Raw genomic sequence first — 72,089 nt, 5'->3', positions numbered from 1 at the left:
AGAGACGCCAACTTGACAATGGAAGTTGTGCCCTGAATGGACACTGGCTTCTATCCACGTTCTCCTGTTAATCCTTTGTCTTCTATTCATCAGTGGTGACCACGCATGCCATGACTGCCTTGTCCATAGCTCTGCTGAATTCCACCATCATGCTGTAACTGGGAGGAAATGTGTTGGCCGGAGAATACCTTACTATAGACAGGCAGACTGCACATTTCAGGTTGAACTATTGCTTTGTGGCGATATTCAACCAAATCCGGGTCCATCTTCAAATGCTGATCATGTCAACACATGCAATCCCCACCATGACATTTTTCAACCAGGTGAAGGTTTCGAGAACATACTTCGGTATGACAGGAGATATATCACTGCTCGAACTGAACAATTCCCATCGCCGGGTAGACAGGCTTGTCTGGAAAACAATCCACGAGCTCGGTATATCCTCAAAGCCTCGCACCAGAAGGGGGTGTATAATAGGGGTGGAAAACCTCGTAAAGTGAAGCCAACCCCACAAGTTGTTATTAACTGTTGTGGTGCACAATCAAACTTTGCACTATGGAACGCAAGATCGATTAAGCCCAAGATTTCTATGTTATGTGATTTCATTATCGATGATCATATCGACATTTTAGCCGTGACAGAAACCTGGCTTTCAGGTGATGATTGGGATAATCCATCTCTGGCTGATTTGACATCTACTCTCCGAAACTACCAATGGCATCACATTCCACGCAAGGGTCGCCAAGGAGGTGGTGTTGGTGTGTGTATTAGGAAAGGTTTCAAAGTCCGTGTATATCCGTGTGAGCCGTGTTCTTCTTTCGAACATTTGGACCTACTTCTAACAGCTCACCAGCAAACTGGCTCTAAGACTAGTCGTAATTTATCGCCCACAGCGTACATGCACTGGGGGACTGACCGACTCCATTTTCATCGATGAATTTTCTTCATTTTTGGAACAAGTAGTGACATTTAAACACCATGTCTTAATTGTGGGGGATTTCAACTTTCACGCTGATGATTCAACTGATCGAACTGATGCCAGATTCATTGACCTCATCACTTCTTTTAACTTCAAGCAGCATGTGAATGTTCCTACACACAGGGATGGACATACAATGGATCTCATATTATCTCGTGTAACTGATCAGTTTTTGAGTGAGATCACCACTACTCATTATCTACCTTCTGACCACTCAGCGATGAAATGTTCCCCACGAATCGGTCTGCCTGAACCTATAAAGAAGGAGATTAAGATGAGGGAACTACAGGAAATCAACATGGAATCTCTTCGTGGAGACATCATGCAGTCCGACTTACCCTTCTACTGATGTAGACACCCTTCTAACTCAGTATGAAACTGTTCTTAGCAGTCTTCTAGATAAACATGCTCCGCCGGTATCTCACACTATCAGATGTCGACCCAACTCACCATGGTACAACGATGAGCCCCATCAAGCGAAAAAAGAGCTCCGCAGACTTGAACGAACTACATTCTTAAGCATTCTACATTCTAAAGCAACTTCCCGATAGCAATGGACCATTCAATTCTCTCCCTGAGCGTTTTCAACAATTCTTTGTCAACAAAGTGAAGACCATCACTGATACTCTACACTCGGAGTCCAGTGACACCAACTTTCCCGATTTCCCTGATCAAAGGCAGCTTAACTGTTCTTTCTCCAACTTCAGACCTGTCACCGAGCTAGAAGTCACAAGGATGATAAGGAAATCACCCTCAACAACTTGCACTTGCACTTCCCACCAGCGTTCTGAAGCGATGTCTTGTAGAACTTGTTCCGACCTTGACTCTTCTCATCAACCAATCCTTTCAATCAGGTTATTTTCCAGGAGGATTGAAGCACTCTAACATCTCTCCTATCACTAAGAACCCCAAACTAGATAAAGATGATCTCAAGAATTATCGTCCGATTGCCAACCTCAAGTTTGTGGCCAAGACGGTCGAGAGAGCGGCTGTATCACAAGCCCAGAAGTACGTGTCTGAGCATCATCTCCAAGCAAAAACACAGGTTGCGTATCGTCCTTTCCACAGCTGTGAGACAGCACTCCTGCGTGTGTCAAACGATATTCTTATGTCTCTAGATAAGGACCAGGAGGTAATAGCGATTTTTCTCGACTATTCATCCGCGTTTGACACTATTAGTCATGATGCCATCCTGCGGAGACTGTCTCAGTGTTTTGGAATCCGAGGTTGTGTACTTATACACATGTCATATCTTACATCTCGCACACAGACAGTCTGTCGTCATCGATAGGATGCAGTCATCACCCCAAACACCAACATGTGGGGTCCCACGAGGATCAGTTATTGGACCTTTGATTTTCACAATGTACACTGCTCCTTTGGAAAATGTAATTGAAGCACACGGTTTCTCTAAAATGTTGTATGCAGACGATTCACAAATATATGTATCTTTCACTGCATCGAACATGTCAGAACTTATACTTCCCAGAGTAACAAACTGTATTAGAGCAGTAAAAGAGTGGTCACGGTTGAATGGTCTCGTGTTTAATAGTAAGAAAACAGAAGTTCTTCATATGACGTCCAGATGTCGTTCTCATACGTGTTGTTCCTTTCCACCCATTGATATTGATGGCTCACAGGTTCTCCCTGTAAAAACGGCTAAGAATCCTGGGGTCGTGTTTGGTAATCACTTTACGTTGCATGAGTATGTTACTTCTAGATGCAGGTCAGCCTCATATGCTTTGTATAAGATCAACAAAATTCGACTGTATATTGACAAAATGAGTTCATGAATTTGCTATGTGCTACATGTACATTGATTACTTCAGCAGTCTTTTGTACGGCTTACCAGACAACCAACTCCAGAAACTATAAGTTATCCAGAATGCTGCTGCAAGGCTAGTGACAAAGACCAAGAAATATGAGTCAATATCACCCATCTTACGTGCCTTGCATTGGCTTCCTGTCAGATCACGTATTGAAGTCTTACTGCTTGTTTATCAATGTTTCCACAAAATTGCTCCTTCTTACCTTTCAGATCTCCTTGTAAAATATGAACCTATGAGAGTTCTTAGATCATCACGGGAGGATCTATATGTAATACCCTCCATTTCAACAAACTACTATGGCAAACGTAGTTTCAGGCATGCCGCCCCAGAACTTTGGAACAGCATCCCAAGTGATATAAAACATGCGAATTCCATCAATAAGTTCAAAACATTTTTAAAAACGTATTTGTTCAGAAAGTAACATAGTGATTGTAGGTGATGATTTATGTAGCATTCTACTGTTTCTGTAAAATTTGATCTTTTTTCATGTTTCTTTGTCTCCCTCCAAAGCGCATAGAGACCTTGCCAAAGGTATTATGCGCTATATAAGAACGGTGATAATAATAATAATAATTGGCTACAAAATGCTACTCCCTCGCCATTTCTAACCCAATTTCGATTCCGTTTGCTTTATGTGATGGCACTAGGTGAGGGCTTCAAAACTTCTACACAGAATTTTGACCTTTGACTTCTTTGACCTTTGACCTTGATTTCTGACCTATATTGTACATTTTGCTACAAAATGCTACTTCCGGCGGGAACATATATTACGCACCGCGTAATTTCTACTTTTCCTTGTTCTTTCAAAAGTGAAGAGAGTTGAAAGTGAAGAGTGTGCAAAGGATCTTCAAGAAATGAAAAGGGTCCTCTAAGACATACCTGATCTCACTTCTTTGCAGAAAAAAAACAAAACAAAACAAAGAGGGTTGTGGAAAAACTGCTGAAAACACACTTTGCCATGCATTCTACCATCTCAACCTTAGGAATACTATAGAAGAGGAATAGCTCTTGATAAATTCAAGATTGACCTGATTGACCCATTTCACCTTTCTTTTTTTTTTTAGTCCTCACGTAAAAATAAAGATGTGCATCTTTTTGTTGGATGTGTGATGCACTTTCAGATTTCAAAACTTTAAACAGGGTCTACTTCTTTCTTCAAGTTTTAATGTCAAAGACATTTATTTCATCTTTTTGCCTGAATTTATGGGATGACTTGACTTCCAAACGTCTGTAAATCTTTGATTATTCACGTTGTTTTCGTTACTAAGAAGGGCAACGTAAAAATTCATTCTTAATGGGTCCATGCCCCTTGTTCGAATGTTACCTGGTCATGAACAACTTTCATTTTGTTGCCTTAAGAAATGAATCTGTGGTCGCCCTGGCCTTATTCTTTTTGAATATAACGTTTTGCAGAAAAAGAAAACAAATGATATCAAATTTTGAAAACCCACAGGTAATATTCCTCGAAAGGAGAGGGGTTGGGCAACGATGTCTGCAGCAACTCTTTACAAAACTTACGGACAACCAACGATACACAATAATCATGTCGCCTAAATAATGTACAATCAAACATTGGACACATTATATAATCATTTTGAATGCATCCTGGTTGACGTTAAACTGGAGATAGGGAAGACTAATTAATTTTTCAGTTATATAATGCCGATGAAATCATACCAATGATTCGACAACCACAGTTAAAACAGACGGCGATGTCACTACGTCATTTTCCTCCCCTAAAAGAAAAGCCATTAAAAAGGCAGTCTCGTTATTGATGGACTATATCAAACCTTATCTTCACTCCTTGCCCCTCATTGCCAAACACCAATGCAGCATAATGTTTAAATTTGGTTGACATGCTGATGTCTACGTGTAATGTTAGGAATCATTTAGAACATATTATAAAAGTAGGTGTAATATCTAACTTGTTGACTTAATGATAAACACATGATAACGGAAAACCCTTGGATGTTTTAAAATAAAAGTAGGAGTTTTGTTACAATCTATCTTTGATAGACACTTTAATCTAAGTCTTTACAGACCCCTCCCCCCCCCAAAAAAAAAAAAAAACGTAGAAAAAAAACACGGCTTCATTCTCAAAACAGAACAAAGAATTAGATATTCTCGTTAAAACAAAACAAACAAAAAACAAAAACGAAAACAGGCAATGACAGGGGAAAACAAAATTTGCCACTATCGTCCATGCGTGTACAGTACAATAAGCTAACATGGGATTTTGAATAGGTCACTGTAACACAGAGCTTGAGAGTGTGTCCAATACTGACAGAAGAAGGTATTCATTATTATGAACATTGATAGTTTATTTCTAAGAAATAGTGGAAAAGATAATATGAGATAGAGGAAAAGTCCAAGCGTGAGAATGTTCCTGTAATGATAGCACACCACCTTTTCTTGAATGGTACTTTATAGTTGTCTTTTTTTAAAGTGGCAAATGAACATTAAAAAACAATGGAAATTTATCTTGTATATTAATTGTATAGTACATTGAAATGAGTTTATTTATGAAATAAGTTTATTATTTGGCCTTCTTTCTCACATACTGACTTACTCACTTTTTCTTCTCTTTGAAGAGTTAATTGTAATATTTTTAATGTCTGCTGTCATCTACGTTATCGCCAAAAGAGTCAAAGACTTGAATTTCTGTCTTATTCTTTAATATTCATACGTCCCTTCATTTCCTTGCTTTTCTCCTCTCAGGCGTTACAATATCACTTTTTTAATCACTTTTTTTTCTACAACTATCATCTGTTTGTCTTGACATGCTTCTGTCGAAGATCGCTGTCTCTATTTTGTCTTCTATTTGTTAGTCTTGTCAATTTGTTTTGTCCCGTACAGCCTTTTCTTCATAAGTAGTTTTGTTGTCTAGTCTTGCTTCATGTTTGTTCGCGTCTGTTAGTCTTGTCGACCCCGTTTTGTCCCGTGCAGCCTTTCTTCCAGCAGTTGTTTTGTTGTCTAGTCTTGTCCTATGTTGTTCACGTCTACATGAGTAAGTGTACTTATTTGTGAATCTAATTCTCAGTGGGCTTCCAGACTTCTTCCTCTTCTTTTTTCTTTCTTTTTTTCCTTTTGTATTTATGATGCTTCAACTGATCTTCCCATTGATGTTATTATTACAGAGGGGCCCACATTCTACAAGCTCTGTCTTTTTAGTGGGTCTCTCCATTTTTCGCACTTTAAGCAAAGTTATACATGTACTTCATTTCGATCACTTCTGCTTCTTTTTTATTACAATGTATAATTACGATAAGGTTCTCAATTGCTGTACATTCTTTTGTTACATAATGTTTTGTTTACCTTATTCTCTGTTGTCAAAAGAAATGTGACTTATATGTTTTGTCGAAAAATGAAATAAGCTTTGAATTGAATTGAATTATTTAACAAAACTATGAATATTGAGTCACAGGCATATTTATTATCTTTTTTTTCATTGAAAAAAAAAATGAATTGTATAGTACATTGAAATAAGTTTATTTAACAAAACTATGAATATTGAATCACAGGCATATTTATTATCTTTTTTTTCATTGAAATAAAAAAAATGAATTGTATAGTACATTGAAAAAAGTTTATATAACAAAACTATGAATATTGAATCACAAGCATATTTATTATCTTCTTCTTTTTTTCATTGAAATAAACAAAACCACCTGCGTTTGCTTACTTCGTACTCTGTAAAAACAAAACACTCCAAAATACTTCCAGTATAGTGGAGATGTTACAGTAGGCCTATTATTGGGCAACGTTTTCCATTTATATGGTTAGTTATTCTTTGTTGTCTTCGGACCTCGATCGATCTCCATTTAAGACAAAACTAATTCGTCATCAGTTAAGGGGAAGTATTCTATAAATTCATATGAAAATTACCATAAGTGTATGTGAGTATTGATGTAAACAAAATTAAGGAATTTGAAAATGGACAAGTTTGTATAGAATACACAAGCTTATAAGTGCTTCTATCCTTTAAGTCCCATAGTAGTATCCCATAATAGGATGAAGAAAATATACCTTTCTAGGAAAAATCTTCGAGTCTACATTTGTTTGGATCTGTGGATTTATAGCGTCTTTTGGAACAAAGCTTTTATCACGGTGATGTACAGCAAGTAAATGTAGTTTCAATTACTTTTTTTCACTCTTTGTATATTTGTTGGACGATTTGTCTCCTTCTGTTTCCGCCATCTTTCTAAATAAATTATAAATCACCATATGCACGGTAGTTAAGCTTCACAGCTAATACTCAAATGATATAGACATTATGGCCTTCTGGAAAGATTCACACTGACAGGCAGGAAAGCTAGCCAGCTTGGGCTTATCCCCTGGTGTTAAAGTGCGGTCAACAGCACACTCAAGTTTGGATACAGATTGGCACCAGTCCTTTTGTAACAAGACAGAATAGTATTTTGCACTTTATGGGGAAAAAAACCCCTCATTTTGCATTGCCTGAATTATCCATTTTCTCACAAGACCTTCGATTTTTGAATAGGTCATTGTCAGAGGCCACTAAAGATGAATACATTTCTGTCAAAAAGTCCAATCTGATATGGAAAATGGATTGCGTAACTTTGGGAAAGAACTCGCATTATATTGGACAGGCCAATTACGTTTACTCCAATATTTCAAAGGAATATGTAAACATTCGTCAAGAATGTTTTATGATGACTGCCATTAAAGACGTCTCTACAATTCAGTTTTTGTTAATAGCAATCTATTCCCGATAGCTTTCCAATTTCAGTTCCCTTTTCCTTCATAATATGGTTTAATTGGGGGGGGGGTGTCAAAGAAATATTTGATTAAGTACAAATTGCGTTTATCAATCTATTGAAATATCTCGTTAAAGACTTGCGAGGTTTATTGAATTAACAATGCTTCTTGTAACCCACGGCATTTCTATTATTATTTTCTTCTTCAAATGGTTGGTTTTTATGATTTGTACGTTTGTATCGCAGTTGATTGATTCACTCACTGATCTTATTGTATGCTATCTTTGCGTCCTTTCTTTAAATCTTTTGTCCTATTGCTCTTTGATTTTTTTTTCTGTATCTAATGCCAAAATATTATCACCATTTCCTTTCATAGGCAAATGATTGTAATGCAGTTTCTCCCATTAAAAAGAAAAAAAGAAAAACGGAAGAGAAGTCACAGACTTCAAAAATATATAAAAGTTTTCAACAGGTTAAGTTATGCATGCGCGTAATTGAAATGCAGAACACTAAAAATTATGATACCTGATACAACTTGTGACATTACATTTTCCTATTGTAATTATTGTGAATATCATTGACTTGAGATCACTTTTCTGTTTTTTTTTTCCTGACATTTACATTAGAACAAGAAATTGAGATGTATACAGTTTGGGAATAAATTCTTCAATACTGTACACTGTCTCTATTTTGATGAGCAAGACAGTCGACTATGAGACTGAAGCTCTGTCAGAACTTGAACAATCAGCATAATTAATTAGAACATAAGAAGAAGGGAGAAAAGAGAACGGAAATTTAGACACACATTTTGAAATGTTTTTTCTACAGGGGTTACGTGTAGCAGCAACATAATTATGGTTATTTATCAATTAAGCACAGCACAAGGTATACTTGAAGGGCATACACTGTGCACGCTCGGATTGTTTTGTTGTGTTCTGTTTTTTGTGTTTTTTTGTTTTTGTATGGGAGTAAGAAACAAAATATCAACTTTTATATAATAATATACATAATAAATATGTACAGCAAACAACTGACCACCCATTCCAACAAAATAAAAAAGATAATAGCATGATAAACAAATCTAATTATGTGGGACAGATTGTAACAAATTACAATTCAAGCTGTAAACGAGAGAATGGCCATTATGAACTAAGTTAACAACAGAATATAATATGATATCTACAATGAATATTATTATTGGCGTAGGACCCATTTAAGTTTTTGAGGTTGATATTACTGGGTCTCGTATTCGTGCAATGAATTAAACCAAAAAAAAAAGATCGAATGGGAAGTCTGTTTTCTCTTTCATTATCATTAACTAATTTTTAGTTCGCTTTACTTTTTGTTTAGTTACTGTGAATAATAAATCTCGGAAATTGTCCCATCATTCCTATGACTTTTATGATAAGTGCGTGTATGATTTGACATTATTGAGTAAACAAGTCAAAACCTCTTCTGACTGTTGTAAGTCTTATATCACTACTTATTTTATTTTACAATTCACGTCCCCTTTAGACTTTCAAAGCAGTCGAGATATCTTTTAATTTCGTTAACATGAGGTGCAAGAAATATTTCTGGGATCGTTGACGATATAAAGTCTTGAGACTTTATGACGCTAATTAGATGTGATTGCAAAGTCATGAAATGAAAGTCACATTTACCTTTTGAGTCCGTGCGACAGAACGCAGAAGCGACCAATGCTAGTAGCAGAACGAGGAGAGATATTTCGGCCATCATTCATTGGTATCCATAGAGGAAAACAGCTAATGCAAAGCAAATTTATGACGATTTTGATCGTAATGATAGACAAGCTAGCTATATGACCACAGTTATAGCAAGGGACGGCTGTAGAGCACTCTCTGTGATTCAATCAGCCTTTCCAGGCAAGCAGAAAGCATTCGTAGAAATGAAAATTTTGGGTGAGGAAATAATGTGGCGCCCCATAGATGTGGGTGTTTGTCGAAGTGTAGGATTCTTATCTCACTTAATTGTCATGTGACATATCACATACACGATAACACGTTTGTTTTGCATGAAACCTTATCATAAGATCAAGGTTCAATGAGGGCTACATTTACCTGTTTGTTCGTATGTAACTAACAGATTATGCTTTCGCTCGAATGATGCACAGCATGGCAAATTCTTTGACACTATATAGCATTGTGTTCTTTTCCCGAGGGCAAAGGCGAGCTGTATAATATAACTTCATGGGTGCTGTATATGCAAATGCAGTGAGTGCAGCCTAGAATCTTGCATAAAAAGGATCCATATTTTGTTTTCTTTTTTTAACGCTTTAATGAAGTGGTGCCAGTTCCACCGCTTACAATAAATAGGTTGGCTTACACTGTATAGAACGCAAGACACATATGAGTACGTTATTCTAATTAACATGTTTCAATATTTTGAAAGCCGATCATATTCATGAATTCGGCGCACTGGCGTAGCCAAGGCTTGTCTAGCTTCTGGACTCTCTTTACTCGTAGCGGTGATTTGCACAGTGTACGCAACAAGCCGTATGAGGGCGTGACACCCGAGGATTGCGATACGCGAGCGCGCAGTCTCTCGATTATCGCAATCAGAAAATTTTCGCCCGCTCTTGGTTTATCGCACCAAGGAAAAGGGGACGGAGTCCAGACCAAGATGAGACCAAGGAGGTAATAGATGAGACTAAGCAAAGGCGGGCGATGGGCCCCCCCCCCCCCCCCCGTGTGCATGTATACTGTATGCATGTACATGAAGCGGGTCTCTCTTTCAACCTTTCAAGTAAGATTTTTTTTTTTTCAGTATTTCACTCAGGTGTGCATCAGATCGTTGAATTTCAATTCAAAAAATGAAAATGTTTTTCTTGCTCCCCATTTGTGCCCCTTTCCTTAGCCTTAGTCACCTTTCAGATTTGATTTACAAATCTGAGTAATTCTCAGTGCACAGGACTTATCACTTAATCCGAAAACTCAAAAGTTCCCTCATCCTTAACATAAGGGAAATATCCCCTTTTAATCAACCCTTTCGTCCTTCTTCCCCCATATCAGTTGTTGTTTTGTTGTTGTTGTTGTTGTTGTTGTTGTTGTTGTTGTTGTTGTAATTTCCCTAAGTATTCCAAATATTAGTATTCAAATATGCGTATACGAGATATCTAAATTTTAACTTTTAAAGGACAAGTCCACCTTCATATACATGTGGATTAAGTGAATGCAACAATGTTATTGGAACACATCAATGAAAGTTTGGAAAAAATCGGACAATCCGTTCAAAAGTTTTTCAAGTATCTGCACAGTAACTGCTGGATGAGAAGACTAGAGTGTATGATGTCACATGCGTACACCAATGATAAGGAAAATATAAAGAGAATTTCACAAAATTGTTGAAAAACGTGCACATTTCCTCGACTCGTCATTGACGTATGTAAAGGGTAATATTATTTCACTTGCCTTCTGAAAGAGGGAAGTCAGGTGTTCTTTTATCATGCGAGAAGAGTGGAAATGTCATGAATTGTCCTTATATTTTCTTTATATCGTTGTACTCATGTGACGTCACAAGCTGTAGTAGTCTTCTCATCCAGCAGTGACAAAGCAGAAACTTTAAAAATTCATTACCTTTAAATGGATTGTCTGATTTTCCTCAAACTCTTGCTGATGTGTTCTACTAATATTGCTGCATTCACTCAATCCACATGTCTATGAAGGTGAACTTCCCTATATAGTACGGGAAGAGTGGTGGTAGCATTCGCCCACGCCTTCTCTCCTCCCCCCCCCCCCCCCTTGCATATACAAGTAGACTGTGGCTACACTTTGAACATAGACAGTTTTCCGGGCACAAATGTGTGCACCAAAACGTGTGATTGCGATTAGAAAATACAGAATCCCCTTCTTGTACGAGAGGGAATAGGATTTATGAACTCCAACATGCTCATGCCTTGTCTCCTTCCCACAGACTTGCAGCTATACAACTCACATCTAAAATTGACAAATTTCTAGATCTTCCAACAAAAGCGTGCGTCAGATTGTTGAATTTCAGTTTTAAGACTGAAAAAGCTCCCTCGAATAATATTATGGGAGACTCGTCTTACCGCCTTCCCATTGCTTGGTCCCCTCGTATAACAATTTCCGATTTTTCATAAAAAGAGTGTGCTTCAGATCGCTTTGTCTCAAAATTTCTGAAAAAGCAAAGTTCTATAAGCTCTTTCGAGCGGGAGCGAAAATCCCCCTCCCACACCTTGCCCCCTAAGCTCTATATACCTCACTAGACTTAGCACATGCACACTCGGAATTAGAGCTAATTTCCGTGATTTTAACACTTCCCTGATAACCCCCGATTTATTTCCATTATTTTTGTTTGGGGGGGGGGGTATAGTGCCGCTTGAAAAAGTGTTGCACCAAAAGTTTGCACCAGATCGCTGAATTTCAAGTCTAAAAATGCAAAATCCCCTTCGTGTATGAGGAAAAAATCCCCTTATCGAAACACTCGTGTGCATGCTTTTTCTGTTTGATTGATTAAAGATTAATACAGAGAGTGTTCATGAAATTCATTGCAAGAATTCATACAAGACGTCTATTTGAATGATACAATTTCATAGTCAAAGAATGTTCATTAATAATCTTCATCAGATTATACTGATTGCGATTTCGGTAATGAAAAAGGATGAAATTTGATGATTTTCTAAAGTTGTTTGGGGACAAAATGTAAGCCTAGTAACAAATCAAAATTTTGTGATTTGTGATTTCTTTTTTGTGACTTTGCTGAGACCAATGAAAAATCATCACATTATAGGACTATAATTTTTACGAGAAACTCGAAATTAAAAGGCAGAGTATAGTTACTCGGTATGTGTTCCTGCATTAGAAAACAAAGCAAAACAAAATGTTAATGTTAATGTTAATTTTTGCTTTGTTGGACAGAAAAAAAAAATGGTTTTGCTAGAAAGATGGGACTTTCTTCTATCAATATCTGTTTTCTTTCTGTATGAAAACTGGGTGTGTCGAAGCTGACTTTTTTCCAATGTAGTGTGAGCTCGTTTTGCTGTAAAACTTATAGGAAAATGTATATATCGTCGGCTGCCCGTGCATTGGCCGCTAACGCAATACAATGGAAAATGGATTGCGTAACTTTGGGAAAGAACTCGCATTATATTGGACAGGCCAATTACGTTTACTCCAATATTTCAAAGGAATATGTAAACATTCGTCAAGAATGTTTTATGATGACTGCCATTAAAGACGTCTCTACAATTCAGTTTTTGTTAATAGCAATCTATTCCCGATAGCTTTCCAATTTCAGTTCCCTTTTCCTTCATAATATGGTTTAATTGGGGGGGGGGTGTCAAAGAAATATTTGATTAAGTACAAATTGCGTTTATCAATCTATTGAAATATCTCGTTAAAGACTTGCGAGGTTTATTGAATTAACAATGCTTCTTGTAACCCACGGCATTTCTATTATTATTATTTTCTTCTTCAAATGGTTGGTTTTTATGATTTGTACGTTTGTATCGCAGTTGATTGATTCACTCACTGATCTTATTGTATGCTATCTTTGCGTCCTTTCTTTAAATCTTTTGTCCTATTGCTCTTTGATTTTTTTTCTGTATCTAATGCCAAAATATTATCACCATTTCCTTTCATAGGCAAATGATTGTAATGCAGTTTCTCCCATTAAAAAGAAAAAAAGAAAAACGGAAGAGAAGTCACAGACTTCAAAAATATATAAAAGTTTTCAACAGGTTAAGTTATGCATGCGCGTAATTGAAATGCAGAACACTAAAAATTATGATACCTGATACAACTTGTGACATTACATTTTCCTATTGTAATTATTGTGAGTATCATTGACTTGAGATCACTTTTCTGTTTTTTTTTCCTGACATTTACATTAGAACAAGAAATTGAGATGTATACAGTTTGGGAATAAATTCTTCAATACTGTACACTGTCTCTATTTTGATGAGCAAGACAGTCGACTCATGAGACTGAAGCTCTGTCAGAACTTGAACAATCAGCATAATTAATTAGAACATAAAAAGAAGGGAGAAAAGAGAACGGAAATTTAGACACACATTTTGAAATGTTTTTTCTACAGGGGTTACGTGTAGCAGCAACATAATTATGATCATTTATCAATTAAGCACAGCACAAGGTATACTTGAAGGGCATACACTGTGCACGCTCGGATTGTTTTGTTGTGTTCTGTTTTTTGTGTTTTTTACTTTTTGTATGGGAGTAAGAAACAAAATATCAACTTTTATATAATAATATACATAATAAATATGTACAGCAAACAACTGACCACCCATTCCAACAAAATAAAAAAGATAATAGCATGATAAACAAATCTAATTATGTGGGACAGATTGTAACAAATTACAATTCAAGCTGTAAACGAGAGAATGGCCAGTTGTTAAGTTAACAACAGAATATAATATGATATCTACAATGAATATTATTATTGGCGTAGGACCCATTTAAGTTTTTGAGGTTGATATTACTGGGTCTCGTATTCGTGCAATGAATTAAACCAAAAAAAAAAAAAAAGATCGAATGGGAAGTCTGTTTTCTCTTTCATTATCATTAACTAATTTTTTGTTCGCTTTACTTTTTGTTTAGTTACTGTGAATAATAAATCTCGGAAATTGTCCCATCATTCCTATGACTTTTATGATAAGTGCGTGTATGATTTGACATTATTGAGTAAACAAGTCAAAACCTCTTCTGACTGTTGTAAGTCTTATATCACTACTTATTTTATTTTACAATTCACGTCCCCTTTAGACTTTCAAAGCAGTCGAGATATCTTTTAATTTCGTTAACATGAGGTGCAAGAAATATTTCTGGGATCGTTGACGATATAAAGTCTTGAGACTTTATGACGCTAATTAGATGTGATTGCAAAGTCATGAAATGAAAGTCACATTTACCTTTTGAGTCCGTGCGACAGAACGCAGAAGCGACCAATGCTAGTAGCAGAACGAGGAGAGATATTTCGGCCATCATTCATTGGTATCCATAGAGGAAAACAGCTAATGCAAAGCAAATTTATGACGATTTTGATCGTAATGATAGACAAGCTAGCTATATGACCACAGTTATAGCAAGGGACGGCTGTAGAGCACTCTCTGTGATTCAATCAGCCTTTCCAGGCAAGCAGAAAGCATTCGTAGAAATGAAAATTTTGGGTGAGGAAATAATGTGGCGCCCCATAGATGTGGGTGTTTGTCGAAGTGTAGGATTCTTATCTCACTTAATTGTCATGTGACATATCACATACACGATAACACGTTTGTTTTGCATGAAACCTTATCATAAGATCAAGGTTCAATGAGGGCTACATTTACCTGTTTGTTCGTATGTAACTAACAGATTATGCTTTCGCTCGAATGATGCACAGCATGGCAAATTCTTTGACACTATATAGCATTGTGTTCTTTTCCCGAGGGCAAAGGCGAGCTGTATAATATAACTTCATGGGTGCTGTATATGCAAATGCAGTGAGTGCAGCCTAGAATCTTGCATAAAAAGGATCCATATTTTGTTTTCTTTTTTTAACGCTTTAATGAAGTGGTGCCAGTTCCACCGCTTACAATAAATAGGTTGGCTTACACTGTATAGAACGCAAGACACATATGAGTACGTTATTCTAATTAACATGTTTCAATATTTTGAAAGCCGATCATATTCATGAATTCGGCGCACTGGCGTAGCCAAGGCTTGTCTAGCTTCTGGACTCTCTTTACTCGTAGCGGTGATTTGCACAGTGTACGCGACAAGCCGTATGAGGGCGTGACACCAGAGGATTGCGATACGCGAGCGCGCAGTCTCTCGATTATCGCAATCAGAAAATGTTCGCCCGCTCTTGGTTTATCGCACCAAGGAAAAGGGGACGGAGTCCAGACCAAGATGAGACCAAGGAGGTAATAGATGAGACTAAGCAAAGGCGGGCGATGGGGCGCCCCCCCCCCCCCCCCCCGTGTGCATGTATACTGTATGCATGTACATGAAGCGGGTCTCTCTTTCAACCTTTCAAGTAAGATTTTTTTTTTTTTCAGTATTTCACTCAGGTGTGCATCAGATCGTTGAATTTCAATTCAAAAAATGAAAATGTTTTTCTTGCTCCCCATTTGTGCCCCTTTCCTTAGCCTTAGTCACCTTTCAGATTTGATTTACAAATCTGAGTAATTCTCAGTGCACAGGACTTATCACTTAATCCGAAAACTCAAAAGTTCCCTCATCCTTAACATAAGGGAAATATCCCCTTTTAATCAACCCTTTCGTCCTTCTTCCCCCATATCAGTTGTTGTTTTGTTGTTGTTGTTGTTGTTGTTGTAATTTCCCTAAGTATTCCAAATATTAGTATTCAAATATGCGTATACGAGATATCTAAATTTTAACTTTTAAAGGACAAGTCCACCTTCATATACATGTGGATTAAGTGAATGCAACAATGTTATTGGAACACATCAATGAAAGTTTGGAAAAAATCGGACAATCCGTTCAAAAGTTTTTCAAGTATCTGCACAGTAACTGCTGGATGAGAAGACTAGAGTGTATGATGTCACATGCGTACACCAATGATAAGGAAAATATAAAGAGAATTTCACAAAATTGTTGAAAAACGTGCACATTTCCTCGACTCGTCATTGACGTATGTAAAGGGTAATATTATTTCACTTGCCTTCTGAAAGAGGGAAGTCAGGTGTTCTTTTATCATGCGAGAAGAGTGGAAATGTCATGAATTGTCCTTATATTTTCTTTATATCGTTGTACTCATGTGACGTCACAAGCTGTAGTAGTCTTCTCATCCAGCAGTGACAAAGCAGAAACTTTAAAAATTCATTACCTTTAAATGGATTGTCTGATTTTCCTCAAACTCTTGCTGATGGAATTTATTGTGTTCTATTATACTGATATTGCTGCATTCACTCAATCCACATGTCTATGAAGGTGAACTTCCCTAGTACGGGAAGAGTGGTGGTAGCATTCGCCCACGCCTTCTCTCCTCCCCCCCCCCCCCCCCCCCCCTGCATATACAAGTAGACTGTGGCTACACTTTGAACATAGACAGTTTTCCGGGCACAAATGTGTGCACCAAAACGTGTGATTGCGATTAGAAAATACAGAATCCCCTTCTTGTACGAGAGGGAATAGGATTTATGAACTCCAACATGCTCATGCCTTGTCTCCTTCCCACAGACTTGCAGCTATACAACTCACATCTAAAATTGACAAATTTCTAGATCTTCCAACAAAAGCGTGCGTCAGATTGTTGAATTTCAGTTTTAAGACTGAAAAAGCTCCCTCGAATAATATTATGGGAGACTCGTCTTACCGCCTTCCCATTGCTTGGTCCCCTCGTATAACAATTTCCGATTTTTCATAAAAAGAGTGTGCTTCAGATCGCTTTGTCTCAAAATTTCTGAAAAAGCAAAGTTCTATAAGCTCTTTCGAGCGGGAGCGAAAATCCCCCTCCCACACCTTGCCCTCTAAGCTCTATATACCTCACTAGACTTAGCACATGCACACTCGGAATAAGAGCTAATTTCCGTGATTTTAACACTTCCCTGATAACCCCCGATTTATTTCCATTATTTTTGTTTGGGGGGGGGGGGTATAGTGCCGCTTGAAAAAGTGTTGCACCAAAAGTTTGCACCAGATCGCTGAATTTCAAGTCTAAAAATGCAAAATCCCCTTCGTGTATGAGGAAAAAATCCCCTTATCGAAACACTCGTGTGCATGCTTTTTCTGTTTGATTGATTAGAGATTAATACAGAGAGTGTTCATGAAATTCATTGCAAGAATTCATACAAGACGTCTATTTGAATGATACAATTTCATAGTCAAAGAATGTTCATTAATAATCTTCATCAGATTATACTGATTGCGATTTCGGTAATGAAAAAGGATGAAATTTGATGATTTTCTAAAGTCGTTTGGGGACAAAATGTAAGCCTAGTAACAAATCAAAATTTTGTGATTTGTGATTTCTTTTTTGTGACTTTGCTGAGACCAATGAAAAATCATCACATTATAGGACTATAATTTTTACGAGAAACTCGAAATTAAAAGGCAGAGTATAGTTACGCGGTATGTGTTCCTGCATTAGAAAACAAAGCAAAACAAAATGTTAATGTTAATGTTAATTTTTGCTTTGTTGGACAGAAAAAAAAAATGGTTTTGCTAGAAAGATGGGACTTTCTTCTATCAATATCTGTTTTCTTTCTGTATGAAAACTGGGTGTGTCGAAGCTGACTTTTTTCCAATGTAGTGTGAGCTCGTTTTGCTGTAAAACTTATAGGAAAATGTATATATCGTCGGGTGCCCGTGCATTGGCCGCTAACGCAATACAATGGAAAATGGATTGCGTAACTTTGGGAAAGAACTCGCATTATATTGGACAGGCCAATTACGTTTACTCCAATATTTCAAAGGAATATGTAAACATTCGTCAAGAATGTTTTATGATGACTGCCATTAAAGACGTCTCTACAATTCAGTTTTTGTTAATAGCAATCTATTCCCGATAGCTTTCCAATTTCAGTTCCCTTTTCCTTCATAATATGGTTTAATTGGGGGGGGGGGGGGTGTCAAAGAAATATTTGATTAAGTACAAATTGCGTTTATCAATCTATTGAAATATCTCATTAGAGACTTGCGAGGTTTATTGAATTAACAATGCTTCTTGTAACCCACGGCATTTCTATTATTATTATTTTCTTCTTCAAATGGTTGGTTTTTATGATTTGTACGTTTGTATCGCAGTTGATTGATTCACTCATTGATCTTATTGTATGCTATCTTTGCGTCCTTTCTTTAAATCTTTTGTCCTATTGCTCTTTGATTTTTTTTCTGTATCTAATGCCAAAATATTATCACCATTTCCTTTCATAGGCAAATGATTGTAATGCAGTTTCTCCCATTAAAAAGAAAAAAAGAAAAACGGAAGAGAAGTCACAGACTTCAAAAATATATAAAAGTTTTCAACAGGTTAAGTTATGCATGCGCGTAATTGAAATGCAGAACACTAAAAATTATGATACCTTATACAACTTGTGACATTACATTTTCCTATTGTAATTATTGTGAATATCATTGACTTGAGATCACTTTTCTGGTTTTTTTTTCCTGACATTTACATTAGAACAAGAAATTGAGATGTATACAGTTTGGGAATAAATTCTTCAATACTGTACACTGTCTCTATTTTGATGAGCAAGACAGTCGACTCATGAGACTGAAGCTCTGTCAGAACTTGAACAATCAGCATAATTAATTAGAACATAAAAAGAAGGGAGAAAAGAGAACGGAAATTTAGACACACATTTTGAAATGTTTTTTCTACAGGGGTTACGTGTAGCAGCAACATAATTATGATTATTTATCAATTAAGCACAGCACAAGGTATACTTGAAGGGCATACACTGTGCACGCTCGGATTGTTTTGTTGTGTTCTGTTTTTTGTGTTTTTTACTTTTTGTATGGGAGTAAGAAACAAAATATCAACTTTTATATAATAATATACATAATAAATATGTACAGCAAACAACTGACCACCCATTCCAACAAAATAAAAAAGATAATAGCATGATAAACAAATCTAATTATGTGGGACAGATTGTAACAAATTACAATTCAAGCTGTAAACGAGAGAATGGCCATTATGAACTAAGTTAACAACAGAATATAATATGATATCTACAATGAATATTATTATTGGCGTAGGACCTATTTAAGTTTTTGAGGTTGATATTACTGGGTCTCGTATTCGTGCAATGAATTAAACCAAAAAAAAAAAAGATCGAATGGGAAGTCTGTTTTCTCTTTCATTATCATTAACTAATTTTTAGTTCGCTTTACTTTTTGTTTAGTTACTGTGAATAATAAATCTCGGAAATTGTCCCATCATTCCTATGACTTTTATGATAAGTGCGTGTATGATTTGGCATTATTGAGTAAACAAGTCAAAACCTCTTCTGACTGTTGTAAGTCTTATATCACTACTTATTTTATTTTACAATTCACGTCCCCTTTAAACTTTCAAAGCAGTCGAGATATCTTTTAATTTCGTTAACATGAGGTGCAAGAAATATTTCTGGGATCGTTGACGATATAAAGTCTTGAGACTTTATGACGCTAATTAGATGTGATTGCAAAGTCATGAAATGAAAGTCACATTTACCTTTTGAGTCCGTGCGACAGAACGCAGAAGCGACCAATGCTAGTAGCAGAACGAGGAGAGATATTTCGGCCATCATTCATTGGTATCCATAGAGGAAAACAGCTAATGCAAAGCAAATTTATGACGATTTTGATCGTAATGATAGACAAGCTAGTTATATGACCACAGTTATAGCAAGGGACGGCTGTAGAGCACTCTCTGTGATTCAATCAGCCTTTCCAGGCAAGCAGAAAGCATTCGTAGAAATGAAAATTTTGGGTGAGGAAATAATGTGACGCCCCATAGATGTGGGTGTTTGTCGAAGTGTAGGATTCTTATCTCACTTAATTGTCATGTGACATATCACATACACGATAACACGTTTGTTTTGCATGAAACCTTATCATAAGATCAAGGTTCAATGAGGGCTACATTTACCTGTTTGTTCGTATGTAACTAACAGATTATGCTTTCGCTCGAATGATGCACAGCATGGCAAATTCTTTGACACTATATAGCATTGTTTTCTTTTCCCGAGGGCAAAGGCGAGCTGTATAATATAACTTCATGGGTGCTGTATATGCAAATGCAGTGAGTGCAGCCTAGAATCTTGCATAAAAAGGATCCATATTTTGTTTTCTTTTTTTAACGCTTTAATGAAGTGGTGCCAGTTCCACCGCTTACAATAAATAGGTTGGCTTACACTGTATAGCTCATGTCTATGCTTCATGTGTGTGTTTCTTGTATGTGTTTCATGTTTGTGTATATGCGTTTCTCTTTCTCTTCTTCCAGGTCTGTACATTCCTACATAACTACAATCTCCAGGTCTAGGTCTAAGTGGAACTTTTGTCGATTCCGGTGTGATTTTCTTTATACTTATGGCTAATCCAACATTTGTTTTCAACTCTGTGAACGATGATGAATTTTATGATACAGTTGGGCGTTCTTTTACGTCCGCGCAGGAAAACAAAACTTCCACCTTATATGAAGCATACATATCGAACAAACTTAATGCTTCAGCACAAGAATTTGAATATAATTTTGATCCTGAAGATCCTGTGCAAAGTTCATCATGTGTTTATCTGACTGTAAATCAGTATGAACAATATGTTATGAATAGTGATGATGACAATCTTTTGTTAGCTCATTTGAATATACGAAGCATAAGTAGAAATTTTGATAAGTTGCGATTATTTTTAGAAAACTCTGGTAATAACTGTTCTGTTATAGGTCTGACCGAAACATGGTTGACTCCCAATATAAGTCATTTATTTTCTATATCCGGCTTTGATTTCGTGTACAGAAATAGAAAAGAAAGAATGGGTGGTGGCGTGGGTTTATACATCCCCAACAAATTTGAATATTCTATTCACGAAGAATTGAATGTCATGACTGATGTAGTTGAATCTCTTTTTGTTGAAATGGTAAACCCGAATGGGAAAAACATACTGATTGGAGTTGTTTACAGACCCCCTGGATCGAATCCGAATGATTTTTTGTTGTATGTACAAAATTTAATGCAGAACTCTATCTTTACAAATAAACATGTATATTTAATGGGTGATTTCAATATTGATCTTATAAAATGTAACTCCCAACATATTTCGCAAGAATTTGTAGAAACCTTAATGTCTGTTTCTTTATTACCGTTAATTTCTAAGCCGACCCGTGTTACTGACCGATCTGCCACTTTGATTGATATTTTTTGTAATATTCTCCCAATTCCCGAGTCTGGTATTGTTTTATCTGACATCTCTGATCATTATCCAATCTTTACACAAGTGCCAATTAAGTTATCTCCTAGGCAAAATAATTATCAGAGACGTCGTAAGATTACGGCCAATAATCTTATTAATTTGCAAAATAGTTTAAAAGATATTGATTGGTTTTTTGTATACAACAATACCGATCTTGATTTGTGTTATGATTATTTTATGAAAACTATCACTTCTAAAATTGATGAACATATTCCGTTTTGCACAAGGAAAAGTTCTTATAAAAGAACTCCAAGACTCCCGTGGATAACCCAATCACTTTTAAGATCGATTAATAGAAAAAATAATTTGTTTTATAAATACAGGAGTAGCCCTACGGATAAAAACAGACAAAAATATGTGACTTACAAAAACACGCTTACTAATTTATTGCGTTTACAAAAGAGAAAATTTTATGTTAACCAGATAATGAAATATAAAAATGATATTAAGAATACTTGGAAAACAATAAAAGATGTTATGAATACATCTAATGATGCATCTAGTATTTCAGAAGTACGATGGGGTAATACCTCAAGCAATGTACCTGCTGGTATGGCCGAAATTTTTAATGATTTTTTTGCATCGATTGGGAAAAATTTATCACAAAGTATCCCTTCATCTAATAAAGTGTTTTCTGATTTTTTAGATATACCTAATCCTAAAACTATATTTTTGGACCCTACGTATAATGAAGAAGTTATTGATATTATTAATAATTTGAAAGAAGGGAAAGGCCCAGGTTGTGATGGAATCGATAATTATTTGTTGAAAAATATAATTCTTCAAACAATAGATCCTTTAGTATATATTATTAATCTATCACTTAGTACTGGGCTTGTACCAAGTCAAATGAAGACTGCCAAAGTTATACCTATATATAAGAAAGGGGAGAAAAATGATGTCAATAATTACAGACCAATATCGTTATTAACTTCAATTTCTAAAATTTTGGAAAGAATAGTATATATCCGAACTGTAAAATTTTTCAATATGAGTAATATATTTACGAATTTTCAATTTGGATTCAGAGAAAATCACAACACCACCCACGCTTTACTTACCTTTGTGGAAAAGATTACACATGCACTTGATACATTTTCGCATACAATAGGCATCTTCCTGGACTTCTCAAAGGCTTTTGATACGATTAATCACGGTATACTTCTTTCTAAGTTATCCCATTATGGTATTCGCGGAAAAGCCTTGCAATGGTTTACGAGTTATTTATCTGACAGATTTCAATATGTACATGTGAACAGTTTTGATTCTTCTATGAAGAAAATAGAATGTGGTGTTCCGCAAGGAAGTTTGTTAGGCCCACTGTTATTTATAGTTTACATTAATGATTTTTATAAATCTTCAGATAAACTCTCTTTCATATTATTCGCGGATGATTCCAATCTTTTTTATTCCCACCCTGACCCTAATACTTTGATTAGTACAGTGAATGATGAATTGAAGAATGTCTCACAATGGATATATGTAAATAAATTGTCACTGAATATTGAGAAGACAAAGTATATGTTTTTCAGTAATTCTTTAGATAGATTACCAGGTAATGTTATATTTGACACTACTCCCCTAGAAGAGGTTTCGTCTATTAAATTCTTAGGTGTTTGTGTTGATAATAAGTTATCATGGAAGTGTCACATAAACAATATTTGTAAAGTAATTGCACGTAACATAGGCATAATGAATAGATTGAAATATTATCTTCCTTCTTCGGCTTTGATTACGCTTTATTCAAGTTTGGTATTGCCGTACTTGAATTACGGAATTCTTGCTTGGGGGAATACATATTCGACATTGTTAGATAAACTTTTTCTTCTGCAAAAGATGGCGCTCAGAATCGTTTTTAACCTTCATATCCGAGCACATACTGACAAGCTTTTCCTTGAGCACAAAATTCTGAAAATAAAAGAGTTGTATTTGTTTCAACTTGGTCAATTTATGTTTAATTACAACTGCAATCATCTACCCAAAATATTTTATTCTTTATTTCACCGTAACAGCCATGTACATAACTATCCCACTAGACAATCTAAAGAATTTCATCTTCCCTTAGTTAGAACTGTACACACTCAAAATACATTTGTTTATACCGGACCCAGATTTTGGAATAGCTTAGATAATGATCTAAAAGAATCTGTGAAGTTAATTACATTTAAGTATAAACTTAAAAAATATTTGTTTTCTAAATATACCAGTTAATTCTGTTCAATGAAAAAACCCGTCATGTTTCACTTTTCCTTGAGATTTTGTAGTGTGTCCACAGACCTTTTCCATCCCTCTCCTTTTCCTTCTCTATTCTTCCCTGCTCCTTTTTCCTCGTTCTTCGTTGTCCAGTATCTGTCTGAGTGCATTTCCTCAAATTCTGTTGTTTCTGTGTATTGTGTTATTGTTGTTGTTGTTGTCGTCGTTATGTTTTTTTTTTGTGGCCGATTGCATATCTTCCTTTCCGTTCAATTTTCCTGGCACACCTGGCCCCATAGTGTCTGTGCCACAAATGTGATATGTTATATAGTTTATACGTTTGCATCCTAAAATCCTAGTAAGTATTGTTCATAGTATCAACATCATTATATCAATGAGTAAAATGTACAATAGTATATAGAAGAATTTAAAATGAATATGTCTTATTGGTATAACAAATTGGTGCTGTTGTTGTTTTGTTCCAGTGTTCCACGTTTTACAAGCGTGGCTTTTTTAGTGGAACACTGTTTTCCATCATTGTGATTATTTACTATTTTTGTTGCCATGACAAAGTGCATTGTTTCTTTTTTACGACATCATTCGTGTATAATTTATATTGTATTGAAAAAAAAAATCCTTTATCGGACGAGTGTAAGAGAAATGAAAAAAAATTGTATCATAATTTGGATTATGTCAACTTTTTCTTTTCTTTTCTTTGTGATGATGGAAATAAATAAACTATTGAATTGAATTGAATTGAATTGAATAGAACACAAGACACATATGAGTACGTTATTCTAATTAACATGTTTCAATATTTTGAAAGCCGATCATATTCATGAATTCGGCGCACTGGCGTAGCCAAGGCTTGTCTAGCTTCTGGACTCTCTTCACTCGTAGCGGTGATTTGCACAGTGTACGCGACAAGCCGTATGAGGGCGTGACACCCGAGGATTGCGATACGCGAGCGCGCAGTCTCTCGATTATCGCAATCAGAAAATTTTCGCCCGCTCTTGGTTTATCGCACCAAGGAAAAGGGGACGGAGTCCAGACCAAGATGAGACCAAGGAGGTAATAGATGAGACTAAGCAAAGGCGGGCGATGGGGCGCCCCCCCCCCCCCCGTGTGCATGTATACTGTATGCATGTACATGAAGCGGGTCTCTCTTTCAACCTTTCAAGTAAGATTTTTTTTTTTCAGTATTTCACTCAGGTGTGCATCAGATCGTTGAATTTCAATTCAAAAAATGAAAATGTTTTTCTTGCTCCCCATTTGTGCCCCTTTCCTTAGCCTTAGTCACCTTTCAGATTTGATTTACAAATCTGAGTAATTCTCAGTGCACAGGACTTATCACTTAATCCGAAAACTCAAAAGTTCCCTCATCCTTAACATAAGGGAAATATCCCCTTTTAATCAACCCTTTCGTCCTTCTTCCCCCATATCAGTTGTTGTTTTGTTGTTGTTGTTGTTGTTGTAATTTCCCTAAGTAGGCCTATTCCAAATATTAGTATTCAAATATGCGTATACGAGATATCTAAATTTTAACTTTTAAAGGACAAGTCCACCTTCATTGTTATTGGAACACATCAATGAAAGTTTGGAAAAAATCGGACAATCCGTTCAAAAGTTTTTCAAGTATCTGCACAGTAACTGCTGGATGAGAAGACTAGAGTGTATGATGTCACATGCGTACACCAATGATAAGGAAAATATAAAGAGAATTTCACAAAATTGTTGAAAAACGTGCACATTTCCTCGACTCGTCATTGACGTATGTAAAGGGTAATATTATTTCACTTGCCTTCTGAAAGAGGGAAGTCAGGTGTTCTTTTATCATGCGAGAAGAGTGAAAATGTCATGAATGGTCCTTATATTTTCTTTATATCGTTGTACTCATGTGACGTCACAAGCTGTAGTAGTCTTCTCATCCAGCAGTGACAAAGCAGAAACTTTAAAAATTCATTACCTTTAAATGGATTGTCTGATTTTCCTCAAACTCTTGCTGATGTGTTCTACTAATATTGCTGCATTCACTCAATCCACATGTCTATGAAGGTGAACTTCCCCGGTACGGGAAGAGTGGTGGTAGCATTCGCCCACGCCTTCTCTCCCCCCCCCCCCCCCCCCCCCCCCCCCTTGCATATACAAGTAGACTGTGGCTACACTTTGAACATAGACAGTTTTCCGGGCACAAATGTGTGCACCAAAACGTGTGATTGCGATTAGAAAATACAGAATCCCCTTCTTGTACGAGAGGGAATAGGATTTATGAACTCCAACATGCTCATGCCTTGTCTCCTTCCCACAGACTTGCAGCTATACAACTCACATCTAAAATTGACAAATTTCTAGATCTTCCAACAAAAGCGTGAGTCAGATTGTTGAATTTCAGTTTTAAGACTGAAAAAGCTCCCTCGAATAATATTATGGGAGACTCGTCTTACCGCCTTCCCATTGCTTGGTCCCCTCGTATAACAATTTCCGATTTTTCATAAAAAGAGTGTGCTTCAGATCGCTTTGTCTCAAAATTTCTGAAAACGCAAAGTTCTATAAGCTCTTTCGAGCGGGAGCGAAAATCCCCCTCCCACACCTTGCCCCCTAAGCTCTATATACCTCACTAGACTTAGCACATGCACACTCGGAATAAGAGCTAATTTCCGTGATTTTAACACTTCCCTGATAACCCCCGATTTATTTCCATTATTTTTGTTGGGGGGGGGGGGGGTATAGTGCCGCTTGAAAAAGTGTTGCACCAAAAGTTTGCACCAGATCGCTGAATTTCAAGTCTAAAAATGCAAAATCCCCTTCGTGTATGAGGAAAAAATCCCCTTATCGAAACACTCGTGTGCATGCTTTTTCTGTTTGATTGATTAAAGATTAATACAGAGAGTGTTCATGAAATTCATTGCAAGAATTCATACAAGACGTCTATTTGAATGATACAATTTCATAGTCAAAGAATGTTCATTAATAATCTTCATCAGATTATACTGATTGCGATTTCGGTAATCAAAAAGGATGAAATTTGATGATTTTCTAAAGTTGTTTGGGGACAAAATGTAAGCCTAGTAACAAATCAAAATTTTGTGATTTGTGATTTCTTTTTTGTGACTTTGCTGAGACCAATGAAAAATAATCACATTATAGGACTATAATTTTTACGAGAAACTCGAAATTAAAAGGCAGAGTATAGTTACTCGGTATGTGTTCCTGCATTAGAAAACAAAGCAAAACAAAATGTTAATGTTAATGTTAATTTTTGCTTTGTTGGACAGAAAAAAAAAATGGTTTTGCTAGAAAGATGGGACTTTCTTCTATCAATATCTGTTTTCTTTCTGTATGAAAACTGGGTGTGTCGAAGCTGACTTTTTTTCCAATGTAGTGTGAGCTCGTTTTGCTGTAAAACTTATAGGAAAATGTATATAGCGATCCATGGGTGAGCTCAGCTTCGCCGACCCCATTCAGTTGCACGTCTTTTGAGCCCTGCTCAGGGCACGCTCTATTCACCTTGCACCCGATCGATATTTCCATTGTTCGATGGCACATGTAAATAGTTGACCGTGCTGTGGAAAGGAAGGGGTAAATGTACCGCTTGACTGCTTTCACACAGGTTGATCACCAACCTGTCCGTTCTCTGTCAACCTGCCAAAAGAATCTTGTTTGGGGGTATTTCCAGTGCGGTTGGAGATTTTGCGGGAGGAACGGGATATAAGATCTTCAAATGATATTGTATAATCAGTATATGAGAAAACCACTATATACAGCTATATGCCACAATTAAAAAAAAAACAACAAACAAACTAATTTGTATTTTCCGTATATCTTACTCGCTTATACATTACAGTTTGTCCCTTCTTGTTATCCCGGTGCATGGCACATGGTGGTACACGGCCTATATTAAACGCAATTATCCTGATGTGTTATATTAATCGGTACACTGCCTTATTTTCAAAATTACCTGGTTTAGTGGTGTTGCGTGCTCAGTGAACACACATGCGATATGTGAGGCATGACAGGTATACGATCCACATTATTATACAGTCATGTCTAGTGATGGTTTACTTTCGCAGTTCTTACCGCAGATCACTTTTGATATTGTGATCACTTTGTTTTATAGTGATTCCTATTCCTATTAATATTATCATTATCATTATTATTATTGTTATTATTATTATTATTATTATTATTGTATTATTATTATTACCATTGTATTATTATTATTATTATTGTTATCATCATTATTATTATCATTACTATTATTATCATCATCATCATCATCACTATTATTACTATCATTATTAATAGGCAACACATTTTAATTGGGGGCCCTTGCTTAAATTGTTAGGGCCTATCATTATTATTTTGACCTGTAGAAAATGTTCTCGTGTAGTCTAGTAAGCATTATGAGTTTCCTTGTTTGTTCATTTGTTCGTTTGTTTGTTTTGTTTTTCTTCTTCGAACTTCTTTCAACAAAGATTTCGTGATACTCTCTCCATTTTTTTTCCAGCCGGTCAAGCTAATCTGTTGGGCCATAATCGAAATGTTCAGCTGAGCACTTGTTGCATGTCATTTTTTTTCCTGTCTGTCATAAGTATGGGCCTATGCATAGCTTGCTGGGTGTCGTCCCTTCACCGGCATTCAGTTTGGTAAGGGGCGTCCAACCTCCAGAATCTTTACAGCCAAGTCATTCTTGGCCCTTCTGATATTTTGGCTATGTATCTGTCGACTGACTTTGAAGACATTAATTAGAAACTGACATTAAAAATCAAATGATCGTTTGTTGTTTTTTTCGTATACACAACTTACGTTATCTTGGCTATGTATCTGGCGACTGACTTTGAAGTCATTAATTATTGGACACATTAAAAATCAAATGATTGTTGTTTTTTCGTACACACAACTCACCATAATAATGATTATTCATTCTATTGCAAGCAACTGTACATGCATCAAAACAGTTACAATTATTTTTCCAAATTACGAAGTTAATTAAAGACTTAATATAGAATACCATCCATAGTAAGATGCAAACACCTTGAGCCCCAAAACTACCGGGCACACTACACCCTCCTGGATATTTCCAGGGAGGTGACCTCACCTCCCTGATATTCCTGGAGCTGAGCACTGCGCCTTTTGTGAGCAAAATACATCTTCTTGCCATGCTGAGTAGCATGTTAACAAGAGGACTGTAGTTCAAATATTGAATTCGAAAAATGAATTTCCAAAATTATTCAGCTCCTTGCGATTCTGTAGGTGCCTGGAAAATAGCAGTCCATACTAGTAGTTCCTACTCGGTTTTGTGTCCAGCACAGTTGTAGTTTACGTGGCGTGGAGAACCATTCACTGTCTGCGACAACGACTAGGCTTTCTAATTGCGTCATGATTGTCCAATCAGCACTCTGCTTTCAGTCGCTGAGCGTGCAATCATTACTCACCGCGCGCAAATTCGACTCATTCATTTCGTTCCTTCCGGGATCGCCATAGACTTTGCACGCAAAATGTCATGACAGAGGTTGAAGCCCTTGGCTGGCTGGAGGCGCCCTACGTGTTTATGTGCACTCATTCATTCAGCAGCCGCCTAAACAATAAAGGGGGACGCCATACAATGAATGCAGGAAACTTGACTGTCCAGGAACGCCTTCTGTTCGACTTCACGTCATAGTTGAGAGACAGATTTAGTGGCGTCGCTTTGACAAAAAGACGATCTAGATGTCGACGCTAAAGCTCGAGAGAGTACTCTACATATGCCGCGCAAGCTTTACATGAGTTTTCGACATGTTTTCCCGTAAAACAAATAGGTAAGTCGGCTGATGATTGGGCAATTCAATGAATTCATGAATTGTGCAGTGCACAATTGCCGATAGAACAGGCTATAATTTCGATCGAGATCGAGCGAGAATGGGCTCTAGACGTGGAATCCTGATCAGTCATGTATGATTTGTACGTAGTAGGCACGTAAAATTTCTACATTTCCGATTCTGGTGCATAATATTGTAGATCTATGAGACTCATAGTATGAGTTTCTAGTGGCTAACAACACACGCACCGCACTAAACAGGGCTGGAGATAACTGGAGTGGATATGAAACATTTACACACTGGTCACTGTGCCTTGGCTTGTGGAGATGTAGACAGAAAGACCTCGGCCTAGGGTTCTAATAATATCCAGTCTTTGACGTTGCTGAGTATCCACGTAGAAGTAGAAGAAGATCCATCTGTCCGGAGGAGTCTTTTATTTGTTGCCATTAACCCGTGGCGTTGAGGACGAGTCCCGAGTATACTCGGGCAGGTGTCTATGGGAAATGTGTGTTGTAGCGAAATCAGTCCGTCCTCAACGGGTTAACGCTCCCCTCCGGGGATCCGTGAAGCCAGACGCAGTCTCCGTGGAATATTCCCCGACGGACAGATGCAGACCGATCTTTCGGTCAAGTGGAGATGTTCTTTCCTTTTTTATCAATAGCACTAACAACAATGCTGTAGCCTGTAGCTTGCGCTTGAGCTTTGCGGCACTACTGGGTACTGCCCGGTAACCTAAACCATAGCTTCGACATTGGCTACCTGTGATCCAAATTTTCTTGTTTTCTTTGGCACACATAACGTTAACTTGACATGGTGGCAGTAATGCCTCATAAGTTCTACCAATATGGCAGTAGTGCAGAATTTTACAACATTGAAACAGCAGAATCTCTCCTTGTCTTAAAGACATAGTTAAAGAAATGCGCTGATCTTCAAACATGAATCTTCAAATACAGAAGAAAAAGAAGAAGAAGAAGAAGGGAGATTGATTCTAATTCAGAGTCACAGAGAACCAATGTCAAACAAAGTTTGTTTTCTTTCCATCTAGTAGATTCTGTGTCTGTATAGCTCTGTGGACGCCTGGTCTGACTCATGACATTACTTCTTTCCCAAGATGTGGCGTGGTGGTTGCGTACCTTAACCTAGCATGCATGATGTAGGCCTAACTGCGACAGCCGCCACACGCAGTGTGGCGGCTGCGCCGTGCTCCCATAAAAGATCTTAATGTTGAACAAACGGGTGCCTTTGCGGCGCTATATTTCCTTAATTTTTCAACAGAAACTACTAGGAATACTTACATGGGTCGATTAAACCTAAATGACTATCATCGGCGACTGTTTGATGCATTTCATTGCTTGTGATGCACAAAATGATGTCTTATAAGCAGCTCACCGATGTTCACAGAATTCACAATCACTTGCACAAGCGCACAGAATACTTAGGAACTAACATAAGCGAAACTGCGGGGAAGCCGCCAGGACCGCGCCTGGTGGCGCGGTCTCCGGGGCTAGATGTAGGCCCTACTTTTTGGAATCACAGCTCTGTCATTTTATCAGGGAAAAAAAAAATCAAAGAATGATTATGTTGCTTCATTGTCATCAAGAATACTGTATGTGCATGTATCTTTCAATTCATTCATTCATTGACTGTCCACTACCCCTCCTATTAATCTACAATTGTACATGTGCATCTTGCATCTGAGCATCTTGTTAATTTCTTCCTTGGCTGACATGGAATTTTTCTTCAGTTTCTCTCTGCTAAATGTGCTTTCTTTATTGTGTGCTTTGTGGTTCTTTACCAGTGAGTACGAGGAGACGGACAGCGCCAGCGATGGCGAAGACTACACCGACCAGGAGATGAGCGACTCCTCGATGTCCTCATCGTTTTGCTCATCCAGGAAGGAGATCAGCAGATCAAGATGGACCAAGGATGAGGTGAGTATTCAGAGGGGCAGGGAAGGGAAGTGAATTGTAGTACCCCTCCCATATATCTCTGGAGCTCATTTGTAGTGGGCTTCCCTGAAAACATCAATTACAGTACCCTTGGCTTACTCTGGTAGCGTACTAATCAGAGCATTTTTTTTTCTTTTTTTTTTTTCTTTACACGACTGGAGTGCCAGATTACTGTAAAAGTGGTTTCTTTCGCGTACAGAAACTTTCGCGATTTCCATCGGTGCCGACTTTTTCGCGAGTGTTTAAATTTGCGGTCGGTAATGATAGCGTTGTAACAAGCCACGAGTTCAAAACATTTTCGCGTGATGTTAAATTCACGGTTCAACCTCAAAGCGCGAAAGAAACGGTGCACTTATACAGTAACTGGACATCTCATTTCATTCACAATGCAGCTACCACATGATAATCACACACCTCTCTGCAGCAGACACACAGCACACAGTACATGTACGCATCACTTTACAAACTGTACTATCACAGTTGTTCTTAGATCACACAATATCCGTAGTTTAAGCGTCTGCAGCTTAATTTTGCCTGCAGTCCATTTGTATTAGTCTGTGATGGTCTGTAATACAATATTACTTTATTCTGAGTATCAACTGAATTGAGCTGATGTCTTAATGTTTAATAATAGAAATTGATTTCTCTATGTGGAATTTATGATTTTTTTTTCTAGCGTCTTAGCTGTTCCATTTGATGCCAATAAACAAACATTTTTTTTTTTCATTTACTGAAGTGGAAGTGACCTAAGCAACAGATTGCTTTCATACATGTCTCCTGATTCCTGTAATACTGTATAGATGTCTTAAACTAAAATATGCGCACATAATTCACGTTTGACGGTGCCTCATCTTCGTAGGACGACCAGTTGAGGCACGTCATCGAGCTGCACGGCACGATGGACTGGAAGGGCATTGCGTCCTTCTTCCCCAACCGATCAGAGTTGCAGTGTTACCATCGGTGGCAGAAGGTCTTAAATCCAGACCTGGTAAAGGGACCTTGGACAACTGAGGTATGAGCTGTTTCAGTTTTGGTATCTACAATGTATGCTTTGGTTCAAAATTAAAAGACAAGATACCAACATCAATGTTCAAATCTGTTCGGGCAATGCATCTTGTTACAGGTGAAACAAACACATAACTTTATTTTGTTGCATTTGTATGATACATTTTACAGGCTCTCCTTTTTCTGTACACAGGTTTTTGTGTTTTTTTTTTTTACACTTTACGTTATGCCCTTTGTAATAATTATTTATTCTAAATTCTGTCCATATTCCAAACGCAATCAGTCATTGCTTCATTTGCTTTAATGTACAGCTGTATTATATATTTTTTTTAAGCAAATGCTCAAGTGTGCAAACATAGAACATAAGGAGGGAATTTGCTACAATTTCCATCACATTTACAGTGTACCTTCAATTAATGACATTTTAGTACACAGTATGATCCCTGCATACTATCACTAGTGGACATGTACATTTGAGGAGGAGTCCGTAGAATGGAGACTGGTAACTAGTTTCTCACCATATCAGGAGGACCTCTTAATTAGGGAGCTAGTGACGGAGCTAGGCAGCAAGAAGTGGTCGATTATCAGTCAGCACATACCTGGTAGGATAGGGAAACAGTGTAGAGAAAGGTGAGGGTGTCTTCTCTCGATCCCATCGTTCTGTTCACTCACAGTTGTTGAGAGTACATGTTTAATGACTTTCCTTGACTGTGATTGTTTTGTTTGTTGGTTTATAAATGTTATAAGATTATAAATTAGTGGGGTTTTTTTATCGACACAGTACAGGTGTTTTCTGTGAGATACAGTTTTGTTTGCTATTGTGAGAAGTCAAAAATAATATGTGACTTTGTTTTGTTCATGTTGTGTATTCAAATGTGATTTGTTTTCACCATACACTGTGGAGAAGTGGGGTGTCTTCTGCTCATGATTGGCAGTAGTCAATGTTTTGTTGACTCTTTATCGAATTTGCTTCTTTTTGTGTGTTTTTTGTTGCTTATACTTGAAATGATATGCATCCTTCCATCCATGTGCTCACACTGGTTGGTTGTCACAATTTCGATTTTAGATTTGTGCTTCTCTACATTTTTAATAATCCATAATTGATGGATGCTACTAGTCCACATGTTTTCTTGCTTTGGGCAATGAAGTAAGTGCTAGAGTGGTGTGAACATTTAATACCACTCCAGTGCAATGCAAAGATGGCCGGAGCTAAAAATGTAGAAACAGACTTATCCACTGGTTACAGAAACTGCCGTTAAAACTCACTGCTTTAAAAGATGTTTGAATTGAAGGATATTGTCACTTTTTGTCTTTTCAAAGTGTAAACCACTTTCCAAATGCACAAAGCAGGGAAAATATTTGTTGTAACTCCAAACATCATACACTCGTTCCTTGGCCACCGTGTGGAAGTTGGAGCTAAAGGTTTTGTGGCACATTTTCTGTTGACAGTACATTGTACCATAATAGAAATGGACAACTTTGAGCATACATTTAACTACTTCCAGTTCCTATGTTTTGTTTATTTGGTTTTTTTTTGTTTTTTTTTCTAAAGAAGAATGAAAAAAGATGTAAAGGTGTGTTCTTCTTTGTGTTGATTGGTTCGTATCACTGTTCTATCAGTTCTGTGTTATTTAGCAGTTCTTGAGTTGATTCCTTGCATTTATCCAATTTATTAACGTAACAACCCATGTTCTACCTCGTTCTTGCATGCTACGTTACGCCTTGTTGTTTCTGTTTCGAATTGCGCCCTCGCGATTCGGACCCACAGGAGGATGAGAAGGTGGTGGACCTGGTCCAGCAGTACGGACCGAAGCGCTGGTCACTCATCAGTAAATACCTCGTGGGCAGGACGGGCAAGCAATGCAGGGAACGGTGGGTCAGACGAGAAAGTCCATGATAGAATCCAAGACTATATGCTGTAAATTAAGGAATGTTCATATAGACATTTGAATTTCGTTAATTTTGCGAGTGCCAGCATAGCGAAATTACAAAATGCATGCGAAAGTTCTTGCCGACACAATGTGCATTGGATGCCAGTGGCAATTCGTGAAAATTTTGTGCCGCCCAAAAGGTCGTTGGCTCCAATGTGCAAAATTTTCAAGTCATGAATATACCGTATATCGTGTTTTACAGTAGTAACGAACAAACAAGCACAATGAATGGCAACATCAACCTCAGGTTTAACTGAAAATTGAACTCGTGCATATCATAATAAACCCTGTAAGAATTAGCTCCACATGAACACACAAAGCTATAAAAACAAAAGTGAAACAAAGCAAAGCCCCCTTTCAGTACCTCAGTAATCCGACTGAAAAATAATACAGGTATATAGATATATTATGCCTAGTACACACTTGAATGATAATATGTTACTTTATGTATATTGCGGAATATGGTGAAATCTTTGCACATACCTTTTCCCAAAAGCACATCCAAAATTTCTGTAACTACTTCAATTTATCCTAATTTAATATGGAATATGCTTAGGATGATATCATTTGCTAAATTACTCTTGACATGAGTTTTGAGTATTCTTTTCTCCTTACCAATTATAATAACACATTTTACTCAACACACGTTATTAACATACTGTTTTATATTTCACATTACTTCCTCTTTCTTTTCAAAAGCCTCATCTTCATGCAGAGTTTGAATCTCTTATGTTCTTGATTTTATTTGATTTCATTATTGTGCACATGTTGAATTGTTTTGTTGCATTAATAGTGGACACATACTTCTTATATGTTCTGAATAAGTGCTATTTTACTTTCTGTACATGCAGACATGCAGGTAGGCATCTGCTTTCACTAAATATTGAGCATCAAAAACAAATAAGGAATATCGGTGATTGAAATTAAGTGTAGTATTTGACTTCATGTCGATGGGATTCATTGCTACCCCTTTACCCAGAAATGAAACCAACCAACCAACGAACAAAATACAAGGCCATAGAAAAATTTGATAAAAATTATGTATCTCCAGCAAATCTTTGTGGAATTATGAAAGCACACATTCCACCCTGCTACATGTACTTCGATGTGCATGTACATTTTATGATAGCTGTTGCTTGAACCACATGTACAAACCTTTTGTACATGTATGTTGCAAATTTTAGGAAATTTTGTACTTTCTTCTTCTTCAGCCATATCTTGATTGCTATTGTCTTGTTTTGCTCAATTTTCAAATGTTTATCAATGTTATGTAAACAATACTTTATTTGTCATGTGTAGATTTTTATTATTAGTGTTACATGTAGGTTTGTTTGTTTTAGAAATTCTCATATTTTTGTTTTCCATTTTGGTTGGCAGGTGGCATAACCACCTCAATCCAGACATCAAGAAATCAGCATGGACGCAGGAGGAAGACCGAGTTATCTACGAGGCTCACAAGAAACTTGGAAACAGATGGGCTGAGATTGCCAAGCTACTACCGGGCAGGTATGGTTATTATAAGAGTTTGCAGTGTACATTGCGATATGACTTGTTAACCCACTGAAGACGGACTGACATTCCTATAACAGGCATTTCCCAATCACCCGTGCCAGAGAATACTCGGGACTCGTACTCAGTGGTGTAAAAGCACATCTATAGCAAACTTTTGGTAAGGTAAGTTTCCTTGCCTTGAAATGTATAAACTTGCTTTGGTTTTAATATATTGTTTGACGTCTTTGTGCAGCAAATGTTTGATATTACCATGAAGTGATTTCACGGATCCCTATTCCTACAATTTGTATGACTCTGTTATACTGAGAGTTCACATCATCGGTTGCTCAGTTGTTGAACATATTGTTGGGGGAGAATGAATATAATCACCCTGCCACCCCCCCCCCCCCCCCAAAAACAAAACAAAACAAAACAAAACAAAACACACAAAACAAAGCAAAAAAAAAAAAAAAAAAGAGAAATTCAAAATTGCCCTATTAATAAAGAAGGGAAAAAAATTATTTATATCCACCCATGCAAGATTTCAGAAAAAAAGAAATTCAAAATTGCCCTATTAATAAAGAAGGGAAAAAAATATTTATATCCACCCATGCAAGATTTCAGAAAAAAAAAAATCGTCCCTGTTTTGATAATGGGTTTTCAGGTTTGTTTATATGGAAATGCCACACTCTTTTGCATGATTTAAAACCTTTCTAATAGAGGCCAAAGATACTCTGATGGAAACTGCTGCTCCTTTGCAGAAAAGAACAGGAATATGCCTTGTCAGCCCTTATCCTGTGTTTATTTATGTATTTACTAGGTTGACATTTTTGAGGCAACTCACTATTAACCCGTTGAGGACGGTTTGATTTTGCTACAACACGCATTTCCCATAGACACCTGCCCGAGTATACTCGGGACTCGTCCTCAATGGGTTAAAAGATTAAGATATACATTGTACAGTATGTATCTTTACAACCCGATTGTCCTAATGAGAGGTATGAGAAAACTGCCCTGATTTGTGAAGAAAAAAAAAAATTGTAATGCATGATACTCAAAATGTGTCGCTGTGATAGCTCCTACATTGTAGGAGCCTCCCAGAGTTTGGTGTGTAAATGTTGGCAGCCCTACCAAGTGCCTTTGTGCCCTTGTAACTCTACAGGTAGCAGGTTCAATAGCTGTGAGCATTCTCTCTCATTTGGTGAACGTGGACCCAAACTGTCTTCATAATATCCTCATTCGTTTTTGTTTTTGTTTTATTTTGACAGGACGGATAATGCAATTAAGAACCACTGGAACTCCACAATGAAGCGGAAAGTGGAGACGTGTAATCCGTACACACCCAACAAAGCCCCTGTCTTTACACATTTGAATGAGAGTTTGGTAAGTGATGCCTGTATAATAATAGTTTGTCTGAATTTAAACTTTTCACCATGATTCCACACACTGATAGGTTATATGCTGGTTTAGAATCTACGTTATGATTTTTACACAATATTGCTGGATGTTTGTTTAAATTTCGCCTGATACAGTGGATAAGTTCAGAGCAATGTGCCAGCTAGGGCAATGTAGCTTGAACCAATTGAGGACAGACTGAATTTGCTACAAGGTGTATTTCCCATAGACACTTGCTCGAGTATACTCCAGACTTTAATATCCTCACTGGGTTAAGCTATGCCTGACTAAAGCCTTTTCATTAGCTTTTTTATTGATCCCCCAAACTTGACCTTAATGAAAGCTAGACAGCCTTTTCAGGATCAACAATGGCTCTGCCTCAGTCCTACAGGAAGGCCAGGGTGACACAAAAGGGATTAGGGGGATTAGGAAGCCACTTTCATAGGCTAGCATAATCCTTTCCAGACATACCAATGTGTGCCCATTGGTGAGGCAATTAAGTACCACAACAGATAGCTAATTTTGCTACAGCATGCATTTCCCATAGACACCTGCCTGCCTGAGTGTACTTGGGACTCTTCCCCAACAGGTTAAGAATAAAAGCGATGTCGGATGGATTAATTAATCTGTCGATATTGGAGGGAACTTAAAGTGAAAGAAAGATATTATTCCGAGGGTTGAAGGTTCAGGTGCGATTTTCTCAACTTTGTCTCCCTCTACGAATTAAAGTTTTGTAGTTTTGTTTAAGACCTAGCTTTAAGTTTCTAACTTTTTTTTTTTTTAATGAGAAAATGAGGAACCTCTCGCGCATTTAATGTGATTGAGCATGTAATTCCAAGAGGGCTTGAACGTTTATTTGATGAAAATTGGTTTTGAAATGGCTGAGATATCCAAAACAGAGCCATCCTAATAAAGGTGGGATCCAGCTTTTATTATGATCGCTTTGTTTTACTTTGTTAAAGGATGTCTCGGCCATTCCAAAACTGATTTCCATCAAATGAACTTTGAATTTATCATAGAATTGTATGCTTTGTAATAATCATATGTGTTGTCATGTCTCGCAGAAAGTCAAAAGCCCAATCCTCATCTCCACCAATGCTAAACCATCCCTTTAAAAGTTACTTTTGATTCTTGTTTTTGTTTTTTTCATTATCCTTCTTTTCTTCTCAGTCATCGGGAAGCTCCTCAAAGATGTACACCCCAGACAGTGACTTCATGAATGCTAATTCTATTCGAGGTGAGTTCAGTGGTTGTGCTTGGTGAGAACACTATAAAAGCAGAACACTTGGCTTCAAGAAGGCTATCCACATTGTAATCATGGCTAACAACAAGGACTTAGGGTGATCAGTTGTGATAGGGTTTTAGGTTTAGTTTGATGTGAGGATTAGGAGTAGCTCGGGTTTTGGTTATATTTGTGGGGATAATTTTGTGTTTGGCTTTATCAAATAGCTCTCAGATATTTCATGGGAGCAGCTGAGTGCTGTAGGAGCAAATGATATGGAACCAGTATTAGCATGTATCACTTATTCCAGTAATATAAACTTAGGCTGCGTTTATAATATTTCGCATGCCGTGAATCACCGTTTTGAAACACTGTTTTGTCAGAACTGCGTTTATAAGATTTTTCTCCTGAGCGTGTCGGGGCTCTATGGGACTGTGCCACTGTGCAACTCAATCTGCACAGTTTCTTCCTCATGCAAAAGGTCAAACAGGGCGCGCGCAAGGCATTGTGACGGTATGTATAGTGTTTGAGATCACGGTCACGTTTATAAGATTTTTAAAACACTGTTTCTACTGAATCACTTTTTTGAAATGCACTATTTTGTGCTTTTCAAAACAGTGTTTCAAAACGCTGTTTCAAGTTATGGCTAGTGTTTATAAGATTTTTTTTTTCTTGCTAGAAACACTTTTTGTCCAGAAACAGTGTTTCAAAACACTGTTTCTGGCCAGGTAAAAAAAAAAAAAAATCTTATAAACGCACCTCAAGTCTTTTAGTTTCTCATCATGTCGTGATCCATTTTTTCCCCCCTCCTATAGATGTCCTGAAAATGCGGGGGCAAGGTCAAAGAGTCGTCCGCACACTCTACCCAATGGGCTGCGACTCGGCGGGACAGGATGGAGGCCAGGCGAGTTCGTCGAAGGTCAAAGCAACGATCCAGGAGAGCCCATCAAAGTGGTTCATTATGGACAACGAGGGCGAGATATCGCCTTTTCAGTGAGAAAACAATTCTATTTAAATGTATCCCCCCTCCCCTTTTCAGTCTACTAAACAATCTAGTGGACATTAGTATCCACCTCCATCTTCCTATTTGATAATCATTGCCTAGAGGCATGTAGAAGCCTTGAGCAGATTCCTTCCATGCATTACAGTGTTATATCCTCAGAGGTTTCACTTCAATCTGTGCACAAGCCTTCACCAGACACATCCCATTTTGACATGAAATGATTATTAAAGACTAATTTGTATTCATGGCATAAAATGAATAAAAGTCTTGCAGTATCCAACTGCAGTGGACTCCCATAATAAAGAAGTCCCCGGGACTGGCAATTTTCTTTTGTTATATCGAAATGAGGTTATAACTGTACAAATAAAGAATAAAAATGCATAAAGACTGACTGGATAATGTTGTGACCTGAATTCTTTACTTTGTTTCATGTGGAATTTCATTCGAAATGTGTCTTCACAGGAGTGCACTGTACTATTAGACCATCTTAGGAAATGAAGTTGAACTTGAAATTGGAAACATGAACCGAGAACATGATATGGTGGTACAAATGTATCTTTTTCTTTTTTGACAAACAAGTTAATTTGAGAGTTTTCAAGAGCTGACATCAAATATGTTTATTTTGTTTATCTGTACATGCAATTGTGTTTTCAACTTTGTTGTTTGCAGTGATTTCACTGATCTGGTTGAAGTTAACCAAGTCTTTGACCTGGATGGCAAGACTACCGGCATCACAAACTTTGACATGGCCCTCGGGGTCAACTCCAGTACCCCAATCAAATTCACTCACATGACCTCCAAGGGATCCACAGGTAAGGACTTTTTATACAATGCATGTGACCCTTCATCACAAAACCGACAAAGAGTCGCCAGGTATGGATTTTTAGTTAAGGGCAGATTCTGGAAGAGCAGACTCTAAGCTTTCAAATGATGTTTAATTCAATTCAAATGGACTCTCCTCTTATCTGAACCTATTTAAATACTGGAAAGAAAGCACACACTCTGGAAAATTGTGAACAGAGAAAAGGGGCTCTGAAGTACAGGGTCTATTCAAGCGCTTAATCTTTAGACAACCATGCTAGCTGTGTAATGAATGGGACCCCAAAAACAGGATATAAACCACTGGAGCAACAACAATATTATGTGATTAAGCTGAAATTGAGCATGCTCCATATACACATTCTGTCCATGGTTTTAGAATGGCAACTTTCAAAGCAGTAGCATTATCCTTTCAGAAGTTACATGTATTGGAGCTGAAAGTGAAGAGTGTGCAAAGGATTTTCAAGAAATGAAAAGGGGCCTCTAAAACATACCGGATCTCACTATTCTAAAAAAAGAAGGACGTAGAAAAACTGCTGAAGACATGCTTTCCCATTCATTTTATGATCCCAAACTTATGCGTAAGTTTTTGTCGGGTTTTGTGATGCACAGTCCCATGTGTAGTTCTAGTATCACATTTCAACTCAAAACTTGTGCATCTATAGGTTAAAGTGAAGATGGGTAGACACATGTGGATAAGCAGAAATGTTTCATCCTGTGATTACAAATGATTTGTTGGATCTTGAATATCTATTCTCTACCCTCAATACTAGGAAATGAACATTAAAAAAAATATAACATAAAATTCATTGACAGCCATCTATGGCCATGGTACCATCAATGCCTCTTTAGTTGGCTATGATGCCCCCAGATCAATCATATTCTCAATGCTTACCAATTCTCACCGGGCAAAGACCAAAATTTTGCATGATGAGCTAAAAGATCAGCCATACATGATGCTTCTCTCCTTTGACAAACTTACAAGTAGTTTCTACTTTGTACAAATATACGATGAGAAATGCCCCATTTCTACAACCCCTCTTCCAGTGTTAGAATTGAAATAATGTGCCTAGGAAATGTTGCTGCAAAATATTATCCTGTTACAACCTTTCCATTTTTCCTTCAATAATCCTGATCAGACATTGATTCTCCCGAGTCTGTTTCAAACCTTCCCTTTTCTGCTCGTTGCGAAGTTTATGATCCTGTGAAAATATTTCCCTCTCTGCCGTTCTAGGTTACCGCTTCGACAGCCAGGCTCTGACGGAGATGTCCCGAGAGACGTCCGGGGCACTCATCCCCATCACCTCTCCAGTCACCTCCAAGTTTAGCACCCCGCCTACCATCCTCCGGAGGGCCAGACGCAAACAGGTATCAATAGGAGGCGTGGTGAATCACAGTTTGGATGGAGATGACATGATAGGGAAATTCTGCTCTGCCTGTGAAGTGTACACGTGTACAGTCAAACTTGCCTTAGCGGCCACCTGTCTATAGTGACCACCTGTAAAACCTCGTATCTCAAAATTATCAAATGTTTAGGGGAGCAAAAGAACATGGCAGCCAAAGCACTGTAACAAATGGGATTACCTGTCCTTTGACATGCCATGGTGGCTTTATATTCGGGGTAAGACGGCTTGGATTTGGACAAAATCTGAATCATCTGAAAATTAATCCAAACAAGCGATTTTCACTGAAATTCAAGGTGCAAGGTCTTATCAAGCCAGCAAAGGTGTACAACTCAAACAGAAGAGCAAACATGTTAAAAGTATTGCACAAAAATAAAATAAAGGTTAATTTATTCATTTTTTTCTTTGGATATCGTATGGCTTAAATCATTGAGGACAAGTCCCAAGTATACTTGGGCAAGCGTTTATTGGCAATGCATATTGTAGCAAAATCAAACTGTCCTCAATGGGATAATATCACTATTCCACAAACAATGTTGCTACTACAAAGTGATTATCACCTTTCAAAACTGTGTGTCCCCTCCCCCCCCCCCAAAAAAAAAAGAGAGAAAAAAAGAGAAAGATGAACTAAAATAGAGGCAGTACAATTTATCAAAGGTTTGTGGGAAACAGATGAAGAGGACATGATTTCATCACCACCTTATCTAATTTGAATAGATGACAGAGACTATTTTATTTTACATGTATATTCTCTTCAGCAAAAGTATGTGAAAGTTTTGACATTCCTTAATTTGCTCGGTCTGTTTCATTGTTCACAAGAACGTTGAATATTTTTTTTCTCTTAGTATGTGACATAGCATCATGTCCCTGTTCATTTAACCCTATCCTTCTTTTAACCTTTGTGAATTCTGCAGCGTAACAGTAACCAGAGCTCAACGTCGTTCGACATCTCCTTGAATAGCTCCCTCGGTTCGGCGCTCGAGACCCCCACCAGGTCCCTTGTGGGGGGAAACAGCACGCCCCAGGGGACACCCATCAAGATGCTCCCCTTCTCCCCCTCACAGGTGAGTCAATGGCTGCAGTTACACCCTGGAAAAAAAAAAAGAAGTTTTAAGATCACAATCTTTTAAGATCTCTGAGTTTTGCCAGTGTGACTTCAAACTTCCTGTTAAACTTTTCGCTACACTGTAAAAATTGATGTTTTCCTCTGACTAATTTTTCATGCTCGGCTGGGTAAGAAGAGTTTCTCGTGTGTTTAATTCTGCGGGATCAAGACATCAACTACGGGAACATGTAGCAAACAAAAATGTTTGCGTGCTTTTACTTTCGCACTAATTTCTGGTTGCGCGGAATGCATGAAAATTTCAGTAACATGAACATTTCCACTCTTGCTATACTTCCCACTCAAACTAGGGATAGATATTTGCCCGACCTCTGCCAAACTTCTTGATCTTATTCCCATGTGACTGCTAGAAACTGAAACTTTGAGGTCCTTGTCACGTGACCAGTCCTCCACCTGTTTGCCGACGATTCCTCCTGTCCTGCAGCACATGGCCATTATGATTGACAGGAGTTCATTGTGTTAATGGTCACTGGCCATCAGACGGTGTACCCTTTCTTCTTTCTTGCTCACATGCACTAGTGTCACAAACTTCTCAATTCGAAGATTGACAAGTTTGGATGCCAGTGTGAATTAATGGATGACTAAAGATCGCAAAGACTTCGCAATCTTGAATGCCACAAACTTTTGCCAATGCAAATGTGGCTATAAATAAGCTTTAGATCTGTGTTCGCTGCCTTGTGGGGTGCATTCAAAAAGCGCTTCTCTAGCCCCTGCCTGGTAAGCAGACTTGCCCTCTACGGAATACATGCACCAAAGCATATCTCATCAGTAACATTCAACTCCAGTGAAGATTCTACAGCTGCGCGCGTGTTGCGCATAAAACCGTACACAACTTGTCACAAGAATTTGTAGATTTATCTGACTCAGGCCGTCCTTCCTACTGTATAGTCTATCCATTCTACCGGGTCTTGTAAACCAGATGGTCCCAAAGTTGCTCGTTCATGCTCAATGAACGGGCCCTCATTGCCCACGTTACACCAATCATAATTCAAATCTTTCGGATCAACTCTGTCTCGTTCTAAGAACCTCCCTGAGTTCGATATTTGACCTATAGTTTGCCATTTAAAGGGATGGTATAATATTGGTGGAGATAAGGATTCATTTTGTGAGATACCAAGAAACCACTTGTGAAATAATTCATCAGATAAACATTGAATCTTACTTCGAATTACATTTTCTTTCATATTTCATAAGAGGTTTCTCATTATTTCACCAAAAAAAATCTTAGAAACATTAAGTTACATCTCAACCAAAACTTATACAATCCCTTTAACTGAAGTCATTCATAAGCCTGCGTTTTCACTGTCTTGCTAATGCTGTACTCTTCTTCTTTTTATTCTTCCAGTTCTTGAATGTCAGCACACCGGTACCAATCTCTATCTCCTGCCAGCTGACCTCCACTCCCATTGGTGGAAACCATCCAAATGCCACGCCCACTACCATGACAACACAGGCTGGGTAGGTTCCACCTGCTTCTCTGAAACCACACATGATTTAAAGTTTTGGTACCTCGAAAGTTTCCCTGAATTTCGTTGTCTCGGTTTGTGTTTCAGGTTAAAGTACGTTGTCTGTGAGAATCACTCGCCCCAAAGTGCTCTCATGTCATTAGTAATCATGCAGTAATGGTTTCATACCAGAGCCGTCGCGGTACCGCGTCGATAAATATTGTACGAAACCACTGACTGCTACCAGCAGTGTGCAGTCCCATACGCATAGCTAACTGCGACCAGCAGTCCCATACGCATAGCGTAATGGGGCTTCGCATTGTATCATTCAGGATCGTGACAGAATTAGTATCGCGGGTAAAAGTCAACTTAAAATCCAAAAATTTCTTCAATTTGAAGTATTGAAAACAGGCTTCGGACAATGTTTGGTTCTGCCAATAGTCCCTTTCTGTTCGAATTGATGACTGAATGTGACTCGGTGGAGAGGACCTTGGGAGAGCTACATACACTGAATACTACGGCCAGCGCATGCGCACACAAACATCTTATCCGTTCGTGGATTTGAAATTTGTGCGCATGTGATGTGTTCGCATGCACTGGCTGTAGTATTCAGTGTAAGTAGCTCTCCCAAGGTCCTCTCGACCGAGTCACATTCAGTCATCAATTCGAACAGAAAGGGACTATTGGCAGAACCAAACGTTGCCCGAAGCCTGTTTTCAATACTTCAACTTAATTGGTAAGTCTTCAAATTGAAGAAATTTTTGGATTTTAAGTTGACATTTACCCGCGATACTAAATCTGTCATGATCCTGAATGCTACAATGCGAAGCCCGATTACGCTATGCGTATGGGGCTGCTGGTCGCAGTTAATTGCATGATTACTAAGACATGAGAGCACTTTGGGGCGAGTGAGTCTCACAGTGTTAGTTATATGAAAGGTACTTTAACCTGAAACACAAACTAAGACAAGGAAATTCAGGGAAACTGTTGAGGTACCAAAACTTTTTATTATCTTTAAATCACCATCTATTTTTGAGTGAGAGTACAGGTTGCAGTGAGTTTGTATGATCAAGGATGCATGTGAAAGACCAAGACAAAAGCCTTTCTTAGTGTGAATTTTATATGCATGCTATGCATTCAATTTTTAACCTGATTCATCGGGGTCCTGCCACAAGACTGACACCTATGAATCAAACAGCCCATGAGATTGACTGTGAAAAAAAGGTCCACAAGTCATACCGCCTACAAGTCATACAGCCCATGAGTCTGACACTAGGCAACTAAAGGCCTGTGAGTTCAACACTGGGTAAAAACAGCCCTGGAGGTCAACATTACAACATGTTTCACTTGATATGTCAATTTCATGGGCCTTGTTTGCTTATAGTTTCAAACTCAGATGTGCGGCTCATGGGGTGTATGATTTATGGTTGACAGTCTCGTGATGTGCACCCATAACATCTGTATATTGAGGTATAAGCTGATGGTGAATAAAGAACAGCTTATCCCCTTCTTGCTTTTTGTTTTAAACCATAGTTATGCACATATACTGTATTTACCTACCAGCAGAAAAGGACTCCCCTCTGTCATTGACCACTTCACTGGATCATTAACTAGATGCAGTTTTTTCTTTGGGCACACCTGTTCCCAACTAACTGAATTTTTAAATGAAAGTGATAGATTATTAAGCACAGGATTGAATATACAAGGAGAGAGTTTTCTTTACTTTGTCTGCCCTCTGTACAAAGAGTGAATTATTTCCAAATTCTCTTGAAATTGCAGCACATTCCGAACGCCACGGATCCGACGGGCCTTACTGGACTCCACCCCTCGGACACCAACGCCTTTCAAGGATGCCCTTGCTGCCATTGAGAAGGCGGGAGGACCGCTGAAGAAAATGGTGAGGTTCAAGTAATAATTCATGCATTGTGTATACATATTAAAGCAGAGATTTCAAGTAGGGATTTCAATGGGTCTAAAGCCTGCCGTTTACTTTACAATCAGACCGGTCGCAGCTGGACTCTTAGGGCATACGACCAGTTGCGCAACTCAACACCGCACACTATACCATACTATACAATCAGACTAGGAGCATTCATTGCTCTGACTTCGGTGAATACATCAAAGAGTATAGGCGTGCACACATTGCACATTGCATGCGCTTGCATTTTACTATAGTATCGTGATTGGGTGAAAGCCCACGGCTGGTTGTGAAAGTTTCACAAATCTCTACGACTGGCACGAAGACCCAGTCACTCGACTGGCAACTAGCAAAGCTGACGTCACACTTCCGATCTTAACCCGATGAGGATGAGTACGTCCCGAGTATACTTGGGCAAGTGTCTAGGGGAAATGCGTGTTGTAGCAAAATCAGTCTGTCCTCAACGGGTGAAGGTTGTTTTGTCGGTCTAATCATCTAGTGTGCAACAGGCTTTAAGGATAACATGATGCTTGAGAACCTGTGTCTAAAAGTGATATTAGTTAAAGCTTGGGTGCATTCAGATTTTTCTGTGGAGCCATTTTTATGCGTCCGCTACGAAATGTCACCAAAGGCATTATGTTTTGGTTTTGCCTGTCTTTCGATCTATGTCTCACCTTTCCATCAGTCCATAATCAGCTAACGTTTGAGGTATCCTAATGACTTTTCTCATGTACAGTATAAGTGGAGGAAGTTGTGCCTATCAACTTTTGGTGCACATGCTCAAGGTCAAATTTGTAAAATATCACTACTCCCCCCTATATCTCTGCAATGCCTGAAGGTATATTTCGTGATACTTAGTGTATAAGCTACATGTATTAGCAGATCAATATTCTGTAATGAGAGTTTGGGCCATGTAATCAAAGGTCAAGTGAAAAGGCCCAAATTTACTTTTTTTTGTTTGTACGTATGTACGATATATTTCCTGACAATGATTATCTTGTGAAATTGGAGCTCATGGTGTCAAAGATCAAGGGCCAAAGGTCAGGTTAAAGTGCTAAAATTCTTCTATATGAAGATGAAATAACACTTGTTCTCCATTCTTTGGAGATTACAGTTACACAGTAATTGATCAAAGAAAAGTCAAATCAGTCAGCTATCCATGATTGCACCCTCCAGCCTCACACACCCAACCAGCTGGCGGACATTTCGGAAATCATCGCCCGGGACGAGAGGGAGGGGCAGAGGAGGAACGAGATGAGAGCCAAGAAACGCGTTGTGGTGGAACAGGTGAGTGCGCCCTCAACGGTCGATCATTTAAATAGTGGGTAAATTGACTCATAAAGTGGCATAATAATGTATAAAATATAGACACTGATAGAAAAAACAAACAAACAACTACTCTTGGCTATCACAGAGGTCAGTGTATACATCAGGTGAAATTCTCTGCAGTATTTTTGTATGCTCATTTTTTGTGTGTTTGTTTGTTTGTTTGTTTTTTGTTTTGTTTTTCTCCCAACTCTCATAGATATTATAGCTGTGTCAGTGTGAGTACAGCTAGTACCAGTTAAAGCAGATTGATACCTATCACAGTGGTTCAGTTTGCACATCCCCAAAATTCATTGTTTCAATAAATTGCTTTGCAGTGTTATCCCAAACCTGATGAACTCTAGTGAGTGAATGGGCCTAAAATTTCAAAAGCTAAAGTTGAAATTTGCAGATGATAATGATTGTTCTTACATTAATTTAGCGCACATTTTTAGTTGTAAGTGCATTTTTGCCTCCATGTAGATGAAATATTGACATACAGTTGTACTTTGTTAAAACGTAAGGAAAAAAAATATGGTGACACCTATTGGCACTTCATATTCCACTTGTTTGTAAAGTCATGTGTAACTTTATGAGCAGCTTTATGAAACAGGTCCATCAACTCTACCTAACTTTTTTACATGCCCTGGCACTCACCTTGACTTGCCTAGATCTTTTGTTAGCATTTAGTAATCCATAGTGTGCGGATTTAACCTAGTTGTGAATTTACAATTAGTATCAAAGCCCACTTAATGCATAGCATTTTGCCTTGATCCTGCCATATAGGAAGGTCCCTCATGGTGTCACAACATGAATTAGATGGATTAGGTAATCTGCATTTTATTGACAATAAGTATGGGTTATCCTGTTTTACCCTGATAATGAAAGCCTGGGAAGCTTGGGATTTGTAATCATGTATCTGCTTTAACCAAGACTTGATACAATGTATTGGGACAAGGCACTCTATCATATACTGTACCGTACTTTAGATTGCAACAACAGTTGCATAATCATGTGTAAAATAAAAGATGTTGAAGTCATTTAGAATGTGTAAGTGAATTTCCCTTTTCGGGTACTCTTCCATTTTATTTTCAGGGAGTCCGTGACTTAATGTTGCATGTGTATTGTACTTTTCTAATATATAATATTGGTATATTTTCTAAGAATGTTTTCTGATAATGTAATGCTCAGTTAAGTCTAGACTTGCTTTCTAGTTTAAAGAGTTTTCTCCTGTAAGAGCCTAAATCAGGATGTGTAGTGTCATATCTTCTGAATTTGTGCATATTTCTCACCTGCAGATCGGGGTATCGCCGGTGAAGAGAGTGCGGAAGTCACTGTCGAGCTGCATGCAGAGTGATAAAGAGAATGTGGCTGGGGAGGAGACTAGGCAAGAAGGGGACGTAAGTATCATGGCCTGAGCAATTGCGACTGATTTGCAGAAAATTAGTCAGGCTAACGCTGTAATGAAGCAGGGTGCTGAAAACCGTTTAAACCCACAACTAAAACTTGCTCGTAGGCAAGTAGAATTAATGGTCACTTGCTCAATCAAAGTAAGAGTCAGTTGTCCTGTTGCCCATTTGTGTAAGTGGGATATATTATGTATACTGGGATTCCCTTGTTGGGAGTCATTTGAGTTGATAGTTGTTAAAAACCTGCAGCTCAAGCTCAGCAAACTCTTTTGGAAATACAAGTACTTGAAAACACGCAAACAAAATGATTCTCGATATATAATACTGGTATACGCTGTAATTTCCGCGTACAGATATTTTCGCGAGCAAGGAGGTCATATACATTTTCGCGAGATATTGTTTTCCCAAACGACGCCGATGCTAATGTAAATGCACTACTACCCTAGCGCATGGAAGCATTTTCACTTGTTGTTAAATTCGCGATCCAACTGAGATTCGTGAAATTGGTGAAAATTAAGCCCTCGCGAAAATAACAGCTTATGCAGTATGCTCAGTGTGCATAAATCTTTAATATCGGTGACTTGTAGGTTCCTGAATTGAATGTATAAAATTAGGCAACATCCAAAGGCAAGACATTCTGACACGTATAATAATCATACTTACAGAGATAATAACATAGTCCTTGGCATTGACCAAAACAATTTGTATTTCTTTAAAGAAAAAATACAACCATTTTAAAAAGGAAAAAGGCTGAAGAATCAGATCAAAAGATTTGTTTCATTTCGAGGGGGGGGGGGGGTTCCCCTTTTTTTTTTAGAATGAAAGTTAGCTCTGTACACCTGCTTGGTTTTAGTGATGAGACACTGCATCACATGCCTAATATGGAACATGACAGGACATAATATGCACTATCACATAGTGGAAATATAACAAAAATTCAACATTTTTTTCACTATTTTAGCATAATGAGAGAGCACTAAACTTACCCTTGATATATGTCAGTAACAAGTCCAGGGAATTTGTACTTTTCATTGTAAAATGATATTTTCTGGAATTTGTTTTGCTTTTTTTATTTTGTATCGTAGTAGATAATGTATGTGATGTAGTAGTCTTCTGATCCAGCAGTCTCTTTACCAAACTTCAAAAATTCATAACTTTTGAACGGATGGGTCAATTTTTCTCAACATTTTACTGATATGTTCTACTAGGATTGCTGCATTTACTCAATTTCCACATGTATATTTGGGGTAAGTTTCCCTTTAAAGGACAAGTTCACCTTCATAAACATAAGGATTGAGAGAATGTAGCAATATTAGTAGAACACATCATTGAAAGTTTGAGGAAAATCGGACAATCCGTTCAAAAGTTATGAATTTTTGAAGTTTTTGTGCCGTAACCGCTGGATGAGAAGACTACTGCAGTGTGTGAATAACTAGATGTCACATGCGTACAACAATATAAGGAAAATATAAAGAGAATTTCACAAAATTTGATCTTATGAAAAAAGTTCACATTCCCCCGACTCGTTACCGACAAATGTTATGGGTAATATTATTCCCCCTGCCTTTAGAAAGAGCCAAGTCAAGTGCTCTTTTATTATGTGAAAAAAGTGAAAATATGTTGAATTTTCTTTATATTTTCTTTATACTGTTATATGCATATGACTCACAAGCTGTAGTAGTCTCCTTATCCAGCGGTTCCAACAGAAAAATTTGTAAAATTCATAACTTTTGCATCGATTGTCCAATTTTCGTCAAACTTTCATTGATGTGTTCTACTAACATTGTTGCATTCTCTCAATCCTTATGTTTATGAAGGTGAACTTGTCCTTTAAGGAATTCTTTCTAGGATGGATACTGCATTGGTGTTACTGGAAATTATTGTTCTCTTCTCCTCTTTCATTCTTCCCCGTTTTCTCCAATCAGGAGAGCGTCCTCGCCTCCAGTTTGATGATGTCACCCCCCACGGGCACCAGGGCGCAAACCACCACTATTGGCAACCTCTTCGGAGGAATCAAGTCCCTTAACGACGCCTTCAACGTCCCGAACACACCGTCCCCCAAGCCTACCACTAAGGGTCTCCAGCGCAACATCAGGCCAAAGGGTCAGGCACCGAGCAAGCCAGCACCAAGCATCACTAGGGTACTGACCTAAACACTGGTTATTCAATTTTGTTAATAGCAAGCATTCATTTTGTCTCTTTTGCAATTCACTTTGTTTTCAGGAAGATATATTTTAAATGTAAACAAAGGGAAACTGACCAAAAATGTATCATATGTGACCGTGCACCTCAAAACGAACATAAAGTCGCACACACTGATTTCACGTGACGACTGAAAATAAGTGAAATGGGTCAACCTAGCCGAACTTGACTTTTTCATATTTTCTGAAAGAGCGGGTCTTCTTTTACATTATGCTAAAATTTGGTATCATAACACGGGCAGGAAAGTGTGTCTTTTAGCAGTTCATCTAGAACATTTTTGGAAGAATAGTGTGATTAGGTGTGTCTTTAGAATCCCTTTTTCATTTCTGAAAAGCCTTGTCCACACTCTTCACTTTCAACTCTAATAACTTTTGAAAAGATAGTGCTACTGCTTTGAAAGTTGGCATTAACTATGGACAGAATGTGTTTAATGAGGCATGCTTAATTTCAGTTCAATCAGATAATCCCTTCATTGTTGTTTCTCTGGTGGTTTACTTCCTGTTTTTTGTCCCATTCATCGCACAGCCAGCATGGTCTGGTAAAGATTAAGCGCTTGAATAGACACTGTACTTCAGAGCCTCTTTTCTCAGTTCACACTTTTCCTGAGTTTGTGCTTTCTTTCCAATATTTAGATAGGTTAGGAGAGTCCATTTGATTTGAGTTATACATGATCTTAAAGCTTAAAGTCTGCTCTTTCAGAATATGGTCTTAACTAAAAATTCATGTCTGGCGACTTTTTGTTTGTTTTGAGGTGCAGGGTCACATATGATACTGTATAAGCTGTTATTTTCGGGTACAGATATTTCTGCAAATGTGGAGGTCACAGACACTTTCCCAAATTTACACTGAAGCTATCACAAGTACACTATTATCTCAGTGCATGGCGACATTTTCGCGTGTTGTTGAATTTGCGGTCCAACAGCGATTTGCAAAATTCACAAACATTAAACCCTCCCCAAAATGACAGCATATACAGTATGTATGAAGAATGAGCAAGGGATTTGATCTGGATGGAATCCTGTTTGCTTTTCATTTTCTTTCCTTGAGTTTCCATGCGGCAGACAAAGATTTCTTAACCCTAAAAAGACTGGGCTTTTTTGGTAGCTCGAAAGACTGGGGGGGGGGGGGGGGGGGGCCTAAAGGGCCCCCCCTTAAGATATCGGCCGTGGATCGCGCAACCGCCGCGGAAATTTGCACAATGGTAGTGTGCGATGTAATCTACAAGATTGTATATTTAAATTTTCCAAAATAGTCTTCTTTCATTTTATTTTGATTAATTATGCTAATTTATGCGAGAAATCAGACTTTTTTATCTAAATCAGTAAATAAAGCTCCAAAAGTGCTCATTTTTGGTCTAGATATTCTTTGTATCATTCTTAGCAAATGTACTTGAAAAAAAATTCGGTATCAAAATTAATTTCTTATTTATTTTATTGTTTTATGAATTTCTTATGTATTTCTTTGTTTTTTCGACCTTTTGTTTTTGTTGTTTTTTTCAGTAAAATTTGTGGCAGACCCTTTTTGAAGCAAAATACTACTAAAACAAATTGATTTTAGCCATTGAGAGTAAAAATAAGCATATTTATATGAACCATGTGATAAAACTCAATTTGTATTGACTTTGTACACAAAATCACATTTTTGAGCCATTTTCGGTCTCACGTGCATGTACAAAAAGTTATGTAACTTCAAAACCGTACCCCCGGGCATCACAAATTTGGTGTCAAAATGTGCGGGAAACTCAAAAGAAAAAAGTCATAGAGCATCGCGGCGAGAGCATTGCGTGTTGCTGAGTAATCGCGCGAAATGTCGAGGGGGGGGGGCCTATAAGGCCCCCCCAGTCTTTTTAGGGTTAAGTCTTACTCTGTTCATGCATACATTTCTTCTTCTCGTGTGCAGTTTCCAATAAGAAGTGCAATTTTACATCATGTCGAAGTTGACTCAACTGAACAGAGTATTACTCTCAACTTGTGCAATTTATCATTCTTTATCATTTCAGTCAGATTCGAAGTAAGATAATCATGAGATTTAAAATAAGTTGCAACAGGTATTCGCCTGGTAGGAAGGCCAGACATGCAAATTTGATAGTACCATAATGTCATCATCGCAGGATTCTCCACTTTGTACATAAAACACTGAAAACATGTGGTTCATCTTTTCCCCTAGAATGAATCAGAAGTGTGATTCTACATGTCTACAATAATCCAATTTGAAGGGAATATCTTATTTCTTCGTAGATACACTGTAGAAAAAAAAATGACACACACACACACACACACAATTGAAACCTAGTAGAAAATTGGGAACCGTAATAGTTTTCTCACCTGGATAACATTCAGTACATGTAGTAACCTCGTTTAGTTTGCATATGTGATTGTTCCTGACATCACACTTTCCTAAGAAACATATGGAACTTTGAAATATATAATATTCATTCTTAGGTCTGATTTCCAGCTCTTACCCCATCATGAGCTGCAGACAACAAAACAAAACAAAACAAAAATGTTAGAAACCTACCTGGTGTGGGAATCATTTTCACCTATTGCAATACAATTACATGGAGCACACATACACATGTACTGTATACGCTATATATTTCGCGGGGGTTTTATTTTCGCGAATTTCGCGAGTCGGGAGCTATTCGCGAAATTAACAACACGCGAAAATATTACCTTCCAAAATGAATCCCTTGCCTTGATGATACGAACATTTCAGTACTAGAATACCATGTCACGGCTTACCGAACAGACCATACTGGCTAAGCTTGTTTACGCACGTCCACGTCTACTTACGAATACCGTAGAGAGCCAATCCATTATCGCAAGGGGACCACTCGTCAGAAATCTAGCGCGATGGACTTAACCACTTCAAAAATGTTGAATTCTAACTTACTAGTTCGCAGAGTTTGGCAAGTCTTTTTCATGGAGTGTATAACTAGTATCATTCTTATATGCTAGTAAGTTGAAAATTCACACTTTCTTTGCCACTTCATATTTTCTCTGGTCCCCCAATCGCGAATTTAACCACTCGTGAAAATGTGTGACATCGGCAATTCGCGAAAATTTATGTACGCGAAAATTATAGCGTATACAGTATCCCATTGATCGCTTATTGGAACCTCCCACATTTTGACCCTTGGATGTTGCCAGTCATGCTGCTATACATCATATAATTAATGCAGCACCACTCTCTAATTCTATTTCCAATCACTTTGACTGCAGGGTACACAGGACAGCGAGTGGTGGAAGATAGCGTGCGGACTGACCAGCGACCAGAAGTTCATGAGCAACCAGGCGCAGCGAATGGTGCTCCGACAACACAAACCTCGCTCCCTCGTCCTCTAAGACAACCCAGCTCCTTTTTCATTATCTGGTGACATCGCAACCTTTCCCTCATCACACTAAGGTGGCTCACCTCTATCTTAGGACATCATAGCCCCTTTTTCATCCTCTGTGTTGACTTAGCTCCTCCCCCATCCTTAGGAGAAGCTTAGCTCCTCCCCGTCCTCTTCAGGGACATCCTAGCTCCTCCCCTATCATCTACACTGACTAAAGGTCCTCCCTCATCATCATAGGAGGCTTAGCTCCTCCCACATCATTTTTTGGGACATCCTATCTCCTCCCCTTTCATCTACATTGACTAAGATTGTCCCTCATCAGCACTGGAGGCGTAGCTCCTCCCACATCCTCTCATAGGACATCCCAGCTAATCTCACGCTATCATCTATGTTGACTAAGCTCCTCCCCCATCATCATGGGAGGCTTGGCTCCTCCCACATCCTCTCTGCTCTGAGGACACCCTAGCTCCTCCCCAATCATCTACGTTGACTAAGCTCCTCCCTCATCGTCAATGGATGTGTAGCTCCTGCTTATATCCTCTATTAGGACATCATAGCCTACCACCTTAGCTCCTCTCTCATCATCAAGCGAGGCTGAGCTCCTCCCCATATTTCTCTAAAACATTCCTCTAGAACATTCTAGAACATTTCTAGAACATTTCTCTAGAACATTCCAGCACTGTCATTCCATATTATCATCTAAGCCAGCATAGCATCTCCCTCAACATGAAGACAGGCTTGGCTTTTCCCTCATCCTCAAGTTCTGCTCAGCTTCTAATGCATCCATGGATGGATGCCCAGGAAAAATTGCATGCAAAGCGATCTCAAGTCGCACTTCAAATTATTGCAAGTATCCCCCTGATTGGCAAAACATTGCAAAGGGTCTTCTAAAAGTGTTGACTGAGCATAGTGGAGCGGCCATCTTTGAAATGTGAACAAACTTCATGTGCACGAGTGTGATATCTAGTCAGGAGTGGATTACCATCGTGGCTGTCATTTACATCATTCATGAGTGGAAGAATTCAGAAGCTTGCAGAAAAAGTCAGACAATGTTTTGGCAGACGGTTGCCCAACTTGTAGAATGTTTAGGAGTAAGAATACTGTGGCACTTGCTGTGATACTTGTAACTTTGTAACTAATTGACTCTCTTCTTTTTTTGATGACAGAGGATTTGGATGTCGTGGAATTGAAGACTTTTGTTTTTGCTTCCCTTCATAAAGCAGGGACATTTGATGTGGTTCTTCTGTCAAATTAGCAACACAGAGCCAAGTGTCAGAACACACAAGAGTACAGACTCTTATGTGATATACATGTACATGTATAAGTGAATGTAAATTAAATAAGAGACTGTGTTTGTGAGGCAAAAAAGAAAGGAATAAGCATTCCTCCAGGCATCTGTCCTTGATTCCAGCCAAGCAGGGTTGTGTGAATCATGTTTTGTCATTTTCAAACAGTCAGAGATTTAGACTTAAATGTTGTAAAATGTGTGGAGGTTGGAGAGTTTTTTTTTTCATAATTTCTCCTACACAAAAATTGGGTACATTTTTGTGAAAAGTTGTAGTCGGGTATGTGTACAGCAAATAAACAATGATAGCAATGTATGTTTGCATGTGTGCGTTTGTATGTGCATTAGGGTAAAAACAATTTTTTTCCACTGTTGTAGGTGAAATGAGGAAATGGCTTGCACTGTAAATACTCTGAAATACACTACAATCCTACAGTCATTGTTGTGAGCAAATCTGTTCTACTCCAAAGATCACTTTGCTCACAAGGAGCCAGCTAATCAGAGGAAGATGACTTTAACAACAATTATGAAATGCTCAGTGACATGTGGTATAAATGTACATTTACACAGAACCTTTTGCAAGAGATCTCTTTGTAAGTTGTTAAGCGAGTGTGCAGTGTTTGATTGTGCAGAGCCCTTTTTTCTCTCTGTATTTTCCAGCATAGTAGACCAGCAAGATTCCAACTGTAAATAGATTTGTAAATTGCAGAGTCTTTTTTTTCTCCCTCTATGGTAGTGAGCGTGCACTGCACCCCTATGTAGCCAATTATGCAGTGAATGATTTGTGCCGTTTCTATGCATAAGAAATCTAAACTGCAGGTCTTGTGAACTTGTACGTATTATTCAACTGCTTGATTTATCTACACATACCTGTCCTGTAACAATGAGATGTTCACTGCAGCTTTGACTTCGGTACTCAACAGGATCCATCACTCTGATTGTAGAGTCGAATGAAAGCTAACGGACGAAATGTGATCAGAGATAAAGCACCTGACATTCTTAACCCGTTGAGGACGAGTCCCGAGTATACTCGGGCAAGCGTCTATGGGAAATGCGTGTTGTAGCAAAATCAAACCGTCCTCAACAGGTTAAAGTATGGTTTGGTGATGCCTTGTCTGTTACAATCTAGTCACTTTCAGGGAGGATGGTCGGGTGTTTTATTTCCTTTTTTATTAAGGATTTGTAAAGTAGTCACACAAGAATGAAATTGACCATGGTGGTATGGTCTGTAGTATAGCTGCACTTTAGAAGGACAATTTATGATCTTGTAGCAATATCAATGTATAGTTATTGGACAATGTCTCATGATATTTCTTCATACTATTGGCAAAGATACAAAAGCAAACTCAGCGTATAAATTCCTGTTATAATGCATTTATTGATGGAACACAATTTTCAATGCCAAGAAGAATTACCCCAGCCTATGTGTAAATACCCACACAAATGTCCTTCCACTTATGTACATGTATCCCCATTGATGAAATGTGGAACTTTGAAAATACTGGAGAAAATTAATGATTTGCCAAGTGACCTTTGACCTTTGTTTGCGTCCAATGTTTGACTTAATCACCAAAATCTAGAGATACTTGTATATCAAAGGAAGACATGGTTCATCTTTACAAGCTTGAATCTGTGAAACTAGCTACGTTACTGGGAGACACTGTAAAGTGAGTACTTTCAGCGAAAATCTTTTAAAAGAGGTATCACAAAAATAAATGGCCCTAACCAAAGCAAACAAAGAATGGTCTATCTACAAGCAGCAGATCACTAACAGACCTACTACTAAAATGTTTTTGTACAAAAATTTACAGACATCATGACTTTGCTGTAATTAAAAACAAAACAAAGACACACATGCACACAAATTAAGTTCACTTTTTAAAATCAGGTAAAAAGTCACTTTGTAGTTGTTTTTTTCAGCATTCTAACTTTCTGGTTGGACAATTTGTTCAATTCCAATCACATGGTATTGTAGGCACGTACTACACAAGAGATTTCACATTTTTTCTTCATCAGCATCTTTCTGGAAAACTTGTTCAGGAGTCACTAACATGCATTGGTCAGAATATTTCTGGAAAACTTGTCAAGAAGTCATTAACATGCACTGGTACATGTTCGGTGACACATACTTTTAGTATACCAAGGAACATGTCTGAAGCTATTGTTGCGTTGTTCTTGTGAAAATGGATCATTGCAGGAAATTCATGTCAAGGTCTTTTGATTGGATGCTCTGTGCGGATAGCAGCTATCCGATTGTACCAAATAGCCTCCATCCGCACGCTTTTGTTTCATAGATACCAACGTCTTTAATAAAGAAAGTGTGTTCTATCAAATAACCTCAAACCGCATGCTGTGTTTAATTGCATAGATGACAACATCTTTAATACATAAAAGGCATGACTATTTTGTGCTTTATTTGTGCATTTCTCTTTGTAATGTATATTTTGTTGGTTTAGTTGGCAGTGAGTGTGCCAAGGTATTACCGTGTTCAGTGTTTATATTTAACTTTGTGAACACAGGTTTGTAATTACTATTTTGAAGTGAAAAAAAAAGTGACATGTATATACTTGTATTAATTTAATTTGCAGATTATCGAGTGCACGTACAAGTTTATTTTTGCTCCTTTCAGCTTTTTCGGCTTCTTCCCTTTCTTTTCTTTGCTGTATAATATCTTCTGTGTTTTCTCATGTACGTAGGTACACTTGTATGTCTACGTGTCGTAGGAATTAACTGAAGCTGTATTAGAAAGATGTCTGTTTTTTGTTTGCTTGTTATTTTTTTTAACTACTATGTCACCTGACAATTTAAGTTTCTCCACATGCATAGGTAATATGTATTCCTGTGAATTGTGTGGTGAAAAAAAAGAAAGTTTTATAGGACAATTTCTGTGAAGACAAAGGCTCTTTATTGAAATGAGGAAATTTTGCTGGACCCAATTATTTATTTGGCTTTGTCCCTCCTGATACACTATATTTAATGACAGTTGCCGTTTTGGGGTCCTCACAACACTGTTCCTCAGTGCGGTGAAAATTCAATAACGCAGATTTACTGTATTGAGCGCTATACTACACCAGCACATGTATAACAAGTTTTAATTGAATGCTAAAAGAATTGTTTGAAATGATATTTTTCCATCACTGTGATACACTGTTATACAAAACAGTTGCAGAATAATATTTTGTCGCATGTAACTTGTATACATGGTGTTGTTTTTTTCAGTTTTTTGCATGAATGATTTTCCTGATTTTCTCTCTAGCACAGCCTGTGTAGGAACTAGAATTGAGCAGTTTCTACTGCACCTTGTTGGATAGGTCCCTGTAGATTTACTTTAAAGACGGTTATAACCTTGCATTGTAATGATATGAAATTCACTTGCTAATGCTTGCTTTGGTACAAGCATTAACTCGACAGACTCAGCCATCAAATGTCAGGCTATTAATAGTCTTTCACTGTATGTAACTGTTAGAAGTTCCACAAGTATGGTACAATTTAGTTCTGCAATTAACTGAAAAAGTATACCGGTTAAAAAAAGTAACAGCTACATGTGTATTATTCATTAATTACACCCGAAATAATTGTTTTCATGTAGTTCTCTTGCAACTCATGCAAGTGATAACTTCAGCCCAACAAAAAAAAAAGAAAAAAAGTGCAGTTTCTATTAAAGGGCAACTTAGGGAATAACCGAGAGAGAATAAATAAGTTTTGTGTGCGTCACAGACCCGGAGTCTCAGTCGGGCATATTCACATAGACCTAATATTCTTTTGTCGAGTATGGGCGTGATTTTTCTACTCCTATAGTTGTACGATTATATGCTCGACGTAGACCAAAATAATGTGATGACGTTACATTGTACTACGATAACGCGTGATTACCTAAAATTGTTACCAAACTTCCAGCAATGTCTGCTCGTAGCACCTATGTAGGATGGAACACAAAAAGAATAAAGTGTCCCAGAGTTGCGAATTTGGTACCCAAATCCAAGTGTGTAGACACCTAGGGCACCTACATGATGTACTTAGTATGGTGTATTCGTAATAGCTGGCATTGAATGTTCGCTGTATGGGTTTTGTCAAAACATGTATGAGGCCATTCTTACTTTCCTCTGAAACTACCCCCCCCCCCTCTCTCTCTCCCTCTCTCTCTCCCTCCACCTCTCTCTTCCTCTTGTTTCATGTACCACATCACTCACTCTACAAAGATAATTATATTAACTGCTTGACTGTGCGTGATGTACCTGAAGTGAATAATAAACAAAACACAAAAGACAAAACAGTGATTCCAGTATGAATATAATATGTATTGGTGTCATTTTTCAAACAATTGGAAAATGTATTATAAATTTCTTTCTTATGTTTCGTACTTTTATGAAGTTGTAGTTTGTTCAACTTCGTTAATACTAATAGGGAGCTTTAGATATGTGACGCGGACGTAAACATAGACGACGATTGCGTTGGCCGTTTCCTCTCCCCGCGTCGTGTTGCAAACGCGAAGACGCACGCGTACAACCCATACAAAGTTAAATGGCGCCCCCTTATGATCACTCCATCAGATTCATCACGCCACTCGTGAATTTGAGCGGACGCAAAAACTGCCCAGAACTAATTGTGAAAAGTTGGACGACGCGTGATCGGTTTTGATATTAGCGATTTCACGCATGCGCAGACATTTCTTTTCTTTCTTTCTTTCTTTTTTTCATCTGAATGTCAGCGTCGCGAAAATCTAAAGCTCACTAATACTGCCTAATGTGGAATCCTTTGGAGACGCTTCAGAAAAAAAAAATAAGACGCAAAACTTGTAGATGAAGTACTCGACAATTACACGAAAGAGTGTAGTGGAATAATTTGGGAGAATGACATACCAGTGTAGTGCGCAATTCAAATAAAGCTTTTAAATGAAGAAAGTTCAACGTGTACATTGTTTAAAGCCGAATCCCATTCCATGATCTTTGGTTGAAAATAAGTAAAATTGAAATTAACAAAATTGTAAAAATCTCATCCAAACATCACATTTAGAAATAAAAGTAAAGGTTACAATGTCATGACGGTACAACATTTGACTTGAAAGATTAGCACGACAGACAATTTTGTGTATAAGAAATATATTATGTATTAAAAAAAAATGAATGTCTGCACGTTAACAGCTTTAGCCGCCTTTCCCTATAACCACCATTGTGAAGCAATGTCCTGTGTAATTTGATCAATTCAATTACATTTTGGTCAGCAAGAAATACCCTAGGTGAAACACATAAGTGTCAAAACTTCATTGTGACCGATTTTGAAATATCGAACACTCTGGCTGATTCATTTCGCTCTTCACGCGCAGACTGAACATGGACAGAAATTGTACTTTATAAACGGTGAAATAATTCCACACTTGCGGATTTGTATCAACCTGCGTCACTTTGGTCTGTAGCTGTGAAATCTTTGGGATGTGTACTGGTCTTGGATACGGGCTGGACCCACAATTACGTAATGTACCTTCTATGGAGACGCACTAAAAGGAAAAGCACACCCAAATTATGAAAATGTGAATTGAGTGAAAGCGGCAATATTAGTTCGAGGAAAATAGGACATTTAATTCTTCTTATCAAGCGATGACAGCAGTATACCTGCCAACATTTCAAGATGAAATATCTTTACTCGTGGATTGCAAAAAATCTTATTTTATATGCAAACTGAAGTTAAAAATCTTAACTTTCAGTCAAATCTTCACAAAATACAGATGAAAGGTATATCTAGATATTTTTTTTAATCATATTTCTCTGATAGAAAATCTGATTTTGCTATTTTTAATGTAAAAAAATCTTACTGAATCTGATAAAATCTTATTAGTTGGCAAATATGTGACAGCACCGACATTTTACTTCTGATTCTTTTGTCCGGGATTCCTCAAGCTTTTTCCCTGGTGGTGTTCCGCTTATATTGCTGCTTTCACTGGTTCTTTTGAGCGGTGAAATGGGCAGTGCCATCACTTGCGCCACGGCTGTGCACAATTTTCACACACATGGAGAGTTGGTACACTAACGTGGCACGCACAGAATTAAACAACATACATAATTTACATGAACGCAGACCAATAAATGAAGAGTTTGTTCGCAAAAACCGATAAGTTCATATTTTGCCAATTGGAGATATTTGCGATTAAAGGTCAAGAAAACTAAAGAGAATAATAAGAAAATTCTTGCTTCTTTTGACCATAACTTCAAAAAAGTACCTTTATATGTAATGACCAATATATCATTTAAAATGCATTATTTTCTACTTTATGACAGAAACCGTACTTCAAAATCTTCACAAATGGACTTATCGGTTTTTGCGAACAAACTCTTCAAATTTGTTAGCACCTTGAAGTAATCGACTATTTGTTACTTTATAGTAACTGTGCTTTACCTTTCCTGATTGAGATACTAGCAGGCTAAATTCAACACCTTTTTTTTAGCGCTGAATGATTGCAGTGTGTTCCTGTCGTCTTTTCTACTTTCAGCCAGTTTGGTGAAAATCTTGTTAATGCACAAAATCAAAGATTTATGCCTTTAAAACATCGATTTCATGAAGTCCTTAGTACAAGGAAGCTCTCTTCACTCGCTGTCATAAAATTTTACTTTTCTTTAACATGGAAAGCAAACAAAGGTACAAGCGATTCGCACTGAACGCACATAGGCCAGAGTTCAAAAAGATTGAATAAACTCAACCACAACCAAAAAGTTTATAAAGTGAATTATTTATTAGTAGTTACTGCGTGTGCTGAGAATATCTTTGACCTCTTATTTATCCTTTTTTCTTCTTCTTGGTCTTCCCAAGTTTTTTTTTTTCCCTGCAAATTCTCTCTTTCTGTCTTTCCTTTTTCCTTTCTTTAGTCCATGATGTAAAATTCGGACTCTAACAAGTATAAGGCACGGTTCAATAACGGTTTACACGTGGGGCTTTGTGAATTTGAAAAAAAAAAAATCAACCTTCATTAAACCAAAATGCAGCTACGTCGTTTAATAACCTATAATAATAATTACATTGTACGATCTACAGCTTCAAAGCAAACGGGTGTTAACCTTGCTCAAACACTTATCGACATGAAAATCTAAAGGCAAATCGATGTGGTTTCATAATCTTAAAGAAACTGAAAAAAAAAATAATGGCATAACAACTGCACAGATAGTTTTATGCTGGCTTTATGGGAGGGCAACGGGTGAATAAATCGAGTTCAATATTCAAAATGTATTATATATCATAAATACAGCTTTCATTTCTACTAATCGATGGACTTGATTAAAAATAGATTACTTGTGCGTTCGACATGATTATGTTACCAAAAAGAGATACACACATCTATAACGATAGTTTTGCTCATCAATGAGCTACACAGTCATGAAAATTAAAATACACTGTAATTACATTGTACAATGTACGTATGGATTTTAAATGTTCAGCAGCGTGGGGAGAGGATTCAGGTTGGCCCGACTAAAGCCACTTCAGTCGCTGCCCATCGGAGTTACTCGAAAGCTACGACTAGCGCAGACCTGCGCGCCAGCCTACGGGAATAATAATTATTATGTACATGAACATCGAAAAGTTCGGTCATTGATAACAATTCGAATGCGTTCGGGATTTCTTCCGCTGTGTGTGTAATAGGCCTACTCATTGAGAATCAGTGGTAAAATTACACACAATTCGTTCCGGGGATTCTCGGAAATACCTGAATCGGGCCCGAGTAATGCGCTCGAGATTCTCCAGCTGTGTGTAATAGGCCTACTCATTATGAGATTCAGTGGTAAAATTACACACAATTCGTTCCGGGGATTCTCGGAAATACCCGAATCGGGCCCGAGTTCCCCTAGCGCGAATCTCCACACACCGGGTACCACACACTGTGGGAACTTCACATCAAGATGACTGGTAATCTACATAATATTCTTCGGCATAAGCATGATAGCTATGTCATTACACATAAAACAATCATGTATCATCTCTTTCTCTCTTGTGGCATACGCCTAAACCCTTTCTGTGCCAGAGGCTTTGGACAGTGTGTAAACCTCAATGAGGTTTTCTGTGCAAATCAACACTCGGACGCACACGAAGGGTTAATTGGTAGGTGAACACATCAAGTTGTGCGTCGCGGGGGGCCTCTATCAAATCGGCAGCACAGAATTGCTAGAGATCATTGGGTTGTACTTAAATTGCAGCGTTAAAAAAAAAAAAAAAATCTATCCCTCCTAGACGAAGGCAAAGAAAGGCTGAATCTCAACAAGTGTTTTCAACGAAAAAGCAAAGCAAAGCAAGACAAAAAAGTATACACGGTAAGATGACCATAGAGGATATCTATCACCAACGTTTGACTAAGACCATACATTCTTCAAGAAACATTAAAAAAAAAATCGCCATTCCTAAAAAATCATAATAATCATTTCTTGAACACGAACGTAAAAATGCCCGTCAGGTCTATGCAAGGACGCCTCCCTCAATGTTTGAACATTCCCTGTGTCCCATTCGCGAATTTCCTGTAGGCCTACCGTCTGAACACAAAGCGATCAGGCGTCTGCTGTGCACAAAGCGTGTATAGGGCCTATATGAAATTTTCACAGTTTTGGCGTTCAGATTGCTGCGCACACTGTCAACTATACCGAACATTATGCATCCACAGCTGTTGCTATAGAAACTGTTCTTTCTTCTTTATGTTGTTCAACTGCAGCCTACTGATGAAGGAAAAATAGAAGGGTTTGATATATTCATCCATCGGCACAAATGAAATATAACAAACGACAAACGAAAAGGATTATAAGAAAAAGATATCAAAATGCAATCGCTTCACGGGTCGTCCGGGCAGTCGCGTTATGATGGATCTAGGCGCTGAGTATAACAGTATATAAGCATGATAAGACGTTTCATGACAAGCCAAAATACTGAAAGCTGCTGAAGGAACAACAGACGCCATCAATGCGACGGAAGGGTGGAGGGGGCAAGGCAGGACTAAGTAATAATCGCATGGACTTGTCAATAGTGCTCCGATCGCCATTTCACCGACATTCCAAGCACCCCTCACAGCCGTCGGGTCGCAGGGCTAGCTAGCATCCTACATCTCAGCTCACTGTAAAAAGTACAGGAAGTCTGGACAGCTCTGGATACATTCAATCTCTGGTACGCTTTCAAGTGGGGCCACAATGCGATACAAGGGCGAGCATTTGGGCACTTCTTCCTGCGCTTCGTATTACACGATTTTTGGTCTACTGACTTATTGCCACTTGATCCTCACAAGGTAAAGCTGATGGCAACGAGAAAGACTGTGTACAAGTTGTCCTTGAGTCTGAGCGATGGAATCGTGTCATTTGGAAGGAATATTCCACAACGAAGACAACAACAGAAGGCGACATCGCGTGCTAGACAGCAGCAGGCTCGTCGGTTGGTACGGGCTCGCGACCACCGCGCCGCCGCCACCTCCGGCAGCACGATGCGAAGAGGGGCGCCGAAATGAGGAAACCGCAGATGACGTCGATGAAACCAATCACGCAGAAAGACACGTTGTAGGACTTCGTTTGGTCGTATATACCACCTGAGGTAGTGAAGAGAAGAACAAACGAATCGGGTTAAAGACAAATTTTGCATAGAGAATCTCCGAGTCTCTGTTTCCTCAGTTAAAACCACGCATCATTTTATCAATGTACACAACTTACCGCAATAGAACCGGGCAGGGAGTTCTCTGTGGGAGGAGTTGAATAGCCATCCGAATATAAAATAAATACTTAAACATGAAATTTAAAGTTCTCGTTAGCGATTACGGCGACTTAAAATGTAACTGGCCTTCACAGAAATGCAAATATTAATGAGATCAAGTAAACTCAGGTATAAAGCCACAGAACATTTGAGCAGTTTAATTCAGAGTCAATCATTAAAATCTTAAAAGATACACCTGTAGCACAACTCACCGAGGAGAGCCCCACTAATGGGGAAACCAACTCCAAGGGACACCAGGAGCATGGAGACGGCAGGCTTGTAGCGCTCAGTCGCCACGGCACCGTTGACTATGATGAACTGCAGCGAGGTTTTTGAGCCGAGCGAGAAGCCGTTGATGAAAGACAGGATGGCCAAGAACCAAAAGGTGTCGGCCGCGAAATTCAGGCAGAAGGCCACCGCGGACATAAGGTTGAGGAGGAGGTAGGTAAACTCGTTTCGCAGGATTCTCTTCGCCGTAAAGAAGCCGATGAGGAACCGCCCAAGGATGTTGCCGACCCCACCGGCCGTGGCGATGTAGACGGCCATCTGGGAGTTGAAGCCCTTCGCCTCGGCGTTGGGAATGACGAAGAGGACCCAGCCGTCGTACGAGACGCCGAAGAGGATCGTGGCCAGGCAGATGCCGAAGAAAATGGGGTAGTCGACGAAGAGGAACAGATCGAAGAGCTTCGCTATCCCGCGGAACCACCGCACAACGAAGTTCTGCTTGTTTTGCCGCTCCTTCTCGTAATCCATCGCCGCAATGTTTTCCTTGACGGCGACGCTGTTGGACGTGGCGTCGTAGCAAGCCACAATTTCGCAGCTCTTCGCCGCTGACGACTCGAATTCGGTTGCATGGGCAGCAGAGCCATTGGGCGTCTCACCACCGCCACTGATCCTCTGTAGAACGTTCTTGCCAGTGGCTTTGCAATTGGAGTTCGTGTTTGCGGAGGAATGGCCACCGTTGTGCGCCGTCCGGTGGTCATTCAACAACTCGTGCACTTCATCGAGTTGGTCTTCACTCGTACTTGCAGCGCCCTCTTGCGACTGACTATCAGAGGCTGAGTGACACGCACCGCTATGTCCCCCTCCCTCCTGCTCCTCTTTTTCCTTCATTCGCCTCTGCAGATCTTCTTCGCTCGACGTGGCGGTCGCCTCGGCTTTTGGGATCGGCTCCATCAGGGCCCCGCTAACCATGGTGTTTAGGTTGATGGCGCCGAGGATCATCAGGGCTCCTCGCCATCCGTAGTTTTCCACGAAGACCTCGAACAGTAGTGGAAGAATCATGAGTCCGATGCCGCCTCCAGTTAAGTTTATGCTGGAGGCTATCTCGAAGAGGTCTGGAAAGTAGTCTACAGGGCTGGAGTTCGCTGGTAAGACGACAGTACTAAAGCCGATACCTGGGAAGAATGTCAAAAATACGATAAGAGAGTTCACAATGTCCTCACAAGTTTAATAATCAATTGCAACAGGAATTTGGTTGGTCTAGTACAAAATCTACGGTGATTGTATTCATGGTATTATCTCGTTGGCTTTTGAGAGCCGGGGAACAAATATCAGCACAGAGTTAGCCAATTGTCGAGCAGATCCTTGTGCGCTGGGATTTATAGAATCTGGTTTTCATTATGGCTTATGTTGCTATTTTTGTTAGATTGTAGAAAATCTCGTTCATGTTATTCTGTTCACTATCTCTTATAGTAACAATACGCGCGCAACTTGAGGCACTAGATAATTTATGTCTATAGTGAGGTTCACACCTAGATCCCTTTACCTTAAGGTTTTCAAAACTTGAAGTTTTGTAAACTACGAGGCACTAAACTCCAAGTTAGTGTGAATGTAGACGCACGTAGTTTTGAAAACTACGACAAAACCTTAAGGCGAAGACACCACGACAACACCATAAGATTTCTTAGGGTTTTATCGTAGTTTCATCGTGGTTTTGGGAATGCCCCCCCCCCCCCCCGAGCGTTAAAACTGCGACAAATGTGAACGGAGTTTTGTTAACCACGACGCTCAATTTTTCCACAATAGCGCGCAACCGTATGTGCGAACTAGGCGCCCTTTATTTTCTATCGTAGTTAGCACTAATACCTTGAGGTTTTGCTAACTGCGTGTAGGTGTGAACGGCATCGAAGTTTTGTCGTGGTTAGGGGAAGGAATTTTTACGCTCGTATTTAGTATAACTTCAAGTTTTTGGATAGGTGTAGACATGGCTTATGTATGTGTGTGTGCGTGTGTGCGTGTGTGCGCGCGCGCATGTAAGGCGCCCTCTATGGATAATCTCTACTGACGGGACTCACCGAACATGAAAAGCGCCGCTGCAAACTGGGAACCGATGTTGGCGAGCGAGGACAAAATGAGTCCGGCAGAGCCCACGAGACCGCCGACCATTACCACCTGACGAACCGAGAACCTTCGCAGGAGAGGGGTGTTCATTACCGCTGTTATAAAGAAAGGACAAGAAGGCGACGGAGAAGAAGGAGGAGGAGGAGGAGTAGAAAGGGAAGAATAATGAGAGAAAAAGAAAGCGTATCAAAGGTCATTCAATCAAACGGGATGGCAAAAGTTTCAGCAACATCAGCTGTATTAAAACACACACCCAACCACAAACATACACACACACACACACACTATACTACGCAATGTTTAAGTCTTACATGTTTTCGCCGAACTAAAAAGTATAATGGTGGCAACTTCAATTATTTCACATCTTGGACACTAAAATGGATGAATGCACAAGGTTAATATCATTAAACTTGCAATTTGGTCCAGAATTCAGCCACCACAACCCTTACCCATAAAAGCCGTCAACGCTCGATTAAGAGCACAAACAGGAAAATAGATAAACCAAGTAAATAGATATGCTGTTCAGGCTGTCAGGCCATGGATTTTCTTTGTAAGTTCGTGTCAAAAGAAAAAGGAGGAGGATAATGAGGATCACATAGACACGTTCTATTGACAAGTTGGCGCCATACTTAACTTCACACCTGTGCTGCACGCAAACAACTACATGTATAATTATGAAGAGTTTTATCGCAAAATGAGCTAAGCGTCATTCTTAAACATTTCAAAGTAAGTCCATAATCAGATAGAGCAATCATTAGATCTTTCCACTAATAAAAATAATAATAATAATAATAGCTGGTTTTTTATATAGCGCATTTCACACACTTCAGGGTTTCAATGCGCTTTACAAACTATTATTACTATTATTATCACTAATTATTATTATCACTAATTATTATCACTAATACCTCACTCGTTACATAACAAGGAATATTCTGGAAAAAAAAACATACTGTATTTTCTTATCATTTTCTTTGTTTTCTAGCACCTTTAATCACAAATATCTCGACGTAACAAGAATGGATCTAGCGTGATTTACGACAAATCTCTTCAAAAGTAAAATATTGCAGCAGAGCCAATGACACCATCATCTCCCAACTCTTTCTCTTTCTCCTCCCCGTTCCTACACAAGATGAATTATTAAATGATCGAATATGACCATTCTGTCATTACAACCCCTTTCTCATAAAAGTTCTCGTTGATGGCAGGTTGGTACGGGAGTACAATACTCAGACATTTTTGCTCTAAAGGATAATATGTAATTGTATTAACACAAAGCACCAGAAAATCGAACTGTAGAGTTTGATTGCAAAAACCAATAAGTCCATTTTTGAAGATTTTGAATTGAGGTCTCTGTCATAAAGTACAAAATGATAACTTTTAAATGATATTTGGTCAATACATATATATAGGTACATTTTTGAAGTTATGGTCAAAAGAAGCAAAAATTTTCTTATTATTCTCTTTATTTTTCTTGACCTTTAATCGCAAATATCTCCATTTGGCAAATATGGACTTATCGGTTTTTGCAAACAAACTCTTCAACTGCAGTCAGGTGGCAGTTGAGAAAAAAAAAAGGTGTGTGACTTTAGCATCAACTTTTCGAATGATGAGTCAGGAAACTGAAAAAAATCCTGTTAAAGAAGTTCTTCCGAGTGAAAACTTCCTGAAGAGTTTGGATTTCACACGGGTGTAAAAGATAGGTCCTACCTATCTTTCCTGTGATAGGACGGTAAATAATTCTTCCTTAGCCATGCGTTTCACCTCCTTCCTATAGTTACCTACTGAAAAAAAAATCACTCTGCTCTGAAATGTGGAAGATTTCATAACAGTAATCGATCTAAGTGCTTGTTGAAAAGCATGTACTTGGAATGCACATTAATTACCTTTAGAATACAATGTAATGCATCAATAACATCTTTGGCAAAACCTGAGTAAGATCAGGCCGCCTTTTATGAATACAAATCCTTATTTTCCTTGCACTGTTAAATACCGTCATTATGAAATTAATAATTGGTCTATAGCATTGAGAGCAAGTTTACATAAATCCAAATTCATTTAATCCCCCCCCCATAATAATCATATGATGTTTGTATTCATAATCGTCTGTATAATGTATGTAGCGTGTATGAATGTATGTATCGTGTATCCATGTGTGTATTTTAAAAGAGATAACAGAAGAGAGAAAGATTAAGGAGAGGGGAGGAGAAGAGAGAGAGGAGGAGGTGGGAAGAGAGGGAGGGGGACGGAGAGGAGGCCAGTGGTATACTTACAGAGCCAGTAGGTCGCCCCGTGGGCCATGCCGATGATGGTACCGATGTAGGCCGTCGACGTGCCGAAGTCTGACGTCATGTCGTTCAGGATGACGCCGAAGGAGCGCACGGTTCCCGTCTCCAGGAAGGAGACGAAGAAGACGCCCATTAGGATGAACCACCGCTTCACGCCCTGCGTCAACCGATGTCGCACGGGCTCCATCCTCCCTCGCGATTACGACCTCGTCTCGACGATGAAAAAACAGCGGTCCCTATATTATCAAAACGGAAGAAAAACGTGATGGAAAAGGTTTGATAGCGCTTTCTTATATAATCTTTCAAATGAAAGTGACACTCTTTGAACATGACACCCGTATACTTTACCATCAACTTCTTGTATGCAGAAACATATAATTCAATACAATGTTTTAATAAAGCAATGTTCCATGAACTACAGAATATAATACCGTAGTGTAATTAGGTAGTAGACCAATGAATAATATACAATAATGTCATATCATTGTTTTTATCAAACATAAAACTAATGTACCGCAATGTAAGACAACATGGCCCTTAGCAGTGGTTAGCACGTAACACATCGTAACATGTAACACTTGTTTTTGGCACCAGCTGAGTGGCCTAAGTCAGGGGAATACGAGGGATTTCATCGGAGTCATCCCACGAGTTCGCCACCTACGAGACCTACAGCCCACGAGCTAGACATGGGGGGGGGGGGGTCCATGAGTACAAACCATTCCTTGAATATGAAGAGAAAAAAGTGGATAATGGGCTAGTCTTTGCGGGAGTGACCAAGTTATCGACAACGAGGCCATGTTGAAGGTTATGGATCATAAAAGGTTAGATGGAAACCCTAGACACAACCCTGCAGTCGTACAGGCTGGCCGCCCTGTTCATTTAACCACTTCCATAGACAAATCCCATCCATTTAGTGAGACATTCATTGATCCATCACAATAACACGCAAACTTGGAAGGAGTGCAATTTGTTATTGATGTCTTTAAAGTTCATGTGCTCATTTACGCATGACATTTTGTCATCACAATTAGGCAGGGGCGGATCCAGGAAATCCGTAAAGAGGGGGCGCGTTTACACAATTATTTTTTCTTTTTATTTCTTTTGTTTCAACAAAAAATAAAGGGGGGGGGGGGCGTGCGCCGGTTGCGGTCCTCCCTGGATCCGCCCCTGAATAGCTATCTATGGAAAGAGGGAGAGTTCTCCTTTCCTCACAACCAACATAGCGCTCCCCCTTAGCTATCAATTATGAAATACATGTAGTAGCCCTCAAAATTTGGGTTACCTTTTTATACGCACTGTATAAGGTATTTTCTTCGTATAACCCATTCGTCAAGATTACTGCACTTTGATGATTAAAATCTGCGATCGTTTGTAAACAAAAATGTGAAGTTTTAAATGCTCATGCACATTAACAAAAAAAAAAAAAAAGAGAAAGAGTTAATGCATGTGCCAGCATCACACTCAATCTTGAATTTGGTGAGCAATTACGGTTTGTCCGTATTCAGGAATGAAAGAGTGGAGGAATTGGATGAAGTTTTCTGATTCGTAAATGTAGACTCGAAACTTCATCTTCATCGTTATAATGTTAAACTTAATGCACTTAACTGGGATTACAATAGCGGATGACGCTTAGACAATAGCTGAAAAAGTTCAGCTCCATTTCAACCCAGCCTCGTACAATATTAGATTATTACAATGGGAGTGATACAGATAACGCAAATTTTGATGTTCACCGGTTCAGCGGATATAGACGTTATCAGTTTCGGTTCAAGTGTCACGCGTTTATCACGGATTAGCGGCAAGAGATAATCCTCCCGCAGAGGATGATGAAGGGCAAGGGGTATATGTGACTGTATTATTGCGATCGTTTGGATTATGCCCTCATTATCTATCAACTCGTAACACAGACAAGTAATAGGCCTACTATCATTCAGAGGAATATGAATGACAAAGAGATAATAATATATGCAATATTCACATGCTAGATACTGACAGACGAAAAAAAAGATGGGGATAGGATAGAAGAACTGACTGACGATTGTGAAACAGCAAAAAAAGAAAAAAAGAAAATGTGTTCTTATTCGATAGAAATAAGGTCA

General features: G+C 38.4%; 2 protein-coding genes across 2 annotated transcripts; one reads left to right on the top strand and one right to left on the bottom strand.

The window, feature by feature from the left end:
• The first annotated feature begins 29,237 nt into the window (after positions 1-29,237).
• Positions 29,238-54,497, top strand: LOC139708993 (myb-related protein A-like). Its single transcript, XM_071620962.1, has 17 exons — positions 29,238-29,415; positions 31,214-31,346; positions 32,224-32,376; positions 34,138-34,241; positions 35,678-35,806; positions 37,060-37,174; positions 38,357-38,423; positions 39,224-39,401; positions 40,081-40,223; positions 41,465-41,598; positions 42,548-42,697; positions 44,102-44,214; positions 45,981-46,098; positions 47,296-47,406; positions 48,723-48,824; positions 50,759-50,974; positions 54,257-54,497. The coding sequence occupies exons 1-17, from the start codon at positions 29,393-29,395 to the stop codon at positions 54,377-54,379; spliced, it is 2,112 nt and encodes a 703-aa protein (XP_071477063.1). The 5' UTR covers positions 29,238-29,392; the 3' UTR covers positions 54,380-54,497.
• Positions 54,498-65,025: 10,528 nt separating this feature from the next.
• Positions 65,026-70,181, bottom strand: LOC139708991 (monocarboxylate transporter 9-like). Its single transcript, XM_071620959.1, has 4 exons — positions 69,976-70,181; positions 67,657-67,797; positions 65,572-66,756; positions 65,026-65,198 (listed from the first exon to the last, which is right to left on the bottom strand). The coding sequence occupies exons 1-4, from the start codon at positions 70,175-70,177 to the stop codon at positions 65,026-65,028; spliced, it is 1,701 nt and encodes a 566-aa protein (XP_071477060.1). The 5' UTR covers positions 70,178-70,181.
• Between the last annotated feature and the right edge of the window lie 1,908 nt (positions 70,182-72,089).

Source organism: Diadema antillarum, unplaced genomic scaffold (genome assembly GCF_040938485.1).
Source record: "Diadema antillarum isolate AM-2024a unplaced genomic scaffold, OU_Dant_1.0 seq00001394_RagTag, whole genome shotgun sequence".
Taxonomy (NCBI): Eukaryota; Metazoa; Echinodermata; class Echinoidea; order Diadematoida; family Diadematidae; genus Diadema; species Diadema antillarum.
This window is presented reverse-complemented; position numbering and strand designations above follow the sequence as displayed.

Coding starts and splice junctions, on each gene's coding strand:
- LOC139708991 (XM_071620959.1), bottom strand. CDS start 70,177: ATGGAGCCCGTGCGACATCGGTTGACGCAGGGCGTGAAGCGGTGGTTC. Junction 66,757..67,656: donor AGCGGCGCTTTTCATGTTCG/GTGAGTCCCGTC, acceptor CATTCTTCCCAG/GTATCGGCTTTAGTACTGTC. Junction 65,199..65,571: donor CATTAGTGGGGCTCTCCTCG/GTGAGTTGTGCT, acceptor TCACTACCTCAG/GTGGTATATACGACCAAACG.
- LOC139708993 (XM_071620962.1), top strand. CDS start 29,393: ATGTTTTCCCGTAAAACAAATAG. Junction 44,215..45,980: donor ACCATGACAACACAGGCTGG/GTAGGTTCCACC, acceptor TTGAAATTGCAG/CACATTCCGAACGCCACGGA. Junction 47,407..48,722: donor AACGCGTTGTGGTGGAACAG/GTGAGTGCGCCC, acceptor TCTCACCTGCAG/ATCGGGGTATCGCCGGTGAA.